Source organism: Salmo salar, unplaced genomic scaffold (assembly GCF_905237065.1).
Source record: "Salmo salar unplaced genomic scaffold, Ssal_v3.1, whole genome shotgun sequence".
Lineage (NCBI taxonomy): Eukaryota > Metazoa > Chordata > Actinopteri > Salmoniformes > Salmonidae > Salmo > Salmo salar.
The window spans coordinates 54,303-126,391 of NW_025547005.1; the positions used below are offsets into that span (position 1 = coordinate 54,303).

The window sequence follows — 72,089 nt, forward strand, 5'->3', positions numbered from 1 at the left end:
CTTATTGACTCTGCCCTGGATTACGGACCTCTGCCTTCCTTTGACATGTCTTTTACCTGCCCCCTGTTTGGGTCAATACAGATCTGTTACTCTAGCTGTCTGCATCTGGGTCTTATCCTGAGTTCTAATACCAATAAGAAGAGACTTGCTTGGGCCAAGAAACACGAGCAATGGACATTAGACCGGTGGAAATCTGTCCTTTGATTTGATGAGTCCAAATTTTAGATTTTTGGTTACAACCGCCGTGTCTTTGTGAGACGCTGAGAAGGTGAACGGATGATCTCTGCATGTCTGGTTCCCACCGTGAAGCATGGAGGAGGCTGGTGACACTGTCAGTGATTTATTTAGAATTCAAGGCACACTTAACCAGCATGGCTACCACAGCATTCTGCAGCGATATGCAATCCCATCTGGTTTGCGCTCAGTGGAACTATCATTTGTTTTTTAACAGGACAATGACCCAACACACCTCCAGGCTGTGTAAGGGATATTTGACCAAGAAGGAGAGTGATGGAGTGCTGCATCAGATGACCTGGCCTCAGATGACCTGGCCTCCACAATCACCCAACCTCCACAATCACCCAACCTCAACCAAATTGAGATGAGTTGGAACGCAGAGTGAAGGAAAAGCAGCCAAAAAGTGCTCAGCCTATGTGGGAACTCCTTCAAGACTCTTGGCAAAGCATTCCAGGTGAAGCTGGTTGAGAGAATGCCAAGAGTGTGCAAAGCTGTCAAAGGTAAAGGGTAGCTACGTTGAAGAATATAAAACATTTTGATTTAACACTTTTTTTTGGTTACTACACGATTCCATGTGTAATTTCACAATTTCGATGTCTTCACCATTTTTCTACAATGTAGAAAATATTGAGGGGGAAAAAAAAGAAACCCTTGAATGAGTAGGTGTCCAAACTTTGGTACTGTATATAATTTAAATATAGTCGTTGCATAAGTTTGCCTCTTTGTATAGGCAAGCCTAAATTAGTTCAACAGTAAAATGTGGCTTAACAAATCACACGAGTTACATGGACTCTCTCTTTGTGAAATAATAGGGGTTGACATTATTTTAATGACTTACACTTCCTCTGTCCCCCATACATCCCTCCCTCCGTCCCCCATACATCCCTCCCTCCGTCCCCCATACATCCCTCCGTCCCCCATACATCTCTCCGTCCCCATACATTTCTCCGTCCCCCATACATTTCTCCGCCCCCATACATCCCTCCGTCCCCCATACATCCCTCCGTCCCCCATACAATCCTGTCCCCCATACATCCCTCTGTCCCCCATACATCCCTCTGTCCCCCATACATCCCTCTGTCCCCCATACATCCCTCAGTCCCCCATACATCCCTCTGTCCCCCATACATTCCTGTCCCCCATAGATCCCTCTGTCCCCCATACATCCCTCTGTCCCCCATACATTTCTCCGTCCCCCATACATTTCTCCGTCCCCCATACATCCCTCTGTCCCCCATACATCCCTCTGTCCCCCATACATTCCTGTCCCCCATACATCCCTCTGTCCCCCATACATCCCTCTGTCCCCCATACATCCCTCTGTCCCCATACATCCCTCTGTCCCCCATACATCCCTCTGTCCCCCATACATCCCTCTGTCCCCCATACATTTCTCCGTCCCCCATACATTTAACATCTGTAAGGTCCCCCAGTCAGGTATTGAATTTTAAGCACAGATTCAGCTACAAGGACCAAGGAGCTTTATGAAAACCTCGAAGAAGGGTTGTTATTGGTAAATGGGTAACAATAACAAATCAGACATTAAATCTATTTAAGCATGCTCAACTTAATAATAATGTATTATACTGTACTGTATTATACTACCCCAAACACATCAAAGATAGTCTTCCTGAATGAAGCTGCTCAGGGATGTTACCATGAGGCCATTGGTGATTCTTAAAAACAACATCAAAGTTTAAAGGTTGTGATAGGAGGAAACTGAGGATGGATCAACAACATAGTAGTGACTCCACAATAATCAAATCAAATGTATTTATATAGCCCTTCGTACATCAGCTGATATTCTCAAAGTGCTGTACAGAAACCCAGCCTAAAACCCCCAAACAGCAAGCAATGCATGTGAAAGAAGCACGGTGGCTAGGAAAAACTCCCTAGGAAAAACTCCCTAGGAAAAACTCCCTAGAAAGGCCAAAAACCTAGGAAGAAACCTAGAGAGGAACCAGGCTATGAGGGGTGGCCAGTCCTCTACTGGCTGTGCCGGGTGGAGATTATAACAGAACATGGTCAAGAGTGAAAAGAAGAATACAAATATACAGAATAAAAAATATTGTATGCAACAAGGTATTAAAGTAAATACTGTAAAAAAAACTTTGCAAAGGAGTCCATTTTTTGGCCTAAAATGCAAAGCCTTTACAACGCCATATATACAGTGGAGCGGCTTACTAGTGAATGTTCCTGAGTGGCCAAGTTACAGTTTTGACTTAAATCTGCTTGAAAATCTATGGCGAGACTTGGAAATTGCTGTCTAGCCACGATCCCCAACATCTTGACAGAGCTTGAAGTATTTAAAAAATAAAAATGGGCACATTCCAGGTGTGGAAAGCTTTTGGAGACATACCAGGAAGACTCGACTGTAACCAATGCCAAAGGTGTTTCTGACGTATTGACTCATGGAGCTGAATACTTATATTTCAGTTATTTAATTTTTTATTAATCTTTAAACAATGTTTGAATTTTTCTTCCACTGACAGAGTATTTTGTGTAGATTGTTGACAATTTTAATCCCACTTTGTAACACAATAAAATGTGAAGAAATCCAAGGCGAAGTGGCTCTCAACACTTTTGACAAGGCACAGTATCTCTGTAAATGTGACATTAATGAGACAACACACCCAGGCCTGCTGCCTCAACATGGACAGACAGGTTTATCATTAGTTTTGCTGACCACCTCTTATTTTCTAGCAAAGGTAACACTTTGACTATGAAGAGCCATAGGACTCCAGTGTATGGAGAGTAACCATGGTCTGATCTCAGTGGTGTTGGGCTGCCCCCTGCTGGTACAATACAAACACTACAGCCTGCCAATGCCAAGACAACAAATAGACAGTTGTAAACTGTATTTAAAGATGCACTATGCAGAAAATCGCTCTGCCATTTCCTGGTTTGTTAAAATTGTAACTGCTGTGAAATATATTTTCCATAAGCAAAAATAGAGCATTTTCAGCTGTTTGAAGGTTTTGGACAAAAACTAAAGTAAAAAAAAAAAAAAGGGAAGCATAGAATTAGCGCACATAGAACAGATCTACTGCTTCTTAGACTTGCTTTAAATGAGAATGACAGATCTATAATTAACATTTCTATGTGAATTTTGTCAGGTCACCCAAAAAGTTACATATTGCAGCTTTAATGAAATGTCAGGTTCACAACTGTCTGCAGGACCAACAGATACAGCACCCGTCAGCATGCTGTAGACACAGCACCCATCAGCATGCTGTACACACAGCACCCGTCAGCATGCTGTGTATCTGGACAATACACTGATCAGAGTACAGACACATTCATCAGATATATTGATCAGAGTACAGACACATTCATCAGATACATTGATCAGAGTACAGACACATTCATCAGATATATTGATCAGAGTACAGACACATTCATCAGATACATTGATCAGAGTACAGACACATTCATCAGATACATTGATCAGAGTACAGACACATTCATCAGATATATTGATCAGAGTACAGACACATTCATCAGATATATTGATCAGAGTACAGACACATTCATCAGATACATTGATCAGAGTAGAGATACGCTGATCAGAGGTAGGGTTGTGGCGGTCATGACATTTTGTCAGCTGGTGATTGTAAAGCAAATAACTGCTGGTCTCATGGTAACTGACCATAAATGAACATAAACACATTAATGATCTCCTGGCTTCCACACAGACTACAAGCCCCTGATGCAGACCGTTGGAGCATCTACAAGTCCAATAAATCCATGTAATATAGTCTACACCATCACAATAAATCCATGTACTATAGTCTACACCATCACAATAAATCCATGTAATATAGTCTACCTACACCATCACAATAAATCCATGTAATATAGTCTACACCTTCACAATAAATCCATGTAATATAGTCTACCTACACCATCACAATAAATCCATGTAATATAGTCTACACCATCACAATAAATCCATGTACTATAGTCTACCTACACCATCACAATAAATCCATGTACTATAGTCTACCTACACCATCACAATAAATCCATGTAATATAGTCTACCTACACCATCACAATAAATCCATGTAATATAGTCTACCTACACCATCACAATAAATCCATGTAATATAGTCTACCTACACCATCACAATAAATCCATGTAATATAGTCTACCTACACCATCACAATAAATCCATGTAATATAGTCTACCTACACCATCACAATAAATCCATGTAATATAGTCTACCTACACCATCACAATAAATCCATGTAATATAGCCTACACCACCAGAATAAATCCATGTAATATAGTCTACCTACACCTTCACAATAAATCCATGTAATATAGTCTACCTACACCATCACAATAAATCCATGTAATATAGTCTACCTACACCATCACAATAAATCCATGTAATATAGTCTACCTACACCATCACAATAAATCCATGTAATATAGTCTACCTACACCATCACAATAAATCCATGTAATATAGTCTACACCATCACAATAAATCCATGTAATATAGTCTACACCTTCACAATAAATCCATGTAATATAGTCTACCTACACCATCACAATAAATCCATGTAATATAGTCTACCTACACCATCACAATAAATCCATGTAATATAGTCTACACCATCACAATAAATCCATGTAATATAGTCTACACCATCACAATAAATCCATGTAATATAGTCTACCTACACCATCACAATAAATCCATGTAATATAGTCTACCTACACCATCACAATAAATCCATGTAATATATTCTACACCTTCACAATAAATCCATGTAATATAGTCTACCTACACCATCACAATAAATCCATGTAATATAGTCTACCTACACCATCACAATAAATCCATGTAATATAGTCTACACCATCACAATAAATCCATGTAATATAGTCTACCTACACCATCACAATAAATCCATGTAATATAGCTACTACACCATCACAATAAATCCATGTAATATAGTCTACACCATCACAATAAATCCATGTAATATAGTCTACCTACACCATCACAATAAATCCATGTAATATAGTCTACCTACACCATCACAATAAATCCATGTAATATATTCTACACCTTCACAATAAATCCATGTAATATAGTCTACCTACACCATCACAATAAATCCATGTAATATAGTCTACCTACACCATCACAATAAATCCATGTAATATAGACTACCTACACAATCACAATAAATCCATGTAATATAGTCTACCTACACCATCACAATAAATCCATGTAATATAGTCTACCTACACCATCACAATAAATCCATGTAATATAGTCTACCTACACAATCACAATAAATCCATGTAATATAGTCTACCTACACCATCACAATAAATCCATGTAATATAGTCTACACCTTCACAATAAATCCATGTAATATAGTCTACCTACACCATCACAATAAATCCATGTAATATAGTCTACACCATCACAATAAATCCATGTAATATAGTCTACCTACACCATCACAATAAATCCATGTAATATAGCCTACACCATCACAATAAATCCATGTAATATAGTCCACACCATCACAATAAATCCATGTAATATAGTCTACCTACACCATCACAATAAATCCATGTAATATAGTCTACCTACACCATCACAATAAATCCATGTAATATAGTCTGCCTACACCATCACAATAAATCCATGTAATATAGCCTACACCACCAGAATAAATCCATGTAATATAGTCTACCTACACCTTCACAATAAATCCATGTAATATAGTCTACCTACACCATCACAATAAATCCATGTAATATAGTCTACCTACACCATCACAATAAATCCATGTAATATAGTCTACCTACACCATCACAATAAATCCATGTAATATAGTCTACCTACACCATCACAATAAATCCATGTAATATAGTCTACACCATCACAATAAATCAATGTAATATAGTCTACACCTTCACAATAAATCCATGTAATATAGTCTACCTACACCATCACAATAAATCCATGTAATATAGTCTACACCATCACAATAAATCCATGTAATATAGTCTACACCATCACAATAAATCCATGTAATATAGTCTACACCATCACAATAAATCCATGTAATATAGTCTACCTACACCATCACAATAAATCCATGTAATATAGTCTACCTACACCATCACAATAAATCCATGTAATATAGTCTACACCATCACAATAAATCCATGTAATATAGTCTACCTACACCATCACAATAAATCCATGTAATATAGTCCTACACCATCACAATAAATCCATGTAATATAGTCTACCTACACAATCACAATAAATCCATGTAATATAGTCTACCTACACCATCACAATAAATCCATGTAATATAGTCTACCTACACCATCACAATAAATCCATGTAATATAGTCTACCTACACCATCACAATAAATCCATGTAATATAGCCTACACCATCAGAATAAATCCATGTAATATAGTCTACCTACACCATCACAATAAATCCATGTAATATAGTCTACCTACACCATCACAATAAATCCATGTAATATAGTCTACCTACACAATCACAATAAATCCATGTAATATAGTCTACCTACACCATCACAATAAATCCATGTAATATAGTCTACCTACACAATCACAATAAATCCATGTAATATAGTCTACCTACACCATCACAATAAATCCATGTAATATAGTCTACACCTTCACAATAAATCCATGTAATATAGTCTACCTACACCATCACAATAAATCCATGTAATATAGCCTACACCATCACAATAAATCCATGTAATATAGTCACACCATCACAATAAATCCATGTAATATAGTCTACACCTTCACAATAAATCCATGTAATATTGTCTACCTACACCATCACAATAAATCCATGTAATATAGCCTACACCATCACAATAAATCCATGTAATATAGTCTACACCATCACAATAAATCCATGTAATATAGTCTACACCATCACAATAAATCCATGTAATATAGTCTACCTACACCATCACAATAAATCCATGTAATATAGTCTACCTACACCATCACAATAAATCCATGTAATGTAGTCTACACCATCACAATAAATCCATGTAATATAGTCTACACCATCACAATAAATCCATGTAATATAGTCTACACCATCACAATAAATCCATGTAATATAGTCTACCTACACCATCACAATAAATCCATGTAATATAGTCTACACCTTCACAATAAATCCATGTAATATAGTCTACACCATCACAATAAATCCATGTAATATAGTCTACACCATCACAATAAATCCAGGTAATATAGTCTACACCATCACAATAAATCCATGTAATATAGTCTACCTACACCATCACAATAAATCCATGTAATATAGTCTACCTACACCATCACAATAAATCCATGTAATATAGTCTACCTACACCATCACAATAAATCCATTATTTATTATTAGACAGGTCTAAAGAAACATGATATGAAGAAAATGTAGTCTATTTCAGAAGAACAGAATAGCATCCTCTGAGTTGTCCTTATCTTATTAGGCCCTGATCTGGCTGTGCCATATGGCTGTGGGCTACACTAGTTCATGGGGTGGCAGGTAGCCTAGTGGTTAGAGCCAGTAACTGAAAGGTTGCTGGATCGAATCCCTGAGCTGACAAGGTAAAATTCTGTTTTTCTGCCCCTGAACAAGGGAGTTAACCCACTGTTCTCTGGTAGGCCGTCATTGTAAATAAGAATTTGTTCTTAACTGACTTGCCTGGTTAAATAAAACATTTTGCAGATAAGATTTGCTTAGAATTCCAAGGCAATATTTTATAGTATGAAGAATACAATTGAACATAGCTGAATAGAAAGGATATTTTCTCCAAACTATTTGAGGGAGTGCGCACATGCAGCTATTCTGTGTTGAGCGGTTAACAAAGAAATGGGTACTCCTATATGCTTCATTTAGAGTTATTAATGTAACCTACATCACCCTGTCCAGACCCACCTGCTCACACCCCCATATTCATCCCCTACATCACCCTGGCTAGACCCACCTGCTCACACCCCCATATTCATCCCCTACATCACCCTGTCCAGACCCACCTGCTCACACCCCCATATTCATCCCCTACATCACCCTGTCCAGACCCACCTGCTCACACCCCCATATTCATCCCCTACATCACCCTGTCCAGACCCACCTGCTCACACCCCCATATTCATCCCCTACATCACCCTGTCCAGACCCACCTGCTCACACCCCCATATTCATCCCCTACATCACCCTGCCCAGACCCACCTGCTCACACCCCCATATTCATCCCCTACATCACCCTGTCCAGACCCACCTGCTCACACCCCCATATTCATCCCCTACATCACCCTGTCCAGACCCACCTGCTCACACCCCCATATTCATCCCCTACATCACCCTGTCCAGACCCACCTGCTCACACCCCCATATTCATCCCCTACATCACCCTGTCCAGACCCACCTGCTCACACCCCCATATTCATCCCCTACATCACCCTGTCTAGACCCACCTGCTCACACCCCCATATTCATCCCCTACATCACCCTGTCCAGACCCACCTGCTCACACCCCCATATTCATCCCCTACATCACCCTGTCCAGACCCACCTGCTCACACCCCCATATTCATCCCCTACATCACCCTGTCTAGACCCACCTGCTCACACCCCCATATTCATCCCCTACATCACCCTGTCCAGACCCACCTGCTCACACCTCCATCTCCAGCGCCCGCATCACTCTCCGCCACATGGCCTCAAACTGCACCATTTTGTTTCTCTACGTCGCCCATACGCACATTCAACATTAGGATAATAAAGCATTTAAAGGATGACATTGGTTGATTTTAATACTTCTGACAGCACATTTATAATACCACCCATAACTTCTGGACTTTTTAACATTCACAGAAGGCACGGATTATTACAACCTAATGAAAAATGAACCTGTTAATCTAATTTAAACCTGTGGGTTTAACCTAATGAATAAATGATTGTATTGAAGATAGAAGCCGTCTCTTAATGAGTTCTGAGAGCCTAGCCGTTACCCAACAAAATATTAATTTATTTAGCCTAATTGTTTTTATGACTACAGACAGTAGGCTATTATTCCTACAATAGAAATATACATTTCTACAATGTAAATCCAAGATTTCCCATTTCTACCTCAATACCCAGAACCCCAAGTCCAGAACAGACTATGGGAGGAGCACAGTACTACATAGAGCCATGACTACATGGATCTCTATTCCACATCAGGTAACTGATGACAGCAGTAAAATTAGATTAAAAAAAACAGATTAAAAAAACCATTTTATGGAACAGTGGGGACTGTGAAGCAACACAAACATAGACACACACACACACACACACACACACGATAACATACATACATACACATGGATTTAGTACTGTAGATATGTGGTAGTGGTGGAGTAGGGGCCTGAGGGCACACAGTGCGTTGTGAAATCTGTGAATGTATTGTAATGTTTTAAAACTGTATAAGCTGCCTTAATTTTGCTGGACCCCAGGAAGAGTAGCTGCTGCTTTGACAGGAACTATTGAGGATCCTTAACAAATACTAATAATACAAAAAATATCACAGACCAGATTAGCCCTGATGAAAAATGCATCATACCCTACAAATATATTAATTTATTATTCATTATTATAATTAATTAAAAGCATTATAATTGTATAAAAGCCCCTTAGATATTAATTTCGAATCGTCGAATCCTCTAAATTTGATGGCACCGGAAGAAATGGCAGCAGTGTTATGGCGCCTAACCAGTTGTGTTACTATGTGGGGTTTTTCACATTATTTGTAACTAATTTTGTACATAATGTTTCTGCCGTATCTTATGGCAAAAAAAAGAGCTTCTGGATATCAGGACAGAGATCATTCACCTCGGACTAGAGTAAGATTTTTTGTTCAACAAGCAGGATGCACAGGATGTACTTCGGACACCCGACAAGGCCAACATCCCCGTCATTTTGCAGGAGAAAGAGACGCAGGTACAGAGGCCTCGTAAGGATCCACCGATGGCGAGTGGAAAATCTTTCCTTACCATCAATATTACTCGCCAACGTACAATCATTGGACAATAAATTAGACGAGGTAAGACCAAAAATATCCTATCAACGGGACATCAAAAACTGTATCTTATTTTTCACCGAGTCGTGGCTGAATGACGACATGTAAAACATTCAGCTAGCGGGATATACACTGCACCGGCTAGAGAGGCTAGAGAGAACAGCTGGTAAGAAGTGTGGTTCACGAAATCTAAGGAAGTGTCTAGGTTTTGCTCGCCTGAAGTAGAGTATCTCATGATAAGCTGTAGACCACACTATTTGCCAATAGAGTTTATGTATCTATTTTTTTTTGTGGCTGTTTATTTACCACCACAGACAGACACTGGCACTAAGACAGCACTCAGTCAGCTGTATAAGGAAATAAGCAAACAGGAAACCACTCACCCAGAGGCGGCGCTCCTAGTGGCCGGAGACTTTAACGCAGGGAAACTTAAATCAGTTTTTCCTCATTTCCATCAGAATGTTAATGCATAACTGAAGGGGAAAGAATTCGACATCACCTTGACTCCACACACAGAGATGTGTACAAAGCTCTCCCTCACCCTCCAATTGGCAAATCTGACCATAACTATTAACTTCTATCCTCCTGATTTCTGTTCAAAAGCAAAAATTACTCGGTCTATAAAAAAGTGGTCAGATGAAGCAGATACTAAGCTTCAGGACTGTTCTGCTATCACAGACTGGAATATGTTCTGGGATTCTTCCGATGGCAAGGAGGAGTACACCACAGTGATGAAGTCACTGGCTTCATCAATAAGTGCATCTTTCATCACATTCCCAGTGGGTCAGAAGTTTACATACACTCAATTAGTATTTGGTAGCATTGCCTTTAAATTGTTTAACTTGGGTCAAACGTTTCAGGTAGCATACCACAAGCTTCCCACAATAAGTTGGGTGAATTTTGGCCCATTCTTCCTGACAGAGCTGATGTAACTGAGTCAGGTTTGTAGGCCTCCTTGCTCGCACACGCTTTTCCAGTTCTGCTCACAAATTGTCTATAGGATTGAGGTCAGGGCTTTGTGATGGCCACTCCAATACCTTGTCCTAAAGCCATTTTGCCACAACTTTGGAAGTATGCTTGGGGTTATTGTCCATTTGGAAGACCTATTTGCGACCAAGCTTTAACTTCCTGACTGATGTCTTGAGATGTTGCTTCAATATATCCACATAATTGTCCTTTCTCATGATGCCATCTATTTTGTGAAGTGCACCAGTACCTCCTGCAGCAAAGCACCCCCACAACATGATGCTGCCCCCCCGTGCTTCACGGTTGGGATGGTGTTCTTCGGCTTGCAAGCCTCCCCCTTTTCCCTCCAAACATAACGATGGTCATTATGGCCAAACAGTTCTATTTTTGTTTCATCAGACCAGAGGACATTTCTCCAAAAAGTATGATCTTTGTCCCCATGTGCAGTTGCAAACCGTAGTCTGGCTTTCTTTATGGCGGTTTTGGAGCAGTGGCTTCTTCCTTGCTGAGCGGCCTTACAGGTTATGTCGATATAGGCCTCGTTTTACAGTGGATATATATTTTGTACCTGTTTCCTCCAGCATCTTCACAAGGTCCTTTGCTGTTTTTCTGGGATTGATTTTGCACTTTTCGCACCAAACTACATTCATCTCTAGGAGACAGAACGCGTCTCCTTCCTGAATGGTATGACGGCTGCATGGTCCCATGGTGTTATTACTTGCGTACTATTGTTTGTACAGATGAACGTGGTACCTTCAGGCGTTTGGAAATTGCTTCCAAGGATGAACCAGACTTGTGGAGGACTACAATTATTTTTCTGAGGTCTTGGCTGATTTCTTTTGATTTTCCCATGATGTCAAGCAAAGAGGCACTGAGTTTGAAGGTAGGCCTTGAAATACATCCACAGGTACAGCTCCAACTGACTCAAATTATGTAAATTCAGAAGCTTCTAAAGCCATGACATAATTTTCTGGAATTTTGTATGTAAACTTCGGACCCACTGGAATTGTGATACAGTGAATTATAAGTGAAATAATCTCTCTGTAAACAATTGTTGGAAAAATTACTTTTGTCATGCACACAGCAGATGTCCTAACCGACTTGCCAAAACTATAGTTTGTTAACAAGAAATTTGTGGAGTGGTTGAAAAACGAGTTTTAATGACTCCAACATAAGTGGATGTAAACTTCCCACTTCAGCTGTATATACACGCATTTACACTACCGCTCAAAAGTTTGTGGTCACTTAGAAATGTCCTTGTTTTTGAAAGAAAATGAATTTTTTGGTCCATTAAAATAACATCAAATTGATCAGAAATACAGTGTAGACATTGTTAATGTTGTAAATTACTATTGTAGCTTGAAATGGCAGATTTTTTTTATGGAATATCTACATAGGCGTACAGAGGCCCATTATCAGCAACCATCAGTCCTGTGTTCCAATGGCACATTGTGTTAGCTAATCCAAGATTATCATTTTAAAAGGCTAATTGATCATTAGAAAACCCTTTTGCAATTATTTTAGCACAGCTGAAAACTGTTGTTCTGATTAAAGCAGCAATAAAACTGGCCTTCTTTAGAATCGTTGAGTATCTGGAGCATCAGCATTTGTGGGTTCGATTACAGGCTCAAAATGGCCAGAAACAAAGAACTTTCTTCTCAAACTCGTACAATCTATTCTTGTCCTGATAAATGAAGACTATTCCATGCGCGAAATTGCCAAGAAACTGAAGATCTCATACAACGCTGTGTACTACTCCCTTCACAGAACAGCGCAAACTGGCTCTAACCAGAATAGAAAGAGGAGTTGGAGGCCCTGGTGCACAACTGAGCAAGAGGACAAGTACATTAGTGTGTCTAGTTTGAGAAACAGACGCCTCACAAATCCTCAACTGGCAGCTTCATTAAATATTTACTACAAAACACCAGTCTCAACGTCAACAGTGAAGTGGCGACTCCGGGATGCTGGCCTTCAAGGCAGAGTTCCAATCTTCCTCTGTCCAGTGTCTGTGTTCTTTTGCCCATCTAAATCTTTTCTTTTTATTGGCCAGTCTGCCTAGAAGGCCAGCATCCCGTTTCAAAAACAAGGACATTTCTAAGTGACCCCAAACTTTTGAACAGTAGTGTCCTTACATACCCTAACCAGAAGTAACCGTACGTACATTTCCCAACCAGAAGCCATGGATTACAGACAACATCCATACTGAGCTAAAAGGGTAGAGCTGCCGCTTTCAAGGTGCGGGACTCTAACCCGGAAGCTTATACGAAATCCTGCTATGCCCTCAAACAGGAAAAACACCAATACAGGACTAAGATTGAATCGTACTACACCGGATCCAACGCTCATCGGATGTGGCAGGGCCTGCAAACTATTACAGACTACAAAGGGAAGCACAGCCGCAAGCTGCCCAGTGACACGAGCCTACCAGACAAGCTATATCACTTCTATGCTCGCTTCGAGGCAAGCAACACTGAGGCATGCATGAGAGCATCAGCTGTTCCAGTTGACTGTGTGATCACGCTCTCCGTAGCCGACGTGTGTAAGACCTTTAAACAGGTCAACATTCACAAGGCCGCAGGGCCAGACGGATTACCTGGACAGGTGCTCCGGGTATGTGCTGACCAACTAGCATGCGTCTTCACTGACATTTTCAACATGTCCCTGACTGAGTCTGTAATACCAACATGCTTCAAGCAGACCACCATAGTCCCTGTGCCCAAGAGCACTAATGTAACCTGCCTAAATGACTACAGACACGTAGCACTCACGTCCGTAACCATGAAATGCTTTGAAAGGCTGGTAATGGCCCATATTAACACCATTATCCCAGAAACCCTAGACCCACTACAATTTGCATACCGCCCCAACAGATCCGCAGATGATGCAATCTCTATTGCACTCCACACTGCCCTTTCCCACCTGGACAAAAGGAACACCTACGTGAGAATGCTATTCATTGACTACAGCTCAGTGTTCAACACCATAGTACCCTCAAAGCTCATCACTAAGCTAAGGACCCTGGGACTAAACACCTCCCTCTGCAACTGGATCCTGGACTTCCTGACGGGCTGCCCCCAGGTGGTGAGGGTAGGTAACAACACATCTGCCATGCTGATCCTCAACACTGAGGCCCCTCAGGGGTGCGTGCTGAGTCCCCTCCTGTACTCCCTGTTCACTCATGACTGCACGGCCAGGCATGACTCTAACACCATCAAATCAAATCAAATTTATTTATATAGCCCTTCGTACATCAGCTGATATCTCAAAGTGCTCTACAGAAACCCAGCCTAAAACCCCAAACAGCAAGCAATGCATGTGAAAGAAGCACGTGAAAGAAGCACCATCATTACGTTTGCTGACAACATAACGGTGGTAGACCTGATCACCGACAAGGATGAGACAGCCTATAGGGAGGTGGTCAGAGACCTGGCAGCGTGGTACCAGGACAACAACCTCTCCCTCAATGTGAGCAAGACAAAGGAGCTGATTGTGGACTACAGGAAAAGGAGGGCCGAACACGCCACCATTCACATCGACGGGGCTGCAGTGGAGCAGGTCGAGAGTTTCAAGTTCCTTGGTGTCCACATCACCAACAAGGTCCAAACACACCAAGACCTACGTGAAGGGGGTATCATCGGATGGGGCCACAGTGTCTTCTGATCCCTCCTGTCTCAGCCTCCAGTATTTATGCTGCAGTCGTTTATGTGTCGGCGGGCTAGGGTCAGTCTGTTACATCTGGAGTATTTCTCGTCTTATCCGGTGTCCTGTGTGTATTTAAATATGCTCTCTCTAATTCTCTCTTTCTCTCTTTCTGTCTTTCTCTCGGAGGACCTGAGCCCTAGGACCATGCCTCAGGACTACCTGGTATGATGACTCCTTGCTGTCCCCAGTCCACCTGGCCGTGCTGCTGCTCCAGTTTCAACTGTTCTGCCTGCGGCTATGGAACCCTGACCTGTTCACCGGACGTGCTTGTTGCACCCTCGACAACTACTATGATTATTATTATTTGACCATGCTGGTCATTTATGAACATTTTAGCATTTTAACATCTTGACTATGTTCTGTTATAATATCCACCCTGCACAGCCAGAAGAGGACTGGCCACCCCTCATAGCCTGGTTCCTCTCTAGGTTTCTTCCTAGGTTTTTGGCCTTTCTAGGGAGTTTTTCCTAGGGAGTTTTTCCTAGCCACCGTGCTTCTTTCACATGCTTTGCTTGCTGTTTGGGGTTTTAGGCTGGGTTTCTGTACAGCACTTTGAGAATATCAGCTGATGTACGAAGGGCTATATAAAAAGAAATTTGATTTGATATTGATTTGAAGAGGGCACGACAATGCTTTTTCCCCCTCAGGAGACTGAAAAGATTTGGCATGGGTCCTCAGATCCTCAAAAAGTGCTACAGCTGCACCATCGAGAGCATCCTGACCGGTTGCCTCACCGCCTGGTATGGCAACTGCTCAGCATCTGACCGTAAGGATCTACAGAGGGTAGTGCGTACGGACCAGTACATCACTGGGGCCAAGCTTCCTGACATCCAGGACCTATTGACTAGGCGGTGTCAAAGGAAGGCCCACATTTTTTTAAAGACCCAAATCATAGACTGTTCTCTCTGCTCCCGCACGGCAAGCGGTACCGGAGCGCCAAGTCTTGCACCAAAAGGCTCCTTAACAGCTTCTATCCCCAAGCCGTAAGACTGCTGAACTATTAATCCACCCAGACTATTTACAATGACTGACCCCCCCTTTGTTTTTACACTGCTGCTACTCGCTGTTTATTATCCATGCAGTCACTTTACAAATTACCTTGACTAATCGACTCGCTACCGATACTTCCTGTATATAGCCTCAGTTATGTATTTTTATTTATTTTTAATTCATTTATCTCACTTTATTTAGTAAATATTTTCTTAACCAACAATGCAGTTCAAGAAAGAGTTAAGTGGATAGGGGGCAGTATTTTCACGGCCGGATAAAAAACGTACCCGATTTAATCTGGTTACTACTCTTGCCCAGAAACTAGAATATGCATATAATTAGTAGATTTCGATAGAAAACACTCTAAAGTTTCTAAAACTGTTTGAATGGTGTCTGAGTATAACATAACTCATATGGCAGGCAAAAACCTGAGAAGATTCCATGCAGGAAGTGGCCTGTCTGACAATTTGTAGTCCTTCTGTTGCATCTCTATCAAATTACAGCATCTGAGCTGTTACGTGACACTTTCTAAGGCTTCCATTGGCTCTCTAAAGCCGCCAGAAAGTGGAATGACGCATCTCCTGTCTCTGGGCAGATAACAGGAGCAGAGTTTGTAAGTGGTCTGCCTGGGGACAGAGAGACTGGAAATGCGCATTCACGAGACCTCGCCATTTTTTTCTTTCCCTCTTTGAATGAATACAACGTTGTCCGGTTGGAATATTATCGCTATTTTACGAGAAAAATAGCATAAAAATTGATTTTAAACAGCGTTTGATATGCTTCTAAGTACGGTAATGGAATATTTAGATTTTTTTTTGTCACGAAATGTGCTCGCGCGTTACACTTTGGATAGTGACCTGAACGCACGAACAAAACGGAGCTATTTGAATATAACTATGGATTATTTGGAACCAAAACAATATTTGTTGTTGAAGTAGAAGTCCTGGGAGTGCATTCTGACGAAGAACAGCAAAGGTAATCCAATTTTTCTAATAGTAATTCTGAGTTTAGGTTGCCCCGAAGTTGGCGGGTGTCTGAATAGCTAGCCTGTGATGGCTGAGCTATGTACTCAGAATATTGCAAAATATTTGTTATGTATTTTGTCAACGTTTATGATGAGTAATTTAGTAAATTCACCAGAAGTTTTCGGTGGGTATGCTAGTTCTGAACATCACATGCTAATGTAAAAAGCTGTTTTGTGATATAAATATGAACTTGATTGAACAAAACATGCATGTATTGTATAACATAATGTCCTAGGAGTGTCATCTGATGAAGATCATGCTTGCTTTGAAAATGGCTGTGTGACTATTTTTGGCTGGGTACTCTCCTGACATAATCTAATGTTTTGCTTTCGCTGTAAAGCCTTTTTGAAATCGGACAATGTGGTTGGATTAACGAGTCTTATCTTTCAAATGGTGTAAAATAGTCATATGTTTGAGAAATTGAAGTTATAGCATTTTGTATTTCGCGCCACGCTCTACCATTGGATATTTGGCGAGGCGTTCCGCTAGCGAAATGTCTGTCCTCAACAGGTTTTAAGGGCTTGCAAGTAAGCATGTGACTAATAATTATAAAATATAATTATTTTATTTAAATTATTTATTATTATTATGATTATATTAAATAATTTATTTGATTTGACTTTGAAGAATCTCAAATATATTTTGATTTGTTTAACACTTTTCTTGTTACTACATGATTCCATACGTGTTAAGTCATAGTGTGTTTTGTTTTATGTTTTTGACAGCCAGTAGATGCCATGTTTAAATTGGAGAAGGCAACGCATTTAAGCTGATTATGTTGTGAAATGGAAGTTGTTTTCTGTTGGTGGTGTGCAAACTTCAACAACAAAAAATATAGGATATATTTGTTGTCTTAAGGGGGAAGGTGATACACGCTTTGGTTTTTTCCATTTCTGTTTTGAGGTTGCAACTTTAGCAAGTATAACTCGTCACCTCGTTAGTCAGTATGTGTTACACCTGTGCCCCACCTAAGTTTGGTGGGATTTTCTTTTGTTTGCCTCTTCTTGGACAAATGTAGTGGACACTCACGGTGGGTGTCTTTCAGGTCCCAGTTGTTGTTGTTGCGAGTCAATTGTCAGGGGACACCCTCATAGTGTCTCTCAGAACAGGGGACACCCTCATAGTGTCTCTCAGAACAGGGGACACCCCCCCCCCTCATAGTGTCTTTCAGAACAGGGGACACCCCCATAGTGTCTTTCAGAACAGGGGACACCCCCATAGTGTCTCTCAGAACAGGGGACACCCCCATAGTGTCTATCAGAACAGGGGACACCCCCATAGTGTCTATCAGAACAGGGGACACCCCCATAGTGTCTCTCAGAACAGGGGACACCCCCATAGTGTCTTTCAGAACATGGGACACCCCCATAGTGTCTATCAGAACAGGGGACACCCCCATAGTGTCTTTCAGAACAGGGGACACCCCCATAGTGTCTTTCAGAACAGGGGACACCCCCATAGTGTCTTTCAGAACAGGGGACACCCCCATAGTGTCTTTCAGAACAGGGGACACCCCCATAGTGTCTATCAGAACAGGGGACACCCCCATAGTGTCTTTCAGAACAGGGGACCACCCCCCCATAGTGTCTCTCAGAACAGGGGACCCCCCCATAGTGTCTTTCAGAACAGGGGACCCCCCCATAGTGTCTTTCAGAACAGGGGACACCCCCATAGTGTCTATCAGAACAGGGGACACCCCCATAGTGTCTTTCAGAACAGGGGACACCCCCCATAGTGTCTCTCAGAACAGGGGACACCCCCCCATAGTGTCTATCAGAACAGGGGACACCCCCATAGTGTCTTTCAGAACAGGGGACACCCCCCCATAGTGTCTATCAGAACAGGGGACACCCCCATAGTGTCTTTCAGAACAGGGGACACCCCCATAGTGTCTATCAGAACAGGGGACACCCCCATAGTGTCTATCAGAACAGGGGACACCCCCATAGTGTCTATCAGAACAGGGGACCCCCCATAGTGTCTTTCAGAACAGGGGACACCCCCATAGTGTCTTTCAGAACAGGGGACACCCCCATAGTGTCTATCAGAACAGGGGACACCCCCATAGTGTCTTTCAGAACAGGGGACACCCCCCCATAGTGTCTCTCAGAACAGGGGACACCCCCCCATAGTGTCTATCAGAACAGGGGACACCCCCCCCCATAGTGTCTCTCAGAACAGGGGACACCCCCCCCATAGTGTCTATCAGAACAGGGGACACCCCCCCATAGTGTCTTTCAGAACAGGGGACACCCCCCATAGTGTCTCTCAGAACAGGGGACACCCCCCCCATAGTGTCTATCAGAACAGGGGACACCCCCCATAGTGTCTTTCAGAACAGGGGACACCCCCCCCATAGTGTCTATCAGAACAGGGGACACCCCCCCCATAGTGTCTATCAGAACAGGGGACACCCCCCCCATAGTGTCTATCAGAACAGGGGACACCCCCCCCATAGTGTCTATCAGAACAGGGGACACCCCCCCCCATAGTGTCTATCAGAACAGGGGACACCCCCCATAGTGTCTTCAGAACAGGGGACACCCCCCCCATAGTGTCTTTCAGAACAGGGGACACCCCCCCCCCATAGTGTCTATCAGAACAGGGGACACCCCCATAGTGTCTTTCAGAACACCTAGAACCCCACCTGTTCCATGGTTGTTGTCAGTGACCCTTTGTTATTTCCCCCCTTCTGTTTGTTGGCAGATGTTCTTGCTGGGGAACAGTCTGCTACTTTTGTGAAGAAAAAAACAACATTTATTTCAGTTAGGGATTTTTTCCTAAACATTAACGATCCCAATTTAATTTTAAAATGTACACCCCTTTGGTGGTTAATGTGGTCTGTTCCAATTGAACTCACGTTTGAATCCTAAATGGCACTCTATACCCTTCATAGTGCACTACTTTGGACCAAAGACCTATAGGCCCTGGTCAAACGTAGTGCACTATATATGGAATATGGTGCCAATTGGAATGCAAGATTCTCTATTACACATCAGGTAAACATGTTCTTCTGTTAGCTACATACTGGATGAATGAGGTAAACATGTTCTGTTAGCTACATACTGGATGAATGAGGTAAACGTGTTCTTCTGTTAGCTACATACTGGATGAATGAGGTAAACATGTTCTTCTGTTAGCTACATACTGGATGAATGAGGTAAACATGTTCTGTTAGCTACATACTGGATGAATGAGGTAAACATGTTCTGTTAGCTACATACTGGATGAATGAGGTAAACGTGTTCTTCTGTTAGCTACATACTGGATGAATGAGGTAAACGTGTTCTGTTAGCTACATACTGGATGAATGAGGTAAACGTGTTCTTCTGTTAGCTACATACTGGATGAATGAGGTAAACATGTTCTTCTGTTAGCTACATACTGGATGAATGAGGTAAACGTGTTCTTCTGTTAGCTACATACTGGATGAATGAGGTAAATGTGTTCTGTTAGCTACATACTGGATGTTGTTCATAGCAAAGCACTGCAGACTTTATAAATAAGACAGAAGGATTTGAACATCGTTTGGTTTCAAAATGTCATCATACTTTACAACGTTCATGGCAACAAACAACATAATTAATTTGGTCAATTTGATTCGGATTACTGCACCTTTCAGACAGCGGTTTATTTTACTTTAGAAATTACAAACCACACAATAGGTAAACCATGTGTTAATACAGGCATCTCTAGTCAATTTCCATTATAAAAAAGACACACCCAACATTTTGAAAAGGAGGTCCTGAATGTTACCCCTTGGTAGACTGAAACGTTAACACGCCCTCTCTCCCCCACTTCAATTAACAATTTAAGGAAACTGTAAATGACTTCTTGACATTAAAGCAGCCATCAATACACAGAACAAAAATTACAATTAAAAACTAAATAAATTCAACATATTGGTCTGTCAGTTACAGCAGCTTAACCTGGGGGGGGTCTTCCTGCAACCCCCACATTGTTCCCTGAACAAGATCAGTTCAGTAGTTAACACTAAACAAGCCAAACGTAGTGCAAACTCACTGGTCTTGCATCTAAAACTATTGTACATTCCATTACCAGTGCTCAGGTGCTTGAGGAACACAAATATCTACACATCTAATCACCAACATTTGTGAGCTCTGTGTGAATTTCAGTAGAACGGGTATGAATCTTCAATTTGACAATTTGTATTCAAACTGTCTCTCAATCATAGAAAAAGCGGTTAAATAGTTTCTTCCAATCATGTCTTTTCAGCTCAAATTCTGCTGAAATTAATTATTATTATTATTAAATATGAAAAGGGCCCTTAGAGAAATATCACAGATGTGTCCAAATCACATCTATATATATTTATAATTTAACCAGGCAAGTCAGTTAAGAACAAATTCTTATTTACAATGACAGCCTACCCCGGCCAAAACCCGGATGACGCTGGGCCAATTGTGCGCCGCCCTATGGGACTCCCAATCACGGCCGGTTGTGATACAGCCTGGATTCAAACCAGGGTCTGTAGTGACGCCTCTTGCACTGAGATGCAGTGCCTTAGACTGCTGAGCCACTCGGGAGCCCCAAAAGCATCAATCGATCGATCGATCGTTTTAGGATAACGAAATGCAACATACACTGTCACTACATTATTACAGTGTTACAAAATCTATTTTAACTACACAATATAAAAGTTTCTGTATTAATTTTAACTTGTGATTTCCATATGAAACTACAACCACATTGTTACCAAACAACATAGTATCACCAACAGTAGTATTACCGACAGCCTTCTTGAACAACAAATTAGATATGTTATATTGCTAATAATACAATACCTTACTTAGCCCTGTAAACTATAAAACCATGATCTAAAAAAAGATATATTAACTCCTCAATACTGACGACCATGAAGAGGAATATCACCTGGTGTTGTGGTTATAAAACTAGAGGGAAGCTTTCTGCATAAACAACAGAAAATACTTTGGTGAGACATTTTGATTCGTCAATTCAACAGATGCAAAAAAAAATAAAAAATTAAAATAAAGCAAAAAAGCTAATTGAATTGAAAGCATAGTACATTTCCTATTCTAGTGAGGCTAGCTGCATTTAGACCCTGGAGAAATCAGACTGATTGTTGATTATCACTTACTGAGGTACGGCAGTGGTCTGGATTGGACAGCGAGTGTTTTTCACGTCACCGACGATCTAATCTCAATTAACCATCGTCAAACGTAGACCTACCGCCTGACTGGCTGTAGTCTAACATCGGATGCCCTTTAATAGCCAGTCTGTATTACAAATTCATATCATTCAAGTAATTTGCTCAAAACGAATTGTCTTCATCTGGAATTAATTTCTAAAAGACGATTTGAGGACCATCTCTCCCCTGTGGTCAGGTCCTCCACCGCTCCTCAAACCTGCCTGGGACGCTACGTAAACGCAGTGCAAATAAACATGGAAATAAAGCAACAAATTATCCTTATACAAACAAAACAATGTTTTATCCCACTGGACATGATAGGAGACGTCTGTCTGGGATGGATCCTCTTCCTGCCCTACCGGCCTGTACGTAGCCTACTGTGGTGGTGCTACGCACTAAATGGTCCCCCCCCTCCCTCAGACCCCGCAGTCATTGGTTCTGTCTGGGATGGATCCTCTTCCTGCCCTACCGGCCTGTACGTAGCCTACTGTGGTGGTGCTACGCACTAAATGGTCCCCCCTCCCTCAGACCCCGCAGTCATTGGTTCTGTCTGGGATGGATCCTCTTCCTGCCCTACCGGCCTGTACGTAGCCTACTGTGGTGGTGCTACGCACTAAATGGTCCCCCCCCCTCCCTCAGACCCCGCAGTCATTGGTTCTGTCTGGGATGGATCCTCTTCCTGCCCTACCGGCCTGTACGTAGCCTACTGTGGTGGTGCTACGCACTAAATGGCCCCCCCCCCCTCTCCCTCAGACCCCGCAGTCATTGGTTCTGTCGTGTAGTTTCCTGTTGAGGGTGAGGAGGGTGACGAGGACGGCCACCGCCAGGTGGAACAGCAGCTGCCAGACATTCCTCAGACCAAACAGGAAGCAGTTACAGACCACGACCACACTCAGCAGTACCAGGGACTTGACACTCTTCAGAGAAGAGTGGAACAGGTACAGGTGACACTGACCAACACAGCACAGGAACGCCAACAGGAAGGCCAGCACATTCCAGATTCCTTCATAATCATCCTGTAGCAAACGTGACATTTAAGAACAACAGAACAGTGTTGACATTGACAGACAGTTGGTCTTTATGAGCGGACTACAACATTAGCAGAATAAAATACATTATCAGCCAAGTTGAATTAGACATCGCTAAATAGAATGGAGGACCAGGAAGGTATCTTCTACATGTTTAATAGAATATTGTACCTGGAAGGTATCTTCTACCTGTTTAATAGAATATTGTACCTGGAAGGTATTCTCTATGAGGTGAACTCCCCTGATGAGGTTCAGAGAAGAACACATGATGTTGAGGACCAGTGAGAGGATTCCTGGGGCGGTCACTGGCTGCAACCTCTGGTTCTGACCTGGAGGACCGATCCAACACAACACAGGATCAAGCAACGTTTAACTGAAGTAAAAACGTCGATCTCTGAGGCAAAAGGTCCTCCTTCTTCGGATTCTTACCGGATTCAGAAAGTTGTTCCGCGTGGCCATTGGCTGACCCGTTGGTAAGCTCCACCTCCTCCAGGGTGAGGATCTGCAAAGGGCGTGTTTTCAGATCCTCCTGTACCTCGGTCAGAGTGACCTCCAGCGCTGGACCACCCCTCTGGTTATACTGCTGCTGCAGCCAGGCTAGGCTGTTGTCTAACAGAATAGAATAGAATATTAACCCTTCTATTTATACTGCTGCTGCAGCCAGGCTAGGCTGTTGTCTAATAGAATAGAATAGAATATTAACCCTTCTATTTATACTGCTGCTGCAGCCAGGCTAGGCTGTTGTCTAATATAATAGAATAGAATAGAATAGAATATTAACCCCTCTGGTTATACTGCTGCTGCAGCCAGGCTAGGCTGTTCTCTAACAGAATAGAATAGAATATTAACCCTTCTATTTATACTGCTGCTGCAGCCAGGCTAGGCTGTTGTCTAATATAAAATAATCCCTTCTATTTATACTGCTGCAATGATATTGTATGTTGTTTTTACGTATCTGGACTCCTGCCTACATGACTGCCTCATGGGATAAAATAAAATATATAGATGACCTACAGATGACCTCTGTTCAATACATTAATGTTGCTGGACTGTAGCACCAAGGCTCTAACCACTAGGCTACCTGCTGGACTGGAGCACCAAGGCTCTAACCACTAGGCTACCTGCTGGACTGGAGCACCGAGGCTCTAACCACTAGGCTACCTGCTGGACTGTAGCACCAAGGCTCTAACCACTAGGCTACCTGCTGGACTGGAGCACCGAGGCTCTAACCACTAGGCTACCTGCTGGACTGTAGCACCGAGGCTCTAACCACTAGGCTACCTGCTGGACTGTAGCACCGAGGCTCTAACCACTAGGCTACCTGCTGGACTGGAGCACCAAGGCTCTAACCACTAGGCTACCTGCTGGACTGTAGCACCGAGGCTCTAACCACTAGGCTACCTGCTGGACTGGAGCACCAAGGCTCTAACCACTAGGCTACCTGCTGGACTGGAGCACCGAGGCTCTAACCACTAGGCTACCTGCTGGACTGTAGCACCGAGGCTCTAACCACTAGGCTACCTGCTGGACTGTAGCACCGAGGCTCTAACCACTAGGCTACCTGCTGGACTGTAGCACCGAGGCTCTAACCACTAGGCTACCTGCTGGACTGGAGCACCGAGGCTCTAACCACTAGGCTACCTGCTGGACTGTAGCACCAAGGCTCTAACCACTAGGCTACCTGCTGGACTGTAGCACCGAGGCTCTAACCACTAGGCTACCTGCTGGACTGGAGCACCAAGGCTCTAACCACTAGGCTACCTGCTGGACTGTAGCACCGAGGCTCTAACCACTAGGCTACCTGCTGGACTGTAGCACCGAGGCTCTAACCACTAGGCTACCTGCTGGACTGTAGCACCGAGGCTCTAACCACTAGGCTACCTGCTGGACTGTAGCACCGAGGCTCTAACCACTAGGCTACCTGCTGGACTGGAGCACCAAGGCTCTAACCACTAGGCTACCTGATGGACTGTAGCACCGAGGCTCTAACCACTAGGCTACCTGCTGGACTGTAGCACCGAGGCTCTAACCACTAGGCTACCTGCTGGACTGGAGCACCGAGGCTCTAACCACTAGGCTACCTGCTGGACTGTAGCACCGAGGCTCTAACCACTAGGCTACCTGCTGGACTGGAGCACCGAGGCTCTAACCACTAGGCTACCTGCTGGACTGTAGCACCAAGGCTCTAACCACTAGGCTACCTGCTGGACTGTAGCACCGAGGCTCTAACCACTAGGCTACCTGATGGACTGTAGCACCGAGGCTCTAACCACTAGGCTACCTGCTGGACTGTAGCACCAAGGCTCTAACCACTAGGCTACCTGCTGGACTGTAGCACCGAGGCTCTAACCACTAGGCTACCTGCTGGACTGGAGCACCGAGGCTCTAACCACTAGGCTACCTGCTGGACTGGAGCACCGAGGCTCTAACCACTAGGCTACCTGATGGACTGTAGCACCAAGGCTCCTGTCCAGGGGTTGTCTAGCCCTGCTCTAGGGTCCTACAGCACCCCAGGAACAGGGTTGTCTACCCCTGCTCTAGGGTCCTACAGCACTACAGGAACAGGGGTTGTCTACCCCTGCTCTAGGGTCCTACAGCACTCCAGGAACAGGGTTGTCTACCCCCTCAGGTCCTACAGCACCCTACAGGAACTCTACCCCTGCACACTTCTCACCACCCCCCATCACCCCCTCTACACCACCCCTCCACCATCACCCCCCTCCCCTTCTACACCACCCCTCCCCCATCACCCCCTCCCCTTCTACACCACCCTCCCCCATCACCCCCTCCCCCTTCTACACCCCCTCCCCACCACCCCTTCTACATCACCCCCCTCCCCTTCTACATCACCCCCTCCCCTTCTACATCACCCCCCCTCCCCCTTCTACACACCGAACTCCAGAAAGGGGTATGGCCTGGCTGCCAGGGCAACCTTGGCGTTGTCCATATGAGCTGTGAACTCCCAGCGCAGGTCCTCTAGAAAACAGAAAGCCATGGCTGCAGGGAGGCTGGCGTCACAGACGCTCATGTAGGATACACCCTCACTGGAGAGGAAACTAGAGGGAGGAGAGGGGGATGAGGAAGAGAGGAGGAAACAGCCGGTCACAGCTTGCCCACAGTATGCAGCAGGACAGTTTCTGAATCATTTTCAAAATGTGGAGACTTGGTTGAACAGATCAGAAACCATTCTGTTTACCGTCTAATCTTCCCTGTGCCACTTTCGCTATGTTGAGGTACAGTACCTTCAGAAAGTATTCACACCCCTAGACTTAAACACATTTTGTGTTACAGCCTGAATTTAAAATGAATTACATTGAGATTGTGTGTGTAGGCCAGTGACAACACACCATAATGTCAACGTGGAATTATGTTTTTAGAAATTAAAAATGAAAAGCTGAAATCCAACACTGAGTACCACTCTTGATATTTTGAAGCATGTGGCTGCATCGTGTTAGGTTATCCATCTTTCAGCAGGACAAAAACCTAAAACACAAAGCCAAACATACAGTGGAGAAGTTGAACGTTCCTGAGTGGTCTAGTTACAGTTTTTGACTGAAATCGGCTTTAACTCTACGGCAGGACTGAAAAATGGCTGTCTAGCGATGATCATCCGCCAACTTGACAAGAGCTTAAATCATTTTAAGAATAATGTGCCAATCTAGGTGTGGCTTACCCAGAAATACAGCTTTAAATCACTGCCAAAGGTGATTCTAACATGTATTGAGTCATACAGAAATCACATTTACATGAGTGTTCACACGGCGGTCTGGATCTCCCTGGACGTGAGTCAATAATCACCTTTCGTAACATTTACAGCCGTGAGTCTTTCTGGGTAAGACATTTCCACAAATGGATTGTGTAACATTTACCTATTAACCTATTAAAGATTCCTCAAGCTCTGTCAAACTGTTTGTTGATCATGTCTAGACATCTATTTTCAGGTCTTGATGGTACTCAGTAATGTGTTGCATTGGATTTGCCAGATTTTTTGCAGTATTACTTTAGTGCCTTGTTGCAAACAGGATGCATGTTTTTGAATATTTGTTATTCTGTACAGGCTTCCTTCTTTCACTCTGTCAATTAGGTTACTATTGTGGAGTAACTACAATGTTGATCCATCCTCCATTTTATCCCATCACAGCCATTAACCTGTTGGGGCTAGGGGGCAGTATTGAGAATTTAGAAAAAAATATGTGCCCATTTTTAACTGCCTCCTACACCAACTCAGAAGCTAGAATATGCATATTATTGTTCAGGTTTGGATAGAAAACTCTCTGAATTTTCTAAAACTGTTTGAATGGTGTCTAAGTATAACAGAACTCATATGGCAGTCAAAACCCTGAGACAAACTCTGACAGGAAGTGGATACCTGATGTGTAGAATTACCTTTAAGCCTATGCCATTGAAACACACAGGGGCTTTTTCGAACAAAACTACATTTGTTATGGACCTGGGATTCCTGGAAGTGACATCTGATGAAGAGAATCAAAGGTAATGGATTATTTACATAGTATTTTCGATTTTAGATCTCCCCAACATGACGTCTAGTCTGTATCGCAACGCGTATTTTTCTGGGTGCAGTGCTCAGATTATTGCAAAGTGTGATTTCCCAGTAAGGTTATTTTTAAATCTGGCAATCCAGTTGCGTTCAAGAGATGTAAATCTATAATTCTTTAAATGACAATATAATATTTTACCAATGTTTTCTAATTTTAATTATTTAATTTGTGGTGCTGACTTGACTGCCGGTTATTGAAGGGAAACGATTTCCTGAACATTAACGCCATAGTAAAACGCTGTTTTTGGATATAAATATGAACTTGATAGAACAAAAAATGCATGCATTGTCTAACATAATGTCCTAGGATTGTCAAAGGTCAGTGCATAATTTTAGCTGGTTTTCTGCTTTTGGTGACGCGTGTCTTTGCATTGACAAAACATTACACACAGCTATTTTCAATGTACTGTCCTAACATAATCTAACTTTATGCTTTCGCCGTAAAGCCTTTTTGAAATCGGACAACGTGGTTAGATTAAGGAGATGTTTATCTTTCAAAGGGTGTAAGATAGTTGTATGTTTGAGAAATTTGAATTATGACATTTAATTGTTTTCAAATTTGGCGCTCTTGATATTTCACCTGTTGTTGATAGGGTGTACCAGGGGTGGGACGCTTGCGTCCCACATAGTCCATAGAGGTTAAACTCTAACTGTTTTAAAGTCACCATTGTCCTCATTGTGAAATCCCTGAGCGGTTTCTTTTCTCATCGGCAACTGAGTTAGGAAGGATGCCTGTATCTTTGTAGTGACTGGGTGTATCGATACACCATCCAAAGTGTAATTAATAACGTCACCATGCTGAAAGGGATATTCAATGTCCGCTTTTTAATTTTTTTACCCGTCTCCCAATAGGTGCTCTTATTTGCAGGGGATTGGAAAACCTCCCTGGTCTTTGTGGTTGAATCTGTGTTTGTAATTCACTGCTCGACTGAAGGACTTTACAGATAATTGTATGTGTGGAGGTACAGAGATGAGGGAGTCATTCAGAAGTCATGTTAAACACTGTTATTACACACAGAGTGAGTCCAACTTATTAAGCACATTTTTACTCCTGAACTTATTGAGGCTTGCCATAACAATGGGGTTCAATACTTTTTCATTCAAGACATTTCAGATTTTGATTAATTGCCCCCCCCCAAATAAAAACAGTTCCACTGACATTATGGGGTATTGTGTGAAGGCCAGTGACCAAAAAAATATCAATATAAATAATTTTAAATTCAGGCTGTAACACAATGTTAAAGGGGTGTGAATACTTTCTGAAGTGTGTGTGTCCTTACTATCTATATTACACACACACACACACCGTACTATATCTATCTATACACATATCCATATATAGTAATATAATATATACATACACACACATACACACACACACACACACACACCTAGGTATAGAATATACTATAGAAAAAAAAATATATATATATATCTTACTATATATTGAGGTCATGGCCCTTGACCGCCCCTCTGTCGGGGAACAGGCTAAGGGCCTTGGAGATGGTCCGTAGCTGCTGCTTCCTCTCCTGCAGCTCTGGGTTGTGTTGGAAGTCAGTGGAGGCTGAGAGAGGCAGACCATCCCTGACCCGCACCACCAGTGCAAACAGGATCAGAGACATGGTCCACACAGGCCACTGGGTTCACATAGCCTGCAACGACAACACAGGAAAAAACATTTAACAGAGTGCAATACAAAATACAGAGGACAGGACACGACAGGAGACTCAGAGACTCAATTACAACTGAGTCACATCTGGTATGAAGTCAGTACCGCAGTCAGGGGAGTATTCATTAGGAACCAATCAGAACCAAACGGAACCAAACATGGGGGGGACTTAAATAAATCTGTCCAATAGAAACTCTTGTTTTCATTGCAAAACGTTTTCCCGTCTAGACTAACGCTCAGTGGTAGTAGGCTAACAGTTAGCTGCTAACAGTTAGCTAGCCAGTTGTCAGTCACTAGGTGGTACATCAGCTCAGTAGTAGGCTAACAGTTAGCTAGCCAGTTGTCAGTCACTAGGTGGTACATCAGCTCAGTAGTACTAGGCTAACAGTTAGCTAGCTAGTGTACTATATGGCAGAATGATGGCAAACATTTTATTTTATTTTACAAGGTGGTGCTGATGATTAATTAAGGCAAGGGGTCTCTGCCCCTCTTTGGACTCATTTAAAAAAAAAAAATGAACACCTGTAACTGCCATTTCCTATGATGGAGTCTTTAATGAACAAGACAAAAATATATGTATATATTCTTTATGGAAACCCTGTAATATGTCCTTGCTTGTTGACCTAATTTAGCTAGCTAACTGTTAGCAGCTAACTGTTGACCTAATTTAGCTAGCTAACAGTAGGGACTGTTAGCCGCTAACTGTTAGCCTACTACTGAGCGGATGTACCAGCTAGTGACTGACATCTGGCTAGCTAACTGTTAGCAGCTAACTGTTAGCCTACTACTGAGCGGATGCACCACCTAGTGACTGACAACTGGCTAGCTAACTGTTAGCAGCTAACTGTTGACCTCATTTTGCTAGCTAATAATAGGAACGTCAAAGGTTCAGTATAATTACGTGTACTTTCCAAAGTGCTGGTAGAACGTTCAGGTTTCTATGATGTGAAGCATGCACACAATGAAAACGCATGCACACCTGCCAAGCTCGTGCACATGTTTTAGGGTTGGGCGGTATCCAGATTGTCCTATCGTCATACCGTCCCGCTCTCAGCTCGGGATTTTAAAAAAAGCACATTGAGCATCTATTACCAGAATTCTAACAAAATTAGCACAAGTAATAGCAAATATCCATGGAGGCTGCTAGCTAAATATGCTAAAGAGCGCAAACCAGGTAACCAGGTAAGCCAGTTGAGAACAAGTTCTCATTTACAACTACGACCTGGCCAAGATAAAGCAAAGCAGTTCGACACATACAACAACACAGAGTTACAAATGGAATAAACAAGCGTACAGTCAATAACACAATAGAAAAAAAGAAAGTCTATATACAGTGTGTGCAAAAGGCATGAGGAGGTAAGGCAATAAATAGGCCATAGTAGCGAAGTAATTACAATTTAGCAGATTAACACTGGAGTGATAAATGAGCTGATGATGATGTGCAAGTAGAGATACTGGTGTGCAAAAGAGCAGAAAGTAAATAAAAACAGTATGGGGATGAGGTAGGTAGATTGGATGGGATATTTACAGATGAGCTATGTACAGCTGCAGCGACCGGTTAGCAGCTCAGGTAGCTGATGTTTAAAGTTGGTGAGGGAAATTTAAGTCTCCAGCTTCCGCGATTTTTTGCAATTCGTTCCAGTCAGTGGCAGCAGAGACCTGGAAGGAAAGGCGGCCAAAGGAGCTGTTGGCTTTGGGGATGACCAGTGAGATATACCTGCTGGAGCGCGTGCTACGGGTGGGTGTTGTTATCGTGACCAGTGAGCTGAGATAAGGCGGGGCTTTACCTAGCATAGACTTATAGATGACCTGGAGCCAGTGGGTCTGGCGACAAATATGTAGCGAGGGCCAGCCGAATAGAGCATACAGGTTGCAGTGGTGGGTAGTATATGGGGCTTTGGTAACAAAACGGATGTTACTGTGATAGACTGCATCCAGTTTGCTGAGTAGAGTGTTGGATGCTATTTTGTAGATGACATTGCCGAAGTCGAGGATCGGTAGGATAGTCAGTTTTACTAGGGTATGTTTGGCGGCGTGAGTAAAGGAGGCTTTGTTGTGAAATAGAAAGCCGATTCTAGATTCAATTTTGGATTGGAGATGTTTAATGTGAGTCTGGAAGGAGAGTTTACAGTCTAACCAGTCACCCAGGTATTTGTAGTTGTCCACGTATTCTAAGTCAGAGCCGTCCAGAGTAGTGATGCTGGACGGGCGGGCCGGTGCGGGCAGTGATTGATTGAATAGCATGCATTTAGTTTTACTTGCGTTTAAGAGCAGTTGGAGGTACACAGTGTCCAAAGAGGGGCCAGAAGTATACAGAATGGTGTCATCTGCGTAGAGGGGGATCAGAGAATCACCAGCAGCAAGAGCAACATCATTGATGTATACAGAGAAGAGAGTCGGCCCAAGAATTGAACCCTGTGGCTCCCCCATAGAGACTGCCAGAGGTCCGGACAACAGGCCCCTCCGATTTGACACACTGAACTCTGTCTGCAAAGTAGTTGGTAAACCAGGCGAGGCAGTCATTTGAGAAACCAAGGCTGTTGAGTCTGCCGATAAGAATGTGGTGATTGACAGAGTAGAAAGCCTTGGCCAGGTCGATAAAGACGGCTGCACAGTGCTGTCTCTTATCGATGACGATTATGATGTCGTTTAGGACCTTGAGCGTGGCTGAGGTTCACCCGTGACCAGCTCGGAAACCGGATTGCACAGCGGAGAAGGTACGGTGGGATTCGAAATGGTCAGCAATCTGCTTATTAACTTGGCTTTCGAAGACCTTAAAGAGGCAGGGCAGGATGGATATAGGTCTGTAGCAGTTTGGGTCTAATTAACAATTGATAAGATAGGCTATCCAACTCATAAAGTTAAACATATATAGGTAGGAGCTACCGAATGTTATTTTTGGTGAGTTTGGACATTTACAAGTCACATTGTGCAAATGAAGAGTGCTGGCTCTGGAGCAGCACATGTACACGTGACAGGTCTGCCCGCTCTGAGAAGATGTGGGAGGAGCAGACAGCCCAGAATGGAGAAGAGAAAGAACACAAGGAAATCAAAAGATATCTGTACACCTGCATCTGAACCACGGCACAAAGCATGCATCTGAACCACAAAGCCAACACAATGATGCCCAGTCACCTTATTAATTCAGCCACTCAGATAACTAGCAAGTTAAAACTTATGGGTCGCAGAATTCTGTTTTTCATGCAGGAAAAAATAAATCTCTTTTCTGCACAGATCTAAAATGGTTCTTATTGTCATTTCTGCAGACAGATAAGATTTTGTGCTTCAGTTGCACTTCTCCACTGTGATGAGAATTCAGGAACTGGCATTCGATCAGCAGACAGCGTTCAGACTGACAAGTAGCTTTCTTCTCAGGTAATTTTCTCAGTGTAGCCGGCCAATTTTTCTCCATAAAATTCAAGATTAACTTTAAGCAAAACATTAGGAAATGTAGCTGGCTACATTATTTCTATGATAAACAGAAATATGTTGGCTATGCATAGTTAAAAAAAAAAATGCCTTGCTTTTTAATTGTTATGCTCATTTAGCCTACTTGTACAGCTATCAGCCAAATAGCATTGAACTTCTGTTATCTGATGAAAATAAAGCTATTTTCTGGCTAATGTGTTGCACTAATAAACTAGTGTATTTTCTGTAAAGGAAAACTATAGTTGCACGTTCCTGATCAGTCTATTGAGGCCCTTTCTCCCTGCTATTTACATACAAACACGCGACTGGCTCAACTGTTCTGGGGAACAATGGAAAGCTTAATAATGTCAAATAATGTGATGTGAAATGAAGAACGCAATCTGCTTCATCTCCTCACGTGTTAAAAGGAAGCTACAAATATTACAAATGTATAGGAAAATACACTGGTATACAGCGTCTGAAGGTATAAAGCCCAGGCCTAACATGGTTCTGGTATAACGCCCAGACCTAACATGGTTCTGGTATACAGCGTCTGAAGGTATAACGCCCAGGCCTAACATGGTTCTGGTATAACGCCCAGGCCTAACATGGTTCTGGTATACAGCATATGAAGGTATAACGCCCAGACCTAACATGGTTCTGGTATACAGCGTCTGAAGGTATAACGCCCAGACCTAACATGGTTCTGGTATACAGCTTCTGAAGGTATAAAGCCCAGGCCTAACATGGTTCTGGTATACAGCGTCTGAAGGTATAACGCCCAGACCTAACATGGTTCTGGTATACAGCGTCTGAAGGTATAACGCCCAGACCTAACATGGTTCTGGTATACAGCGTCTGAAGGTATAACGCCCAGACCTAACATGGTTCTGGTATACAGCGTCTGAAGGTATAACGCCCAGGCCTAACATGGTTCTGGTAACAGCATTGAAGGTATAACGCCCAGGCCTAACATGGTTCTGGTATACAGCGTATGAAGGTATAACGCCAAGACCTAACATGGTTCTGGTATACAGCATCTGAAGGTATAACGCCCAGACCTAACATGGTTCTGGTATACAGCGTCTGAAGGTATAACGCCCAGACCTAACATGGTTCTGGTATAACGCCCAGGCCTAACATGGTTCTGGTATACAGCGTCTGAAGGTATAAAGCCCAGACCTAACATGGTTCTGGTATACAGCGTCTGAAGGTATAACGCCCAGACCTAACATGGTTCTGGTATAACGCCCAGGCCTAACATGGTTCTGGTATAACGCCCAGGCCTAACATGGTTCTGGTATACAGCGTCTGAAGGTATAACGCCCAGACCTAACATGGTTCTGGTATACAGCATATGAAGGTATAACGCCCAGACCTAACATGGTTCTGGTATACAGCATATGAAGGTATAACGCCCAGACCTAACATGGTTCTGGTATACAGCATATGAAGGTATAAAGCCCAGGCCTAACATGGTTCTGGTATACAGCATATGAAGGTATAACGCCCAGACCTAACATGGTTCTGGTATACAGCGTCTGAAGGTATAACGCCAGGCCAACTGGTATAACGCCCAGACCTAACATGGTTCTGGTATACAGCGTCTGAAGGTATAACGCCCAGGCCTAACATGGTTCTGGTATACAGCGTCTGAAGGTATAACGCCCAGACCTAACATGGTTCTGGTATACAGCATATGAAGGTATAACGCCCAGGCAAATCCCTCGCTGAGACCTCTTCAACACGCAGCAGTCCAGCCTTTCGAAACCCGTTGATGATAGTGGATGTTTTGACAATGCTCCACGCTGTCAGGACCCACAAATTTGAAAGCGGGAAAAATCCATATATTAGCCGCGTCATTGTATAAGCCGCGAGGTTCAAAGCGTGGGGAAAAAAGTTGCGGCTTATAGTCCGGAATTTACGGTAGTTGGGGTTCTTTCCCCCCCGCACGCTCGTGCACTGTTTGTGAGTGACCGTAATTATAGAATAGTAACAAACAAATCCATTACATGTACAGTATAAAATGGAGATAATTATCTATAATGTTTTTCTTAGCACACGCCCCCAAGTTTAGTCTCCATAGTAGAGGAACGCTTGTCACCTCTCAAACAGCCAATCACGAGGGCCAGCTCACAAGTATTGGCTTTTTAGACACGGTTCCTAATCAACACTAAAAGCTAAATTATTTTGAAAACATAAAAACAAAGCTTCAGTAGGCTACCGCAAAGGGAATCTGAACGCTGTTCAGTAGGCTACCGCAAAGGGAATCTGAACGCTGTTCAGTAGGCTACCGCAAAGGGAATCTGAACGCTGTTCAGTAGGCTACCGCAAAGGGAATCTGAACGCTGTTCAGTAGGCTACCGCAAAGGGAATCTGAACGCTGTTCAGTAGGCTACCGCAAAGGGAATCTGAACGCTGTTCAGTAGGCTACCGCAAAGGGAATCTGAACGCTGTGCGGTAGAAGAGTCCAGTGTTTCAGCCTGTTTTTTTACTTTATTTCACCTTTAATTAACCAGGTAGGCAAGTTGTGAACAAGTTCTCATTTACAACTGCGACCTGACCAAGATAAAGCAAAGCAGTTTGACACATTACAACAACACAGAGTTACACATGGAGTAAAACAACATACAGTCAATAATACAGTAGAAAAGCAAATGAGGTGAGATAAGGGAGGTAAAGGCAAAAAAGTCCATGGTGGCAAAGTAAATACAATATAGCAAGTAAAACACTGGAATGGTAGATTTGTAGTAGAAGAAAGTGCAAAGTAGAAATAGAGATAATGGGGTGCAAAGGAGCAAAATAAAATAAATAAATACAGTAGAGGAAGAGGTAGTTGTTTGGGCTAAATTATAGATGGGCTATGTACAGGTGCTATGTAAAAGGTCCATTGGATTTCTTTGCAGCGCATACATCATTTCCGATTTTAGAAATTGATCAAATTGATAAAAGGCATTATAGAAGCATTGCTTCTATAGCCAATACCAGACACTCATTCATTTTTCGTCGCTCAGTCTTCTAAAGTCCCGACTCCATTTAAAGCCAAGATGTTTAGATTTATTTTTGATTATACTTTTGAACTGCTTTTTGTGACGTGGATGTTCAAAAGTGTTCATTGAGTATTGTTGTAATTGTCATTATTATATTTTAAAAATATATAAATTAAAAAATAAATGAATTCAGTACCCTCCAAACTCGTCATCAAGCTGGAGGCCCTGTGCAACTGGGTCCTGGACTTCCTGACGGGCCGCCCCCAGGTGGTGAAGGTAGGTAACAACATCTCCACCCCGCTGATCCTCAACACTGGGGCCCCACAAGGGTGCGTTCTCAGCCCTCTCCTGTACTCCCTGTTCATCCATGACTGCATGGCCCAGCATGCCTCCAACTCAATCATCAAGTTTGCAGACGACACTACAGTGGTAGGCTTGATTACCAACAACGACGAGACGGCCTACAGGGAGGAGGTGAGGGCCCTCGGAGTGTGGTGTCAGGAAAATAACCTCACACTCAATGTCAACAAAACAAAGGAGATGATCGTGGACTTCAGGAAACAGCAGAGGGAGCAGCCCCCATCCACATCGACGGGACAGTAGTGGAGAAGGTGGAGAGTTAAGTTCCTCGGTGTACACATCACGGACAAACTGAAATGGTCCACCCACACAGACAGCGTGGTGAAGAAGGCGCAGCAGCACCTCTTCAACCTCAGGAGGCTGAAGAAATTTGTCTTGTCACCAAAAACACTCAAACTTTTACAGATGCACATTCGAGAGCATCCTGTCGGGCTGTATCACCGCCTGGTACGGCAGCTGCTCTGCCCACACCCGTAAGGCTCTCCAGAGGGTAGTGAGGTCTGCACAACGCATCACCGGGGGCAAACTACCTGCCCTCCAGGACACCTACACCACCCGATGTCACAGGAAGGCCAAAAAGATCATCAAGGACAGCAACCACCCGAGCCACTTCCTGTTCCCCCCGCTATCATCCAAAAGGCGAGGTCAGTACAGGTGCATCAAAGCTGGAACCGAGAGACTGAAAAACAGCTTCTATCTCAAGGCCATCAGACTGTTAAACAGCCATCACTAACACAGAGTGGCTGCTGCCAACATACTGACTCAACTCCAGCCACTTTAATAATGGGAACATTGATGTAATCAATTTATTACTTGCGACTTTATATTAGATAATGTTTACATAACCTACATTATTCATCTCATATGTATATACTGTACTCTATACCATCTACTGCATCTTGCCATCCTGATGTAATGTATCACTAGCCACATTAAACAATGCCGCTTTATATGTTTTCATACCCTACATTACTCATCTCATATGTATATACTGTACTCTATACCATCTGTTACATCTTGCCTATGCCGTTCGGCCATCACTCATTTATATATTTTTATGTACATATTCGTATTCATTCCTTTACACTTGTGTGTACAAGGTAGTTGTTGTGGAATTGGTAGATTACTTGTTAGATATTACTGCACGGTCGGAACTTGAAGCACAAGCATTTCGCTACACTCGCATTAACATCTGCTAACCATGTGTATGTGACCAATACATTTGATTTGATTTTAATTAATAAAAAAAATCGAAATGAATGAAAACGAAAAGAAAATAAATCAAGAAAAAAAAAATGGGGAAAAATAAATAAATACTAAAATATAATGTAAAAAAATATAATAAAAAAATATATATAAAAATAAAAGTAATTTTTTAAAAAGCGTCCGATTAATATCGGCTTTTTTTGGTCCTCCAATAATCGGTGTTGAAGAATCATAAATCGGGCGACCTCTACCACCGACATGTCAATAGACAAGGTATAAACCAGCCTTTCGCGTGCGCTGCAAAATACATTTAGAAATCTAAATTATTAAATTATTGCACGCGACAACGAGCGTTTGCATTGCCAATGACTAAAATAGAAGTCAGTTCTATTTGTGACGCAGATGCGCTGCAAATCCTGCCTCTCCCATCGCCTCATTGGTTTATAGAAGCAGATACCCACGTGCCGTCTCATTGGTTATACACATGTGGGTGGCGGTAATTGCACCTAATTTATGAAAGTTGCCAATCGCAATACAAAGTCAAGAGAAGAACAATCCTGAAAGAAGAGAGATGACTAAAAACAATTCGGTTGAACGTTTTGTGTGTGGATTAATTGGCGGGGTAGAGGACCTTGTGCATTTCAGGTAAAATAACAACTCAATGTTTATATCCCAGGACAAATTAGCTAGCAAGTGCAAGCTAACTAGCATAAATATTTAATGCTTTTCAACCTGTCCCCAAATTAATATGATTGGTTCAGAGCTTGTTTTGATATTAACCTGCGTGTCGTGATCGCGTTTGGTGTAGTGGCACAAAATACATTTACGCACGACGGCGCACAAGCGCAGTCGGTTTGGGTTTGTGTAATTTATAAGAGGGTGTAAACGATGCTGAATGAGTGTAGACTAGGGCTGACCCCAATTAGTCAACTAGTTGATTGTTTGGTCGTTCGGCTGTTGGTCGACCGAGACGGTTTTAGTCGAGCAGTAAAAATATATACACACAGTGCATTCAGGAAGTATTCAGACCCCTTAACATTTTCCACTTTGTTCTGCTACAGCCCAGAATGCACTGCTCTCCCATTATTGTTTCATTACTTCATTGTGCAAATTGTTTGCGTTTGTTAGTTATATCAATTCCCCATTACACATCACTAGTACATTTACAATTAATACATTGGGCGTGTCTATGTATGGAAAATACGTTTCAAATTTTAGAGCAATAGATTGGTCGCATGAACAGATGACTTTCGGTAGACCAAGACATATATTTTTGTAGGGGACAGCCCTAGTGTGGACAAAGAGCTCTCCAATAGGTTTACCGAAATATTCAGGGGCCATTTTCTTAAAAGTAAGGTGAAGTTTATCAACTTTCAAAGCATAATTACTTTCCCATTGTTCCTCAATTGCAGTGTATGATACCATTTTCTAGTCTCTACTTTTATCCAATGTAAAAAAAAAAAAAAACACCACTTCAAATGTTGCTACATAAGACCGAGACGAGGAGATCCGTCACATCTTATCTACCCGCACGGACAACCGGTAAAGTAAGTTAAAATATAATTGTATTTAACATTCTGGCTTGTAGAGGTCGTCAGAGGAAACTTTCCTGATCCCAAACGCTCATTTATCCTGGACGTTGAATCCTGTACAATTCAACATCGGGTCACCAGGCTAAGGTTCGCCCTGCCTGCTAACAGATGGCTCAATGCACGTTTCATTGCCACAACAAGTTGAATATGAGTCTAAAAGTAGCAATGTGTTAAGCAGCAAGCCTGACTTTCAGTCACAGTGACTGACTTTAGATAAACGAGTCTCCATAATTATTTTAGGAAAGCATATCACACCAATAAGCGCACCGTGGCGAACAGAAATATTGCTTGTTGCAAACGTGGCTGGCTAACAGCGTTAGCAGCTAGCTACTATGTTTACCTTACCTTAACATTCTTCGGTACATTTTGTTTATCTCAAATTGTTGTGATACAACATGTGAAGGAAAGTAGACACTTTTAGTTATGTTTTGCCAATGACTGTACATGTAATTTAAGGTAGACTGTTGTCCAATACTTTGAAAATACACACTAGCTTTCTTAATATATTTTTTTATTGCTAAGCATTATGGGAAAAGATGAAAACAAAAATCTTCTTCCGGGTTCCGCGACGTCTTTTCTTAAAGAGACAGTAGCTCAATAAACCTTACGGTTCGGGTTGGGACGTCCTTCCCAGCACGACACAGCTGATTCAAATTACCAACTCATCATCAAGCTTTGATGATTTCAATCAGCTGTGTAGTGCTACCGTTTCTACCGATCTGCGTGCCTGTTATGATTCATTTCAATAATAACGTTTTCGTTTTCTCAAAGTCATTGTCACGTTGTTAATCATAAAAATCAGAAGTAAAAAAAAAAAAAAAAAGTATACAATTAGAAAAGTTGAAATGTAATTTTGGCAAGAGCACTAGCCTCTATGGACACATTGATACACTGTGGTCCTTTGGCGGCTAAAGAAACGAGTGTAAAACTCCGAGATGCAGCTGTAGGCCTCTAACTTCCATCCTCAACTAAGTAAAATGCATAGGCCTAAAGCTGACAAATACAAACATTAGAAAATATCATGATAAATTCTGTTTTTTTTCAATCACAAGCTCTCTACTTGTAGGTGAAAATTCATGACTATGGTTGATTTTCCAGGATCCAGACTTTTCTCCCTGTAGTATTGAGACATAGGGTTAATTAATAGACTTGTTTAAGCAGAATAAAGGCTGAGCTCAGGTGAATGGACAGAGCTGGATAAACAAAGAGTTAACCGTTGGACATATAAAACAGAATGTAAGCAGAATCCACGGGAGTGTACAGACTGGGTCAACACGGAGTTAATCACTAGACATGTAAAAACAGAACGTAAGCAGAAAATGTGTACCTTAGTTACTTAATATAGGCACCACAAGCCATGTATCTGTAATAAGAACATGTGTACTAATCAAGTATTATTAGAAAAGCACTTATTAGGAAAGTATATATGTAATAAATGTATTATTTTTTGTATTAACACTATGGCGCCGCCACTATTATAATCTAATGGTGGCGCCCACATCTGAGCAGATGCAGTTAACAAGCAAGAATTGGGACAAGAAGATAATGGTGGCGAGAGGCCAAGGGGTGTTACTCCTCTACATAGAGGGGAGGGACCATGTGTGATATCTGAAGGTGGAAACCTATAAAGCCTGAGGTCTGTAACAAGAAAATTCAGTTGTTCCATGGAATTGCTCGGCTTCTGTTACTGTTGTATTATAGTCTTTTTGAATTTATCTGAGAAATATTTGATTCAATATTTCCACAACATACTCCGCCTGTCTGCCTCCCTTTCTGTCTTGACTTGAGCAATTGCTAGTGAAGTACAACATTGTAACATTACATCCCAAATTGCGGGCTTCCCAAACACACTGGTGATTTGAAACAATCCACAGCAAAACATTTTAAAAGAAGCAAATGATCCTCTGGTGAAGTATTTTATTTAGAAAGGAGCAGTAACTGTTCACCTGCCAACTTTACAATTCACCAGAGATCTTTATGTATATTTTATTTAAACTTTATTTAACTAGGCAAGTTGGTTACGAACAAATTCTTATTTTCAATGACGGCCTAGGAACAGTGGGTTAACTACCTTGTTCAGGGGTAGAATGACAGATTTTTACCTTGTCAGGTCGGGGATTCGATCTAGCAACTTTTTGGTTACTGGTCCAACACTCTAACCACTAGGCTACCTGCTGGTTACTAGCCCAACGCTCTAACCACTAGGCTACCTGCTGGTTACTGGCCCAACGCTCTAACCACTAGGCTACCTGCTGGTTACTGGCCCAACGCTCTAACCACTAGGCTACCTGCTGGTTACTAGTCCAACGCTCTAACCACTAGGCTACCTGCTGGTTACTGGCCCAACGCTCTAACCACTAGGCTACCTGCTGGTTACTGGCCCAACGCTCTAACCACTAGGCTACCTGCTGGTTACTGGCCCAACGCTCTAACCACTAGGCTACCTGCTGGTTACTGGCCCAACGCTCTAACCACTAGGCTACCTGCTGTTTACTGGCCCAACGCTCTAACCACTAGACTACCTGCTGGTTACTGGCCCAACGCTCTAACCACTAGACTACCTGCTGGTTACTGGTCCAACGCTCTAACCACTAGGCTACGCTGCCGCCCCACAATGACGAGATGCTCATGTCTCCACTCTAACAATGGGAGTCTTTCTCTCAGTGGCGGGAAGGCAGGCGAAATCCCGGAAATCGGTCCGAGCTGTTTGGCCTATAAACTATTATGAGCCCTATATTGACAGATGAGACTCTCACTAACACGATGGTTCTGAAGCCTCGTATGACATCGGTACAGCCAACTTCTGTCTGTAGTTTCTGGACGTTTTGGGCTACACACTAATACACACTTTACCCTCTGGGCAAAGGTGAGACTCTCACTAACATGTACGTTTCGGTTGTTTTTCTCTAGGACAGGCCTTACAAGACTCATGTTCCCAGTACCAGTTAAAACACTAAATGTAAGTATATATGGAGACTGTTTATTGGCAAAAATATGTGGTTAAATACATGTAAAAAATAAAAAAAGAGATATATTTAAAATCCTAGTATATGACAGATACTTCAGAATAAACTACCTTTTGATATTTTGTGGGGGGACTTTCTGTTGTTCCATGTAGTGAATCTGTTGTTCAATGCATTTGTATGGGCTAATAGCAGTAAGGCCCAAAATAAATGTATCAAATCATTTTTGAATATCTTTTTTTATATATATATACTTCATGGGTTTTAAAATTCCAAATCAAATAGCTAAATGATCCTTGGTATGACCTTCTTAAAACAATTCCTCCTAACTTAGTAGACCCCCCCCTCCCGGGCTAAGACAGGGCTTAGACTCTGATGGTTTAAACATGTGCATGTTTTTCTCCTCTGACCAAAAAAAAAAACTGATTTAAGGGGTGTGTGGCAGATTTCAAAACTATTCTGCGGTAGGATACACATGAGTATCCACGATGAACTTGTGCTTCCTCACCAAAGGAGGCCATCTAGGAGGACAACTAACGAATTGACAGATTCCTCAACCACTTATTGTTTTCCAGATCATGGAAGAGAGAGGACAGAGGATGGCCTTTTGCCCAAAGACAAAACCCCATGGTGAGGAGAGGAAGTCCAGTGTCCGGCAGTGGGAGAGTATGGCACGAGATAGAACTGGGACGACATTCTGCACATTTTCTCATCGATGAAACATTCGATCTCAGTACAGTTTTCTGTTCCCAAAACAAGAATCTGTTTTGAACAGATTGGATAAGTAGACGTTTACCCCTTTTTAGACTTTAGTCAAAGTTTCCAAAAAATGGCATTGTTTAAAAGGAGTGCTAGGGCGAATTGAGTTATTGCACACGTGCACTTCACAGAGTAAGCATTCTCTAACGGAAATATGCAAATACATGCTACAACAAGCCTAGGATCTTGCTAGTTCGTGCTTGGCTCTGCCCACCTCCGTGCTTGTTTTGCCCACTATGCTTAATTTGCTCCTATTGGAAACACAGGCTCTGGTGAAGCTGGAATCAGTTTGGTTTTGGGCTTAAACAGTCATATGCTTTGCAATAGTGGAAGCAGAAGCACTGTTTGATTGAGTGAAGTTAGTGAGAATAAAGTCATGAGCAAGAAGAGAGGAGCTACAAGCAGTTTCTTGTTGGACTGAGATTCATTAACAATTCTGCATTTTTTGGGGGGAGATTCATTTGATGTTACGAAGATGGTGAAGGTGGAGTCGGTCCAAATTTCGATTCCGGTCTCGAGACCATATATCGGTCTTGTGACGAATGCATTCCTGTGGCTGTCCTCATGAGAGCCAGTTTCAGAGAGAACAGTCTATGACTTGGGTGACTGGAGTCTTTGACAATGTTTTGTCCATTCCTCTGACATCGCCTAGTATATAGGTCTTAGATGACAGGAAGCTTGGCTTCAGTGATGTACAGTACTGGTCCGTACGCACTACCCTCTGTGGCGCCTTACGGTCAGATGCCGAGCAGTTGCCATACCAGGCGGTAATGCAACCGGTCAGGATGCTCTCGATGGTGCAGCTGTAGAACCTTTTGAGGATCTAGGGACCCATGCCAAATCTTTGTGAACCATGATATGTTATGAGGACACTGAGGAACTTGAAGCGTTCAGCCTGTTCCACAACAGCCCCATTAATGTATTTTATTTGATCTTTATTTAACTAGGCAAGTCAGTTAAGAATAAATTCTTATTTACAATGATGGCCTACCAAAAGGCAAAAGGCCTCCTGTGGGGATGGTGGCTGGGATTAAAAATAAAAAATATATAAATATAGGACAAAACACACATCACGACAGGAGAGATAACGCAACACTACATAAAGAGAGACATAAGATGACAACACAGCATGGCAGCAACTCATGACAACAACATGGTAGTAGCACAACATGGTAGCAGCACAAAACAGGGTACAAACATTATTGGGCACAGACAACAGCACAAAGGCCAAGAAGGTAGAGGCAACAATACATCACGCAAAGCAGCCACAACTGTCAGAGTGTCCATGATTGAGTCTTTGAATGAAGAGATGGAGATAAAACTGTCCAGTTTGAGTGTTTGTTGCAGCTCGTTCCAGTCGCTAGCTGCAGCGAACTGAAAAGAGGAGCGACCCAGGGATGTGTGTGTTTTGGGGACCTTTAACAGAATGTGACTGGCAGAACGGGTGCAGTAGATATCTCAGATAGGGGGAGTGAACGGGTGCTGTATGTGGAGGATGAGGGCTGCAGTAGATATCTCAGATAGGGGGGAGTGAACGGGTGTTGTATGTGGAGGATGAGGGGCTGCAGTAGATATCTCAGATAGGGGAGTGAACGGGTGCTGTATGTGGAGGATGAGGGCTGCAGTAGATATCTCAGATAGGGGGGAGTGAACGGGTGCTGTATGTGGAGGATGAGGGCTGCAGTAGATATCTCAGATAGGGGGGGAGTGAACGGGTGTTGTATGTGGAGGATGAGGGCTGCAGTAGATATCTCAGATAGGGGGAGTGAACGGGTGTTGTATGTGGAGGATGAGGGCTGCAGTAGATATCTCAGATAGGGGGGAGTGAGGCCTAAGAGGTTTTTATAAATAAGCATCAAACAGTGGGTCTTGCGATGGGTATATAGAGATGACCAGTTTACAGAGGAGTATAGAGTGCAGTGATGTGTCCTATAAGGAACATTGGTGGCAAATCTGATGGCCGAATGGTAAAGAACATCTAGCCGCTCGAGAGCACCCTTACCTGCCGATCTATAAATTATGTCTCCGTAATCTAGCATGGGTAGGATGGTCATCTGAATCAGGGTTAGTTTGGCAGCTGGGGTGAAAGAGGAGCGATTACGATAGAGGAAACCAAGTCTAGATTTAACTTTAGCCTGCAGCTTTGGATGGGGGCGTGCTCGGCCCTCCGTTTCCTGTAGTCCGTGATCAGCTCCTTTTGTCTTGCCGACGTTGAGGGAGAGGTTGTTGTCCTGGCAACACACTGCCAGGTCTGACTTCCTCCCTATAGGCTGTTTGATCGTCGTCGGTGATCAGGTCTACCACCGTCATGTCGTCTGATGTCGTCCGCAAACTTAATGGAGGGTGTTGTAGTCTCCAAATGCATTTGTAGGTAGCTAGTTAACAGCCATGAAAGAAGGTGAACGGATAGCAGCTGTCAAAGAAGGGCGAGAGTAGGCTGGCTACTCTGGATAGAGGAAGTACTTTTGTGTAGTTCCAGTCCCTAGAGAGAAACGGAGGACGGAGATAATCCAGTCCCTAGCGAGAAACGGAGGACGGAGATAATCCAGTCCCTAGAGAGAAACGGAGATAATCCAGTCCCTAGCGAGAAACGGAGGACAGAGATAATCCAGTCCCTAGAGAGAAACGGAGATAATCCAGTCCCTAGCGAGAAACGGAGGACAGAGATAATCCAGTCCCCAGAGAGAAACGGAGGACGGAGATAATCCAGTCCCTAGCGAGAATACATAGTTACTATAACTACTATATATAATACACAGTTACTATAACTACTATATATAATACATAGCTACTATATATAATACACAGTTACTATAACTACTATATATATAATACATAGTTACTATAACTACTATATATAATACACAGCTACTATAACTACTATATATAATACATAGCTACTATATATAATACACAGTTACTATAACTACTATATATAATACATAGCTACTATATATAATACATAGTTACTATAACTTACTATATATAATACATAGCTACTATAACTACTATATATAATACATAGTTACTATAACTACTATATATAATACACAGTTACTATAACTACTATATATAATACATAGCTACTATATATAATACACAGTTACTATAACTACTATATATAATACTATAGCTACTATATATAATACATAGTTACTATAACTACTATATATAATACATAGTTACTATAACTACTATATATAATACATAGCTACTATATATAATACACAGTTACTATACTATATATAATACATAGTTACTATAACTACTATATATATATATATATATATATATATATATATATAGCTACTATAACTACTATATATATATATATATATAATACATAGTTACTATAACTACTATATATAATACATAGTTACTATAACTACTATATATATAATACATAGTTACTATAACTACTATATATATAATACATAGTTACTATAACTACAGAAAATAGTACATAGTTACTATATATATAGCTACTATAACTACTATATATAATACATAGTTACTATAACTACTATATATAATACATAGTTACTATAACTACTATATATAATACATAGTTACTATAACTACTATATATAATACATAGTTACTATAACTACTATATATATAATACATAGTTACTATAACTAGAAAAAATAGTACATAGTTACTATATATATAACACATATTTACTATAACTACTATATATAATACATAGCTTCTATAGCTACAGCACAGACCTTTATATTGTAATAACTACTGTATGTGTTTAAGAACTTAAAAGGATACTGCGAGATTCTGGCATTTAAAATCTTGTTCTACTGACCCAGAGTCAGACGAACTCGTGGATACCATTTGTATATGTCTGCATGTAGTCAGAGGGAAGTTAGCAGTAGTTTCGTGAGCCAGGTATAGCATTGCTACTGTACCTTTTTAGACTTTCATTCATTGCGCTAATGCTATTTAGCATTGGCTCGCGAAACTACCGCTAACTTCCTTCACGCTGCACGCAGACATAAAATATTATCAACGATCTGACTCTGGGTAAGTAGAACAAGGGCTTAAATGCCAGAATCTTACAATATCCATTTAATTAAGCACTAGCAACGATAAGCAATGATCCAGCTACATATTGTCTTATTGTTTGAAATTCTGAGGTCAGACTGTCCTCTCTGAGGGTGGGATCTTGTCAAAACAGAAACCCTGAGGTCAGTCAGACTGTCTTCTCTGAGGGTGGCATCTTGATTTAACAGATTTAATGACCGTTGTTTAAGCAGATGTGTGGAGGACCCCAGCAGGAGAGACTCCATGTGGTCCCATTCCCCAGAGTGCTCCTCATGCCACAGCTTCGACCGCTCCAGCCAACTACTCCCACTGGAAGGAGAAGAAGAAGTGCAAGAAGGCCAAGAAACGCAAACATGCCAAGAGACACAGGAAGGAATCCATCAAGAGCAAAGAGTTGCTCGTTTCAGAGGGTCAGGGTCTGGAGTCAAAGCCTGGTCACCTGGAGAGAAGGTCCCTCTCCCTGTCTCGGTCCCCTTCCGCCCACTGTCGCTACCCAGGAAGAAGTGCTCTGGGTCGGGCAGGTCAAAGCCTGGTCACCTGGAGAGGTCCCTCTCCCTGTCTCGGTCCCTGTCCGCCCACTGACGCTCCCCAGGAAGCAGTGCTCTGGGTCGGGCAGGTCAAAGCCTGGTCACCTGGAGAGGTCCCTCTCCCTGTCTCGGTCCCCTTCCGCCCACTGTCGCTACCCAGGAAGCAGTGCTCTGGGTCGGGCAGGCGACGCTGATCCTCCTCCAGAGACTCCCGCTCTTACTCCAGGTCCTACACACCAACCACTCCAGGTCTCGGGGGATGTCTAGGTCTTACTCCCAGTCCATATACAGATCCTGGTACAGGTCCAGGTCTTTGTCCCTGCTCAGAGGGAGGAAGGCAACCAGATCCTCCAAGAAGCCCAAGATGGCTGACGTTATCAGGCTAAAGCCAGAGGCCTCAGCCCCAGGGACAGTGACGGGTGTAGAGACCAAAGCCAAGGCCCGCCCTGCCGCCCCAGCCCCTGAGAACGCCCCGGTCATTCCCATAAGCGACAGCCCCCCTTCCTCACGCTGGAAGCCAGGCCAGAAACCATGGAAACCCTCTTACCCTCCCATGGGCCCCACAACCCCCAGTACAGCTGAGAAACAGTCCACAACCCCCAGTACAGCTGAGAAACAGTCCACAACCTCTAACATGTTGAAGGACCACCCAGAGACCTCCCACCTGGAGAAGAGCCAGGTCTCTAAGACCCACAGATACCAGAGACGCAGTGGATCCTACAGCCAGTCTTAGAGCTGCTCCAGGAATCACTTCCGGTCCAGGACGAGGTCACCCGGTCGCTAGAACAGAAGGTCCTTCTCCTAAAGCAGGTCAGAATCCTATGACTCTCACAAGAAAGGCAGCGATGAGACCAAGTCCATAGATGAGACCAAGTCCATAGAAAAGACAAAGCTAGACAAGGGCTGGAAGCAGAATTACAGCTCTCTGAAGTGGATCAACAACCTGGATAAGTACCTCACCGCTCATGACGCCCAGATCCACATTTTTTTTTTATCTGAGGATGGAACAGCCAGCGAACACATTCCTGGACCCAGACATATTGGTTCCAAGGGACAGATGCCCTTTAGCCCATTATCAGAACAAGGACGTCCTCAGGCAATGGGTGCAAAGGGTCTGAAAACAAACCAAAAGTCCTTGGAGGAACCCAGCAGTAGGTCAGAATGGGACAGTAACAGGGATAAACTAGGCAGAAATAACAGCCTGGTGAACAACCACAAGTCTGAGATCAGATGAGGTTCTTGACCAGAGACTGACAGCTCTAAGTGGGTGGGACTCTGAGACTCTGAGAAGATGCTGCCTAAGATCTTGGCCGCCACCGAGCCCAAGGTCTTCCTATTAGAGAAGGAGGAGGGTGAGGCCAGCTCCGAGTCAGAACACAAACACTATGTATTTTGTATTTATTATGGATCCTCATTAGCCAAGGCAGCAGCTACTCTTCCTGGGGTCCAGCAAAATTAAGGCAGTTTGTACAATTTTAAAAACATTACAGTACATTCACAGATTTCACAACACACTGTGTGCCCTCAAGCCCCTACTCCACCACTACCACATATCTACAACACACTGTGTTCCCTCAGGCCCCTACTCCACCACTACCACATATCTACAGTACTAAATCCATGTGTATGTGTGTGTATAGTGCGTATGTTATCGTGTGTGTGTGTGTGTGTGTGTGTAGTGCGTAAGTTATCGTGTGTGTGTGTGTGTGTGTGCACAGCAATATGAACAAAGCTCCTGGAACCTCCGAAGCGCTGGTGCCTCCTGCACCTGTACATACTGCCACCCCATACTGCCACCCCATACTGCCACCCCATACTGCCACCCCATTGTAAGGAAACCCTGAGAATGGACCAGGGGCAGAGAGACACAAGAGCAGGATGAAGAACAAACCTAAACACAAACGCAGGAATAGGAGCTCTGCCATGTCTGGCTCCTACTGGTCAAAGGTCAAGTCGAAGAGGTCCAAGAGGAAACACCAGAAGCTCAAGGAGAAATTCAGCTGGCAGCCACTGCTGGAGTTCAGAGAGGAAGAGGAGGAGGACGAGTCCCAGAAAGAGAAACGTCTAAAGGGTAGTCCTAAGAGAGCTGTCAGGGGAAGACCAGGCAAATCCCCATGTCTGAAAAAGGAGGACGAGGAGAGAATTCCTGCTTCACCCAACAGAAACGGTTCAGTACAGCCAACGCCTCACAGCGTGGAAGATACAGCGGAGATAACCAAAAAACAGAGAGCTAAACCAACTGCCAACTCAAACCCAAAACATACTAAACCTCAGGACCTCACTGCTAACCTGCCAAAGATGGAGCAGCCAGAAACAGTAGTAGATGCTATGGAGATCTGCAACCCAGAACACACGGACCTCCCTGAACCCTCCCCTAAGCCAGCAGGCCCTCTTGGCCACCAGACATCAGTCTAAAAACCCTGGCTCCTCTGAGATGCACCTTGAAGAACGGAGATGTGTTCCTCTCACCTGTTATAGAACAACAGTCTACAGCCTCTCTGCAAGCTGTGATGCTAGCTAGTGGGCAGCAGCAGGAAACTGCAGCAGGCAGAGCTGCTGGACCTCCTGTCGACCCCAATGGAAGCTTCTAAATTGGGATGGCCGCTCTGCAGGCCCTGAACCCAAACCCCTCCTCCGTGGCCCGTCTGCTCCCCACCAGACCTCGGAACACAGCGGGTCCCAGACCCAGCCCCAGCACCAGCCCCAGGGAGGCATCAGGCCCCAGGGCAGCAGGACCCAGAATCAGGTCAGGAGGACCCAGGGGGGAGTCAGCATCCAGATCCAGAGTCGGGTGTATCTGGGTCTTGCTGTTCGACGAGGTGCGGAGGACAGCCAATCAGGACAGCAGCTCCAGCGATGAGAGGTCTGCATCTAAAGCTGGAGCCAGAGGAGAGGCGGAGCAGCAGGAGGTCTAGCCACTCCCACAGGTCCCGCTCCTCCAGCGGCTACCGCAGCTACAACAGTCAGTCTGACCTGCAGTAGAAGTCCTTCCAGAAGCCGTTCCACAGTCTGACCTGCAGTAGAAGTCATTCTTGCAAAAGTGACTCTGCCCAGGTAGAGGGGTGGAGGGCTCTGCCCAGGTAGAGAGGTGGAGGGCTCTGCCCAGGTAGAGAGGTGGAGGGCTCTGCCCAGGTAGAGAGGTGGAGGGCTCTGCCCAGGTAGAGAGGTGGAGGGCTCTGCCCAGGTAGAGAGGTGGAGGGCTCTGCCCAGGTAGAAAGGTGGAGGGCTCTGCCCAGGTAGAGAGGTGGAGGGCTCTGCCCAGGTAGAGAGGTGGAGGGCTCTGCCCAGGTAGAAAGGTGGAGGGCTCTGCCCAGGTAGAGAGGTGGAGGGCTCTGCCCAGGTAGAGAGGTGGAGGGCTCTGCCCAGGTAGAGGGGTGGAGGGCTCTGCCCAGGTAGAGGGACGGAGGGCTCTGCCCAGGTAGAGGGACGGAGGGCTCTGCCCAGGTAGAGGGACGGAGGGCTCTGCCCAGGTAGAGGGACGGAGGGCTCTGCCCAGGTAGAGGGCTCTGCCCAGGTAGAGGGACGGAGGGCTCTGCCCAGGTAGAGAGGTGGAGGGCTCTGACCAGGTAGAGGGCTCTGACCAGGTAGAGAGGTGGAGGGCTCTGCCCAGGTAGAGGGCTCTGCCCAGGTGGAGAGGTGGAGGGCTCTGCCCAGGTGGAGAGATGGAGGGCTCTGCCCAGGTAGAGAGGTGGAGGGCTCTGCCCAGGTAGAGGGCTCTGCCCAGGTAGAGAGGTGGAGGGCTCTGCCCAGGTAGAGGGCTCTGCCCAGGTAGAGAGGTGGAGGGCTCTGCCCAGGTAGAGAGGTGGAGGGCTCTGCCCAGGTAGAGAGATGGCACTTCTTGCTTTTGCTGCCCCATGATTTCCCGACTATCTTGCCCAACATTTTTTTGTGCAACCTTGATATTCCCAAACCAGCAGGTCAAGCAGTAGGACAGAATGCTTTCAATGAATGATTTTGAAAATATGGTTAGATGATTCATGAGTCTGTTTGTTTCTGTCTCTGTCCTGATGATTCATGAGTCTGTTTCTGTCTCTGTCCTGATGATTCATGAGTCTGTTTCTGTCTCTGTCCTGAAGATTCATGAGTCTGTTTGTTTCTGTCTCTGTCCTGATGATTCATGAGTCTGTTTGTTTCTGTCTCTGTCCTGATGATTCATGAGTCTGTTTCTGTCTCTGTCCTGAAGATTCATGAGTCTGTTTCTGTCTCTGTCCTGATGATTCATGAGTCTGTTTCTCTCTGTTCTGATGATTCATGAGTCTGTTTCTGTCTCTGTCCTGATGATTCATGAGTCTGTTTCTGTCTCTGTCCTGATGATTCATGAGTCTGTTTCTGTCTCTGTCCTGATGATTCATGAGTCTGTTTCTGTCTCTGTCCTGATGATTCATGAGTCTGTTTCTGTCTCTGTCCTGATGATTCATGGAGTCTGTTTCTGTCTCTGTCCTGATGATTCATGAGTCTGTTTCTGTCTCTGTCCTGATGTCCTGGTGATTCCTGTGGGTCTAAAACGGCCTATACGGCTAGTCTGATAGCCCGTCTGTTTTCGCTATCATGCCTACTCCCTGTTACTTATTGTCATATCAAAGTTGACAATGACAGCAATGTAGTTAGTTGGCAAGAGCACAAACAGATCTGGGATCAGGCTACTGATGAGGCCTCTTTTTTCCTCTCATCTTTTAAGACTAAAAGGATTTCTATTGGGAACAAATACGGTTACTTGTTAAAGAGGGGAAAAGTAATGACCTGTACAACATTTTATGTGTGGATACATACAGTGTGTGTGTGTGTGTGTGTGTGTGTGTATGTATGTTATATATTATATATATATATATATATATTATAGACACAACGATAGTCGTGGATGGCTTGGTGACTCTTGCAGCCACTAACGTTGTACAGTTTTTATTTTGTCTTTTATTTTTTATTTTACCTCTACTACCTTAAACATATTATATTATATTAACCTATATTAGGTTTTGATTGGCCAATGCATGTTGAAGGGAGTTTTTCCCCTCTTTTCTCCTCTGCTGAGAACTCCATTCTCCATATTCCTGAATGAATGTGGGACCTCAGCTGAGAACTCCATTCTCCATATTCCTGAATGAATGTGGGACCTCAGCTGAGAACTCCATTCTCCATATTCCTGAATGAATGTGGGACCTCAGCTGAGAACTCCATTCTCCATATTCCTGAATGAATTTGGGACCTCAGCTGAGAACTCCATTCTCTAAATGATCACCAGATAACCTGCGAACCGATCGAGGTGCTTTCTTGCAAAATAGGCGTTTAATTCCTTAGCGTTATCTAATAGGCACTTTTTTTAAATGACCTCCAAGAAATTCCACAAAGTTGTCAACAGTGACACTGGAATCACAGAGAACAATTATTTATGAACACTTCCTTCCATTTGAATATTGAAGGAAGGTGTTATTGATTTAATTAAAAACAATATTTTCTCTGCTATATTTTACAGAAAACAATGAAGGAAAGCTAAATGATTACATGAGGGCTAACAGGCTAATATTACATTTTTTGTTGAAGGAAAAACAGAAAATGATAGGCAGAATTAGGATTACAGATCATACAGTCTCATTCAAAGTGAAAAATGCAGCATGTCCTCATTGAAGATGTATCTGTTCTAGGTACAGAGCTGCGACGCTAACTGAAAACTAGCCACTCTCTATCTTAGCAACAGTAGCAAGCTAGCTAGCCACAAGTTTTTATAATGTCTATTAATCCTCCCTGTTTCCTTTAGTCCACTATCAGATCCTTAGTCTTGCTCACGTTGAGGGAGAGGTTGCTGTCCTGGCACCACACTGCCAGATCACTGACTTCCTCCCTATAGGCTGTCTCATCGTCGTCGGTGATCAGGCCAACCACCGTTATGTCGTCAGCACGACGTCGGTGTTGGAGTCACACAGAAGTGGGTGAACAGGGCGAACAGGAGGGGCCTGTATCACCTCTTTAAGCTGCATGGCTGAGCTCTATATATTAGCAGACCCCTGAAGAGGCAGGAGCTCTGTATCACCTCTTTAAGCTGCATGGCTGGGCTCTATATATTAGCAGACCCCTGAAGAGGCAGGAGCTCTGTATCACCTCTTTAAGCTGCATGGCTGGGCTCTATATATTAGCAGACCCCTGAAGAGGCAGGAGCTCTGTATCACCTCTTTAAGCTGCATGGCTGGGCTCTATATTACATTTACATATTTACATATATTATGCAGTTAAAGCTGCAATATCTAACTTTTTGGGCGACCTGACCAAATTCACATAGAAATGTGAGTTATAGATCTGTCATTCTCATTGAAAGCAAGTCTAAGAAGGGGTAAATATGTTCTGTGCTATTTCTATGCTTCCCATTGTTAAGTTTGGTTTTTACCTCTTTTACTTTCGGTTTTGTGAACCATCTTCAAAAAGCTGAAAATACAATATTTTAAGTTGTTGAAAATATATTTCACCACAGTTTAGATGGTATAATGATTCACACAGTGGTTTAGATGGTATAATGATTCTCTGTGGTTTAGATGGTATAATGATTCACACAGTGTTTTAGATGGTATAATGATTCACAGTGGTTTAGATGGTATAATGATTCACACAGTGGTTTAGATGGTATAATGATTCACACAGTGGTTTAGATGGTTTAATGATTCACAGTGGTTTAGATGGTATAATGATTCACACAGTGGTTTAGATGGTATAATGATTCACACAGTGGTTTAGATGGTATAATGATTCACACAGTGGTTTAGATGGTATAATGATTCACACAGTGGTTTAGATGGTATAATGATTCACACTGTGGTTTAGATGGTATAATGATTCACACTGTGGTTTAGATGGTATAATGATTCACTCAGTGGTTTAGATGGTATAATGATTCTCAGTGGTTTAGATGGTATAATGATTCTCAGTGGTTTAGATGGTATAATGATTCTCAGTGGTTTAGATGGTAGAATGATTCTCAGTGGTTTAGATGGTAGAATGATTCACACAGTGGTTTAGATGGTATAATGATTCACACAGTGGTTTAGATGGTAGAATGATTCTCACTGTGTTTTAGATGGTAGAATGATTCTCACTGTGGTTTAGATGGTAGAATGATTCACACTGTGGTTTAGATGGTAGAATGATTCACACTGTGGTTTAGATGGTAGAATGATTCACACAGTGGTTTAGATGGTAGAATGATTCACACAGTGGTTTAGATGGTAGAATGATTCACACAGTGGTTTAGATGGTAGAATGATTCACACTGTGGTTTAGATGGTATAATGATTCACACTGTGGTTTAGATGGTATAATGATTCACTCAGTGGTTTAGATGGTATAATGATTCTCAGTGGTTTAGATGGTATAATGATTCTACAGTGGTTTAGATGGTAGAATGATTCTCACTGTGGTTTAGATGGTAGAATGATTCTCACTGTGGTTTAGATGGTAGAATGATTCACACTGTGGTTTAGATGGTAGAATGATTCACACTGTGGTTTAGATGGTAGAATGATTCACACAGTGGTTTAGATGGTAGAATGATTCACACAGTGGTTTTGATGGTAGAATGATTCACACAGTGGTTTAGATGGTAGAATGATTCACACAGTGGTTTTGATGGTATAATGATTCACACTGTGGTTTAGATGGTATAATGATTCACACAGTGGTTTAGATGGTATAATGATTCACACAGTGGTTTTGATGGTATAATGATTCACACAGTGGTTTAGATGGTATAATGATTCTCAGTGGTTTAGATGGTATAATGATTCACAGTGGTTTAGATGGTATAATGATTCTCAGTGGTTTAGATGGTAGAATGATTCACTCAGTGGTTTAGATGGTAGAATGATTCTACAGTGGTTTAGATGGTAGAATGATTCTCAGTGGTTTAGATGGTAGAATGATTCTCACAGTGGTTTAGATGGTAGAATGATTCTCTCAGTGGTTTAGATGGTAGAATGATTCACTCAGTGGTTTAGATGGTAGAATGATTCTCAGTGGTTTAGATGGTATAATGATTCTCAGTGGTTTAGATGGTAGAATGATTCTCAGTGGTTTAGATGGTAGAATGATTCTCAGTGGTTTAGATGGTAGAATGATTCTCCGTGGTTTAGATGGTATAATTATTCACACAGTGGTTTAGATGGTATAATGATTCTCACTGTGGTTTAGATGGTAGAATGATTCTCACTGTGGTTTAGATGGTAGAATGATTCACACAGTGGTTTTGATGGTAGAATGATTCACACAGTGGTTTTGATGGTAGAATGATTCACACAGTGGTTTTGATGGTAGAATGATTCACACAGTGGTTTTGATGGTAGAATGATTCACACAGTGGTTTTGATGGTAGAATGATTCACACAGTGGTTTTGATGGTAGAATGATTCACACAGTGGTTTTGATGGTATAATGATTCACACAGTGGTTTAGATGGTATAATGATTCACACAGTGGTTTAGATGGTATAATGATTCACACAGTGGTTTAGATGGTATAATGATTCACACAGTGGTTTAGATGTATAATGATTCACACAGTGGTTTTGATGGTATAATGATTCACACAGTGGTTTTGATGGTATAATGATTCACACAGTGGTTTTGATGGTATAATGATTCACACAGTGGTTTAGATGGTATAATGATTCACACAGTGGTTTAGATGGTATAGTGATTCACACAGTGGTTTAGATGGTATAGTGATTCACACAGTGGATTAGATGGTATAGTGATTCACACAGTGGTTTAGATGGTATAATGATTCACACAGTGGTTTTGATGGTATAATGATTCACACAGTGGTTTTGATGGTATAATGATTCACACAGTGGTTTTGATGGTATAATGATTCACACAGTGGTTTTGATGGTATAATGATTCACACAGTGGTTTTGATGGTATAATGATTCACACAGTGGTTTTGATGGTATAATGATTCACACAGTGGTTTTGATGGTATAATGATTCACTGTGGTTTAGATGGTATAATGATTCTCTGTGGTTTAGATGGTATAATGATTCTCAGTGGTTTAGATGGTATAATGATTCACACAGTGGTTTAGATGGTATAATGATTCACACAGTGGTTTAGATGGTATAATGATTCACACAGTGGTTTAGATGGTATAATGATTCACACAGTGGTTTAGATGGTATAATGATTCACAGTGGTTTAGATGGTATAATGATTCACAGTGGTTTAGATGGTATAATGATTCACAGTGGTTTAGATGGTATAATGATTCACAGTGGTTTAGATGGTATAATGATTCACAGTGGTTTAGATGGTATAATGATTCTCAGTGGTTTAGATGGTATAATGATTCACACAGTGGTTTAGATGGTATAATGATTCACACAGTGGTTTAGATGGTAGAATGATTCTCACTGTGGTTTAGATGGTAGAATGATTCACACAGTGGTTTAGATGGTGGAATGATTCTCAGTGGTTTAGATGGTAGAATGATTCACACAGTGGTTTTGATGGTAGAATGATTCACACAGTGGTTTTGATGGTAGAATGATTCACACAGTGGTTTTGATGGTAGAATGATTCACACAGTGGTTTAGATGGTAGAATGATTCTCACTGTGATTTAGATGGTAGAATGATTCACACAGTGGTTTAGATGGTATAATGATTCACACAGTGGTTTAGATGGTAGAATGATTCACACAGTGGTTTTGATGGTATAATGATTCACACAGTGGTTTAGATGGTATAATGATTCACACAGTGGTTTTGATGGTATAATGATTCCACAGTGGTTTAGATGGTATAATGATTCACACAGTGGTTTAGATGGTATAATGATTCACCAGTGGTTTAGATGGTATAATGATTCCACAGTGGTTTAGATGGTATAATGATTCACTCAGTGGTTTAGATGGTATAATGATTCTCCAGTGGTTTAGATGGTATAATGATTCACACAGTGGTTTAGATGGTAGAATGATTCTCACTGTGATTTAGATGGTAGAATGATTCACACAGTGGTTTAGATGGTATAATGATTCCTCAGTGGTTTAGATGGTATAATGATTCACACAGTGGTTTAGATGGTATAATGATTCACACAGTGGTTTAGATGGTATAATGATTCACACAGTGGTTTAGATGGTATAATGATTCACACAGTGGTTTAGATGGTATAATGATTCACACAGTGGTTTAGATGGTATAATGATTCACAGTGGTTTTGATGGTATAATGATTCACACAGTGGTTTTGATGGTATAATGATTCACACAGTGGTTTAGATGGTATAATGATTCACACAGTGGTTTAGATGGTATAATGATTCACAGTGGTTTAGATGGTATAATGATTCACAGTGGTTTAGATGGTATAATGATTCACAGTGGTTTAGATGGTATAATGATTCACAGTGGTTTAGATGGTATAATGATTCACACAGTGGTTTAGATGGTATAATGATTCACACAGTGGTTTAGATGGTATAATGATTCACACAGTGGTTTAGATGGTAGAATGATTCACACAGTGGTTTAGATGGTATAATGATTCACACAGTGGTTTAGATGGTATAATGATTCACAGTGGTTTAGATGGTAGAATGATTCACACAGTGGTTTAGATGGTAGAATGATTCACACAGTGGTTTAGATGGTAGAATGATTCACACAGTGGTTTAGATGGTATAATGATTCACACAGTGGTTTAGATGGTAGAATGATTCACACTGTGGTTTAGATGGTAGAATGATTCTCACTGTGGTTTAGATGGTAGAATGATTCTCACAGTGGTTTAGATGGTAGAATGATTCACACAGTGGTTTTGATGGTATAATGATTCACACAGTGGTTTTGATGGTATAATGATTCACACAGTGGTTTTGATGGTATAATGATTCACACAGTGGTTTAGATGGTATAATGATTCACACAGTGGTTTAGATGGTATAATGATTCACACAGTGGTTTAGATGGTATAATGATTCACACAGTGGTTTAGATGGTATAATGATTCACACAGTGGTTTAGATGGTATAATGATTCATCAGTGGTTTAGATGGTATAATGATTCACACAGTGGTTTAGATGGTATAATGATTCACACAGTGGTTTAGATGGTAGAATGATTCACACAGTGGTTTAGATGGTATAATGATTCACACAGTGGTTTAGATGGTATAATGATTCACACAGTGGTTTAGATGGTATAATGATTCACACAGTGGTTTAGATGGTATAATGATTCACACAGTGGTTTAGATGGTATAATGATTCACACAGTGGTTTAGATGGTATAATGATTCACACAGTGGTTTAGATGGTATAATGATTCACACAGTGGTTTAGATGGTATAATGATTCACACAGTGGTTTAGATGGTATAATGATTCACACAGTGGTTTAGATGGTATAATGATTCACACAGTGGTTTAGATGGTATAATGATTCACACAGTGGTTTAGATGGTATAATGATTCACACAGTGGTTTAGATGGTATAATGATTCACTCAGTGGTTTAGATGGTATAATGATTCACACAGTGGTTTAGATGGTATAATGATTCACACAGTGGTTTAGATGGTATAATGATTCACACAGTGGTTTAGATGGTATAATGATTCACACAGTGGTTTAGATGGTATAATGATTCACACAGTGGTTTAGATGGTATAATGATTCACACAGTGGTTTAGATGGTATAATGATTCACACAGTGGTTTAGATGGTATAATGATTCACACAGTGGTTTAGATGGTATAATGATTCACACAGTGGTTTAGATGGTATAATGATTCTCTCAGTGGTTTAGATGGTATAATGATTCACTCAGTGGTTTAGATGGTATAATGATTCCACAGTGGTTTAGATGGTATAATGATTCACACAGTGGTTTAGATGGTATAATGATTCCACAGTGGTTTAGATGGTATAATGATTCACAGTGGTTTAGATGGTATAATGATTCACACAGTGGTTTAGATGGTATAATGATTCACTCAGTGGTTTAGATGGTATAATGATTCACACAGTGGTTTAGATGGTATAATGATTCACAGTGGTTTAGATGGTATAATGATTCACACAGTGGTTTAGATGGTATAATGATTCACAGTGGTTTAGATGGTATAATGATTCACACAGTGGTTTAGATGGTATAATGATTCACACAGTGGTTTAGATGGTATAATGATTCACACAGTGGTTTAGATGGTATAATGATTCACACAGTGGTTTAGATGGTATAATGATTCACACAGTGGTTTAGATGGTATAATGATTCACACAGTGGTTTAGATGGTATAATGATTCACACAGTGGTTTAGATGGTATAATGATTCACACAGTGGTTTAGATGGTATAATGATTCACAGTGGTTTAGATGGTATAATGATTCACACAGTGGTTTAGATGGTATAATGATTCACACAGTGGTTTAGATGGTATAATGATTCACACAGTGGTTTAGATGGTATAATGATTCACACAGTGGTTTAGATGGTATAATGATTCACACAGTGGTTTAGATGGTATAATGATTCACACAGTGGTTTAGATGGTATAATGATTCACACAGTGGTTTAGATGGTATAATGATTCACACAGTGGTTTAGATGGTATAATGATTCACACAGTGGTTTAGATGGTATAATGATTCACACAGTGGTTTAGATGGTATAATGATTCACACAGTGGTTTAGATGGTATAATGATTCACAGTGGTTTAGATGGTATAATGATTCACACAGTGGTTTAGATGGTATAATGATTCACACAGTGGTTTAGATGGTATAATGATTCACACAGTGGTTTAGATGGTATAATGATTCACACAGTGGTTTAGATGGTATAATGATTCACACAGTGGTTTAGATGGTATAATGATTCACACAGTGGTTTAGATGGTATAATGATTCACACAGTGGTTTAGATGGTATAATGATTCACACAGTGGTTTAGATGGTATAATGATTCACACAGTGGTTTAGATGGTATAATGATTCACACAGTGGTTTAGATGGTATAATGATTCACACAGTGGTTTAGATGGTATAATGATTCACACAGTGGTTTAGATGGTATAATGATTCACAGTGGTTTAGATGGTATAATGATTCACACAGTGGTTTAGATGGTATAATGATTCACACAGTGGTTTAGATGGTATAATGATTCACACAGTGGTTTAGATGGTATAATGATTCACACAGTGGTTTAGATGGTATAATGATTCACACAGTGGTTTAGATGGTATAATGATTCACACAGTGGTTTAGATGGTATAATGATTCACACAGTGGTTTAGATGGTATAATGATTCACACAGTGGTTTAGATGGTATAATGATTCACACAGTGGTTTAGATGGTATAATGATTCACACAGTGGTTTAGATGGTATAATGATTCACACAGTGGTTTAGATGGTATAATGATTCACACAGTGGTTTAGATGGTATAATGATTCACACAGTGGTTTAGATGGTATAATGATTCACACAGTGGTTTAGATGGTATAATGATTCTCTGTGGTTTAGATGGTATAATGATTCACACAGTGGTTTAGATGGTATAATGATTCACACAGTGGTTTAGATGGTATAATGATTCACACAGTGGTTTAGATGGTATAATGATTCACAGTGGTTTAGATGGTATAATGATTCACACAGTGGTTTAGATGGTATAATGATTCACACAGTGGTTTAGATGGTATAATGATTCACACAGTGGTTTAGATGGTATAATGATTCACACAGTGGTTTAGATGGTATAATGATTCACACAGTGGTTTAGATGGTATAATGATTCACACAGTGGTTTAGATGGTATAATGATTCACACAGTGGTTTAGATGGTATAATGATTCATCAGTGGTTTAGATGGTATAATGATTCACACAGTGGTTTAGATGGTATAATGATTCACACAGTGGTTTAGATGGTATAATGATTCACACAGTGGTTTAGATGGTATAATGATTCACACAGTGGTTTAGATGGTATAATGATTCACACAGTGGTTTAGATGGTATAATGATTCACACAGTGGTTTAGATGGTATAATGATTACTCAGTGGTTTAGATGGTATAATGATTCTCACAGTGGTTTAGATGGTATAATGATTCCACAGTGGTTTAGATGGTATAATGATTCACACAGTGGTTTAGATGGTATAATGATTCACACAGTGGTTTAGATGGTATAATGATTCACACAGTGGTTTAGATGGTATAATGATTCACACAGTGGTTTAGATGGTATAATGATTCACACAGTGGTTTAGATGGTATAATGATTCCTCAGTGGTTTAGATGGTATAATGATTCACACAGTGGTTTAGATGGTATAATGATTCACACAGTGGTTTAGATGGTATAATGATTCACACAGTGGTTTAGATGGTATAATGATTCACACTGTGGTTTAGATGGTATAATGATTCACACAGTGGTTTAGATGGTATAATGATTCACACAGTGGTTTAGATGGTATAATGATTCCTCAGTGGTTTAGATGGTATAATGATTCACACAGTGGTTTAGATGGTATAATGATTCACACAGTGGTTTAGATGGTATAATGATTCACACAGTGGTTTAGATGGTATAATGATTCACACTGTGGTTTAGATGGTATAATGATTCACACTGTGGTTTAGATGGTATAATGATTCACACTGTGGTTTAGATGGTATAATGATTCACAGTGGTTTAGATGGTATAATGATTCACACTGTGGTTTAGATGGTATAATGATTCACACAGTGGTTTAGATGGTATAATGATTCACACAGTGGTTTAGATGGTATAATGATTCACACAGTGGTTTAGATGGTATAATGATTCACACTGTGGTTTAGATGGTATAATGATTCACACAGTGGTTTAGATGGTATAATGATTCACACAGTGGTTTAGATGGTATAATGATTCACTCAGTGGTTTAGATGGTATAATGATTCACACAGTGGTTTAGATGGTATAATGATTCACACAGTGGTTTAGATGGTATAATGATTCACACAGTGGTTTAGATGGTATAATGATTCACAGTGGTTTAGATGGTATAATGATTCACACAGTGGTTTAGATGGTATAATGATTCACACAGTGGTTTAGATGGTATAATGATTCACACAGTGGTTTAGATGGTATAATGATTCACACAGTGGTTTAGATGGTATAATGATTCACACAGTGGTTTAGATGGTATAATGATTCACACAGTGGTTTAGATGGTATAATGATTCACACAGTGGTTTAGATGGTATAATGATTCACACAGTGGTTTAGATGGTATAATGATTCACACAGTGGTTTAGATGGTATAATGATTCACACAGTGGTTTAGATGGTATAATGATTCACACAGTGGTTTAGATGGTATAATGATTCACACAGTGGTTTAGATGGTATAATGATTCACACAGTGGTTTAGATGGTATAATGATTCACACAGTGGTTTAGATGGTATAATGATTCACACAGTGGTTTAGATGGTATAATGATTCCTCAGTGGTTTAGATGGTATAATGATTCACACAGTGGTTTAGATGGTATAATGATTCCACAGTGGTTTAGATGGTATAATGATTACACAGTGGTTTAGATGGTATAATGATTCACACAGTGGTTTAGATGGTATAATGATTCACACAGTGGTTTAGATGGTATAATGATTCACACAGTGGTTTAGATGGTATAATGATTCACTCAGTGGTTTAGATGGTATAATGATTCACACAGTGGTTTAGATGGTATAATGATTCACACAGTGGTTTAGATGGTATAATGATTCACACAGTGGTTTAGATGGTATAATGATTCACAGTGGTTTAGATGGTATAATGATTCACACAGTGGTTTAGATGGTATAATGATTCACACAGTGGTTTAGATGGTATAATGATTCACACAGTGGTTTAGATGGTATAATGATTCCACAGTGGTTTAGATGGTATAATGATTCACACAGTGGTTTAGATGGTATAATGATTACACAGTGGTTTAGATGGTATAATGATTCACACAGTGGTTTAGATGGTATAATGATTCACACAGTGGTTTAGATGGTATAATGATTCACACAGTGGTTTAGATGGTATAATGATTCACACAGTGGTTTAGATGGTATAATGATTCACACAGTGGTTTAGATGGTATAATGATTCACACAGTGGTTTAGATGGTATAATGATTCACACAGTGGTTTAGATGGTATAATGATTCACACAGTGGTTTAGATGGTATAATGATTCACTCTGTGGTTTAGATGGTATAATGATTCACACAGTGGTTTAGATGGTATAATGATTCACACAGTGGTTTAGATGGTATAATGATTCACACAGTGGTTTAGATGGTATAATGATTCACACAGTGGTTTAGATGGTATAATGATTCACACAGTGGTTTAGATGGTATAATGATTCACACAGTGGTTTAGATGGTATAATGATTCACACAGTGGTTTAGATGGTATAATGATTCACACAGTGGTTTAGATGGTATAATGATTCACACAGTGGTTTAGATGGTATAATGATTCACACAGTGGTTTAGATGGTATAATGATTCCACAGTGGTTTAGATGGTATAATGATTCACACAGTGGTTTAGATGGTATAATGATTCACACAGTGGTTTAGATGGTATAATGATTCACACAGTGGTTTAGATGGTATAATGATTCACACAGTGGTTTAGATGGTATAATGATTCACACAGTGGTTTAGATGGTATAATGATTCACACAGTGGTTTAGATGGTATAATGATTCACACAGTGGTTTAGATGGTATAATGATTCACACAGTGGTTTAGATGGTATAATGATTCACACAGTGGTTTAGATGGTATAATGATTCCACAGTGGTTTAGATGGTATAATGATTCACACAGTGGTTTAGATGGTATAATGATTCACACAGTGGTTTAGATGGTATAATGATTCCACAGTGGTTTAGATGGTATAATGATTCACACAGTGGTTTAGATGGTATAATGATTCACACAGTGGTTTAGATGGTATAATGATTCACACAGTGGTTTAGATGGTATAATGATTCACACAGTGGTTTAGATGGTATAATGATTCACACAGTGGTTTAGATGGTATAATGATTCACAGTGGTTTAGATGGTATAATGATTCACACAGTGGTTTAGATGGTATAATGATTCACACAGTGGTTTAGATGGTATAATGATTCACACAGTGGTTTAGATGGTATAATGATTCACACAGTGGTTTAGATGGTATAATGATTCACACAGTGGTTTAGATGGTATAATGATTCACACAGTGGTTTAGATGGTATAATGATTCACACAGTGGTTTAGATGGTATAATGATTCACACAGTGGTTTAGATGGTATAATGATTCACACAGTGGTTTAGATGGTATAATGATTCACTCAGTGGTTTAGATGGTATAATGATTCACTCAGTGGTTTAGATGGTATAATGATTCACACAGTGGTTTAGATGGTATAATGATTCACACAGTGGTTTAGATGGTATAATGATTCACACAGTGGTTTAGATGGTATAATGATTCACACAGTGGTTTAGATGGTATAATGATTCACACAGTGGTTTAGATGGTATAATGATTCTCTCAGTGGTTTAGATGGTATAATGATTCACTCAGTGGTTTAGATGGTATAATGATTCACACAGTGGTTTAGATGGTATAATGATTCACACAGTGGTTTAGATGGTATAATGATTCACACAGTGGTTTAGATGGTATAATGATTCACACAGTGGTTTAGATGGTATAATGATTCACACAGTGGTTTAGATGGTATAATGATTCACACGGTGGTTTAGATGGTATAATGATTCACACAGTGGTTTAGATGGTATAATGATTCACACAGTGGTTTAGATGGTATAATGATTCACACAGTGGTTTAGATGGTATAATGATTCACACAGTGGTTTAGATGGTATAATGATTCACACAGTGGTTTAGATGGTATAATGATTCACACAGTGGTTTAGATGGTATAATGATTCACACAGTGGTTTAGATGGTATAATGATTCTCACAGTGGTTTAGATGGTATAATGATTCACACAGTGGTTTAGATGGTATAATGATTCACACAGTGGTTTAGATGGTATAATGATTCACACAGTGGTTTAGATGGTATAATGATTCACACAGTGGTTTAGATGGTATAATGATTCACACAGTGGTTTAGATGGTATAATGATTCACACAGTGGTTTAGATGGTATAATGATTCACTCAGTGGTTTAGATGGTATAATGATTCACTCAGTGGTTTAGATGGTATAATGATTCACACAGTGGTTTAGATGGTATAATGATTCACACAGTGGTTTAGATGGTATAATGATTCACACAGTGGTTTAGATGGTATAATGATTCACACAGTGGTTTAGATGGTATAATGATTCACACAGTGGTTTAGATGGTATAATGATTCACACAGTGGTTTAGATGGTATAATGATTCGAACACAGTGGTTTAGATGGTATAATGATTCGCACAGTGGTTTAGATGGTATAATGATTGCACAGTGGTTTAGATGGTATAATGATTCACACAGTGGTTTAGATGGTATAATGATTCCACAGTGGTTTAGATGGTATAATGATTCACACAGTGGTTTAGATGGTATAATGATTCACACAGTGGTTTAGATGGTATAATGATTCTTTTCACAGTGGTTTAGATGGTATAATGATTCTCACAGTGGTTTAGATGGTATAATGATTCACTCAGTGGTTTAGATGGTATAATGATTCACACAGTGGTTTAGATGGTATAATGATTCACACAGTGGTTTAGATGGTATAATGATTCACACAGTGGTTTAGATGGTATAATGATTCGCACAGTGGTTTAGATGGTATAATGATTCGCACAGTGGTTTAGATGGTATAATGATTCACACAGTGGTTTAGATGGTATAATGATTCTCAGTGGTTTAGATGGTATAATGATTCACACAGTGGTTTAGATGGTATAATGATTCACAGTGGTTTAGATGGTATAATGATTCACACAGTGGTTTAGATGGTATAATGATTCCACAGTGGTTTAGATGGTATAATGATTCCCACAGTGGTTTAGATGGTATAATGATTCACACAGTGGTTTAGATGGTATAATGATTCACACAGTGGTTTAGATGGTATAATGATTCACACAGTGGTTTAGATGGTATAATGATTCACACAGTGGTTTAGATGGTATAATGATTCCTCAGTGGTTTAGATGGTATAATGATTCACACAGTGGTTTAGATGGTATAATGATTCACACAGTGGTTTAGATGGTATAATGATTCGCAGTGGTTTAGATGGTATAATGATTCACACTGTGGTTTAGATGGTATAATGATTCTCACAGTGGTTTAGATGGTATAATGATTCACACAGTGGTTTAGATGGTATAATGATTCACACAGTGGTTTAGATGGTATAATGATTCACACAGTGGTTTAGATGGTATAATGATTCTCAGTGGTTTAGATGGTATAACGATTCACACAGTGGTTTAGATGGTATAATGATTCACACAGTGGTTTAGATGGTATAATGATTCACACAGTGGTTTAGATGGTATAATGATTCACACAGTGGTTTAGATGGTATAATGATTCCACAGTGGTTTAGATGGTATAATGATTCCCCACAGTGGTTTAGATGGTATAATGATTCTCACAGTGGTTTAGATGGTATAATGATTCACTCAGTGGTTTAGATGGTATAATGATTCGCACAGTGGTTTAGATGGTATAATGATTCCACAGTGGTTTAGATGGTATAATGATTCACACAGTGGTTTGATGGTATAATGATTCACACAGTGGTTTAGATGGTATAATGATTCTCAGTGGTTTAGATGGTATAATGATTCTCTCAGTGGTTTAGATGGTATAATGATTCACTCAGTGGTTTAGATGGTATAATGATTCACACAGTGGTTTAGATGGTATAATGATTCACACAGTGGTTTAGATGGTATAATGATTCACACAGTGGTTTAGATGGTATAATGATTCACACAGTGGTTTAGATGGTATAATGATTCACACAGTGGTTTAGATGGTATAATGATTCGACACAGTGGTTTAGATGGTATAATGATTCACACAGTGGTTTAGATGGTATAATGATTCACAGTGGTTTAGATGGTATAATGATTCTCAGTGGTTTAGATGGTATAATGATTCTCTCAGTGGTTTAGATGGTATAATGATTCACACAGTGGTTTAGATGGTATAATGATTCACAGTGGTTTAGATGGTATAATGATTCCACAGTGGTTTAGATGGTATAATGATTCACAGTGGTTTAGATGGTATAATGATTCGCACAGTGGTTTAGATGGTATAATGATTCACACAGTGGTTTAGATGGTATAATGATTCACACAGTGGTTTAGATGGTATAATGATTCACACAGTGGTTTAGATGGTATAATGATTCTCACAGTGGTTTAGATGGTATAATGATTCACACAGTGGTTTAGATGGTATAATGATTCACACAGTGGTTTAGATGGTATAATGATTCACACAGTGGTTTAGATGGTATAATGATTCACACAGTGGTTTAGATGGTATAATGATTCACACAGTGGTTTAGATGGTATAATGATTCACACAGTGGTTTAGATGGTATAATGATTCACACAGTGGTTTAGATGGTATAATGATTCACTCAGTGGTTTAGATGGTATAATGATTCACACAGTGGTTTAGATGGTATAATGATTCACACAGTGGTTTAGATGGTATAATGATTCACACAGTGGTTTAGATGGTATAATGATTCACACAGTGGTTTAGATGGTATAATGATTCACACAGTGGTTTAGATGGTATAATGATTCACACAGTGGTTTAGATGGTATAATGATTCACTCAGTGGTTTAGATGGTATAATGATTCACACAGTGGTTTAGATGGTATAATGATTCACACAGTGGTTTAGATGGTATAATGATTCACACAGTGGTTTAGATGGTATAACGATTCCACAGTGGTTTAGATGGTATAATGATTCGCACAGTGGTTTAGATGGTATAATGATTCACAGTGGTTTAGATGGTATAATGATTCACACAGTGGTTTAGATGGTATAATGATTCACACAGTGGTTTAGATGGTATAATGATTCACACAGTGGTTTAGATGGTATAATGATTCACACAGTGGTTTAGATGGTATAATGATTCCTCAGTGGTTTAGATGGTATAATGATTCACACAGTGGTTTAGATGGTATAATGATTCACACAGTGGTTTAGATGGTATAATGATTACACAGTGGTTTAGATGGTATAATGATTCACACAGTGGTTTAGATGGTATAATGATTCACACAGTGGTTTAGATGGTATAATGATTCACACAGTGGTTTAGATGGTATAATGATTCACACAGTGGTTTAGATGGTATAATGATTCACTACAGTGGTTTAGATGGTATAATGATTCACACAGTGGTTTAGATGGTATAATGATTCAGCACAGTGGTTTAGATGGTATAATGATTCCATCAGTGGTTTAGATGGTATAATGATTCACACAGTGGTTTAGATGGTATAATGATTCACACAGTGGTTTAGATGGTATAATGATTCACACAGTGGTTTAGATGGTATAATGATTCACACAGTGGTTTAGATGGTATAATGATTGCACAGTGGTTTAGATGGTATAATGATTCACACAGTGGTTTAGATGGTATAATGATTCACACAGTGGTTTAGATGGTATAATGATTCCCAGTGGTTTAGATGGTATAATGATTCACACAGTGGTTTAGATGGTATAATGATTCACACAGTGGTTTAGATGGTATAATGATTCACACAGTGGTTTAGATGGTATAATGATTCACACAGTGGTTTAGATGGTATAATGATTCACACAGTGGTTTAGATGGTATAATGATTCACACAGTGGTTTAGATGGTATAATGATTCACACAGTGGTTTAGATGGTATAATGATTCACACAGTGGTTTAGATGGTATAATGATTCACACAGTGGTTTAGATGGTATAATGATTCACACAGTGGTTTAGATGGTATAATGATTCACACAGTGGTTTAGATGGTATAATGATTCACAGTGGTTTAGATGGTATAATGATTCACACAGTGGTTTAGATGGTATAATGATTCACAGTGGTTTAGATGGTATAATGATTCACACAGTGGTTTAGATGGTATAATGATTCTCAGTGGTTTAGATGGTATAATGATTCACACAGTGGTTTAGATGGTATAATGATTCACACAGTGGTTTAGATGGTATAATGATTCACACAGTGGTTTAGATGGTATAATGATTCACACAGTGGTTTAGATGGTATAATGATTCACAGTGGTTTAGATGGTATAATGATTCACACAGTGGTTTAGATGGTATAATGATTCACACAGTGGTTTAGATGGTATAATGATTCACACAGTGGTTTAGATGGTATAATGATTCACACAGTGGTTTAGATGGTATAATGATTCACACAGTGGTTTAGATGGTATAATGATTCACACAGTGGTTTAGATGGTATAATGATTCACACAGTGGTTTAGATGGTATAATGATTCACACAGTGGTTTAGATGGTATAATGATTCACAGTGGTTTAGATGGTATAATGATTCACACAGTGGTTTAGATGGTATAATGATTCACACAGTGGTTTAGATGGTATAATGATTCACACAGTGGTTTAGATGGTATAATGATTCACACAGTGGTTTAGATGGTATAATGATTCACACAGTGGTTTAGATGGTATAATGATTCCTCAGTGGTTTAGATGGTATAATGATTCACACAGTGGTTTAGATGGTATAATGATTCACACAGTGGTTTAGATGGTATAATGATTCACACAGTGGTTTAGATGGTATAATGATTCACAGTGGTTTAGATGGTATAATGATTCACAGTGGTTTAGATGGTATAATGATTCACACAGTGGTTTAGATGGTATAATGATTCACACAGTGGTTTAGATGGTATAATGATTCACACAGTGGTTTAGATGGTATAATGATTCACACAGTGGTTTAGATGGTATAATGATTCATCACAGTGGTTTAGATGGTATAATGATTCACACAGTGGTTTAGATGGTATAATGATTCACACAGTGGTTTAGATGGTATAATGATTCACACAGTGGTTTAGATGGTATAATGATTCACACAGTGGTTTAGATGGTATAATGATTCACACAGTGGTTTAGATGGTATAATGATTCACACAGTGGTTTAGATGGTATAATGATTCACACAGTGGTTTAGATGGTATAATGATTCACACAGTGGTTTAGATGGTATAATGATTCACTCAGTGGTTTAGATGGTATAATGATTCACACAGTGGTTTAGATGGTATAATGATTCACACAGTGGTTTAGATGGTATAATGATTCACACAGTGGTTTAGATGGTATAATGATTCACACAGTGGTTTAGATGGTATAATGATTCACTCAGTGGTTTAGATGGTATAATGATTCACTCAGTGGTTTAGATGGTATAATGATTCGCACAGTGGTTTAGATGGTATAATGATTCACACAGTGGTTTAGATGGTATAATGATTCACACAGTGGTTTAGATGGTATAATGATTCACACAGTGGTTTAGATGGTATAATGATTCACACAGTGGTTTAGATGGTATAATGATTCACACAGTGGTTTAGATGGTATAATGATTCACACAGTGGTTTAGATGGTATAATGATTCACACAGTGGTTTAGATGGTATAATGATTCACACAGTGGTTTAGATGGTATAATGATTCACACAGTGGTTTAGATGGTATAATGATTCACACAGTGGTTTAGATGGTATAATGATTCGACACAGTGGTTTAGATGGTATAATGATTCACACAGTGGTTTAGATGGTATAATGATTCACAGTGGTTTAGATGGTATAATGATTCACTCAGTGGTTTAGATGGTATAATGATTCACACAGTGGTTTAGATGGTATAATGATTCACACAGTGGTTTAGATGGTATAATGATTACACAGTGGTTTAGATGGTATAATGATTCACACAGTGGTTTAGATGGTATAATGATTCACACAGTGGTTTAGATGGTATAATGATTCACACAGTGGTTTAGATGGTATAATGATTCACACAGTGGTTTAGATGGTATAATGATTCACTCAGTGGTTTAGATGGTATAATGATTCACACAGTGGTTTAGATGGTATAATGATTCACACAGTGGTTTAGATGGTATAATGATTCACACAGTGGTTTAGATGGTATAATGATTCACACAGTGGTTTAGATGGTATAATGATTCACACAGTGGTTTAGATGGTATAATGATTCACACAGTGGTTTAGATGGTATAATGATTCACACAGTGGTTTAGATGGTATAATGATTCCACAGTGGTTTAGATGGTATAATGATTCACACAGTGGTTTAGATGGTATAATGATTCACACAGTGGTTTAGATGGTATAATGATTCGCTCAGTGGTTTAGATGGTATAATGATTCACACAGTGGTTTAGATGGTATAATGATTCACACAGTGGTTTAGATGGTATAATGATTCACACAGTGGTTTAGATGGTATAATGATTCACACAGTGGTTTAGATGGTATAATGATTCACACAGTGGTTTAGATGGTATAATGATTCACACAGTGGTTTAGATGGTATAATGATTCACACAGTGGTTTAGATGGTATAATGATTCACAGTGGTTTAGATGGTATAATGATTCACTCAGTGGTTTAGATGGTATAATGATTCACACAGTGGT

General features: G+C 41.1%; 2 protein-coding genes and 1 long non-coding RNA gene across 3 annotated transcripts; 2 read left to right on the forward strand and 1 right to left on the reverse strand.

The window, feature by feature from the left end:
- Nucleotides 1–20,622: 20,622 nt before the first annotated feature.
- sec22c (SEC22 homolog C, vesicle trafficking protein) lies at nucleotides 20,623–39,567 on the reverse strand. The gene is made up of 6 exons (XM_045711089.1): nucleotides 39,354–39,567; nucleotides 29,224–29,435; nucleotides 26,118–26,281; nucleotides 23,655–23,834; nucleotides 23,436–23,554; nucleotides 20,623–23,213 (listed from the first exon to the last, which is right to left on the reverse strand). The coding sequence occupies exons 2-6, from the start codon at nucleotides 29,403–29,405 to the stop codon at nucleotides 22,947–22,949; spliced, it is 912 nt and encodes a 303-aa protein (XP_045567045.1). The 5' UTR covers nucleotides 29,406–29,435; nucleotides 39,354–39,567; the 3' UTR covers nucleotides 20,623–22,946.
- Nucleotides 38,709–43,491, forward strand: LOC106590718 (uncharacterized). The gene is made up of 3 exons (XR_006762796.1): nucleotides 38,709–38,963; nucleotides 41,919–41,967; nucleotides 42,547–43,491. It is a non-coding gene; the product is annotated as an uncharacterized lncRNA (long non-coding RNA).
- A 1,627-nt stretch (nucleotides 43,492–45,118) lies between these two features.
- LOC123731689 (NK-tumor recognition protein-like) lies at nucleotides 45,119–50,015 on the forward strand. Its single transcript, XM_045711088.1, has 6 exons — nucleotides 45,119–45,128; nucleotides 46,999–47,488; nucleotides 47,521–48,039; nucleotides 48,124–48,409; nucleotides 48,605–48,665; nucleotides 49,148–50,015. Exons 1-6 carry the CDS (start codon nucleotides 45,119–45,121, stop codon nucleotides 49,726–49,728), a joined length of 1,947 nt encoding a protein of 648 aa, XP_045567044.1. The 3' UTR covers nucleotides 49,729–50,015.
- Nucleotides 50,016–72,089: the final 22,074 nt, after the last annotated feature.

Coding starts and splice junctions, on each gene's coding strand:
- sec22c (XM_045711089.1), bottom strand. CDS start 29,405: ATGTCTCTGATCCTGTTTGCACTGGTGGTGCGGGTCAGGGATGGTCTG. Junction 26,282..29,223: donor GGCCATGACCTCAATATATA/GTAAGATATATA, acceptor TCCTCCCTCTAG/TTTCCTCTCCAGTGAGGGTG. Junction 23,555..23,654: donor GGAACAACTTTCTGAATCCG/GTAAGAATCCGA, acceptor TCGGTCCTCCAG/GTCAGAACCAGAGGTTGCAG.
- LOC123731689 (XM_045711088.1), top strand. Junction 47,489..47,520: donor CCCAGGAAGCAGTGCTCTGG/GTCGGGCAGGCG, acceptor CCTCCTCCAGAG/ACTCCCGCTCTTACTCCAGG. Junction 48,410..48,604: donor CAGAACAAGGACGTCCTCAG/GCAATGGGTGCA, acceptor GACTCTGAGAAG/ATGCTGCCTAAGATCTTGGC.